This window comes from Rhinolophus sinicus, chromosome 14 (genome assembly GCF_057876585.1).
Source record: "Rhinolophus sinicus isolate RSI-liver-muscle chromosome 14, RSI-T2T, whole genome shotgun sequence".
Lineage (NCBI taxonomy): Eukaryota > Metazoa > Chordata > Mammalia > Chiroptera > Rhinolophidae > Rhinolophus > Rhinolophus sinicus.
Window position 1 is genome coordinate 68,579,739 of NC_142514.1, and position 72,089 is coordinate 68,651,827.

The following is a 72,089-nucleotide window of genomic DNA, read 5'->3' on the forward strand; positions in this document are numbered from 1 at the left end:
TGGATTTAGGATTTCTTACCACAATTCTTCTTAATAGTTTGCAACATTTTAAAAAGATATAACACATGTAGCACGCAGGTCTTGGTTTCTAATACCACTATGCAATAAAAGGAGCCAGAGATTCTTAGAGAAATTATTCTGGGCTAATTCCAGGGCTGGGACAGGGAACACACAAGATGAGCCTGGAACATCTTATAGTGTGGGAAAGTAAGGAAGTACTCAAAAACAATGATGAAGATTTGTCAAAGGGACACAGGAGCCAACTGAAAAAACCCCCAATGACCAAATTAAGCAACACAAAAAAGAAGCTTTGCTTTATAACCCAACGTATAAAATAAATATTCATGAGTCCACACTGATAAAAATAAATGACTGAATAAATGAAATGAAAAATATATAAAAATTATTTTCAAATATTCCATGCATAAAACTTCTAAACAATTTATATAGATCTCCACTCTCAAGGTGGTGGAGCATAACTCCCTGTACTTTAAGTGTGGGCTGGGCAGTTACTTCTTTCCAAAAAGTATTGTATGGAAAAGGGAGGGGGTGGGAAAAGTAACTTTATAGTGGAGAAAGAGGACAAACTCCATCAGTCAGGTAGGGGAAACTGGGTACAGCATATGTGGGAATTTTCTGTACACTCTTCACAACAAAAACTGTTCATTTTTTTAAGTATAGAAGAAAAAGATATGGCATGCTTAAAATGATATTCTGGTGCTTCTTCACAAGAACTTTTGGGGAATTCCATCTCCAAAAAATGAGTTACTAAGGACTTCATTTGTTCAACAATACTTCTAAAATAAAGTTTTCTTATCAGAGCAATTAGACAGCCGCTACTGCCTACTATGTTGATTATTTCTAGGTCCTCAAATAATTTTGTTGTTTTTTTTCCAATAGTCAGCTATCTTATCCTACCACAAAGTATGATTTGGATGGCCTCTTCTATAAAGTTACTGCTCCATGATTGATGCAGTTACTGAAATTCTTCCTGCTTTGGATTTTTCCTTTCCTTTTTTTTTTTTCTCCACAGCCTAGGCAGACCTAGTAACACTCTGGCCACTGCAGGCCTATCATTCCCCTCCTCTTCCCAATGACTGCCTCCTTCGGCCCTCCAAGCTCCACAATCACTGCTACATACTCTGAATACACCCTGAGAAACCAAAATAATAGCTAAGCCTGGGGGTTGGCTAGTCGTGGGAAGGAGGGCTGGACAGGTGCAGAAACCCAGCTGCTAGGACTACCTCAGATTTGGCCTTTTCTTTCAATGATCTGAGTCATTTCCGCTGGCCCCTTTTTATCCAATTGAGATGAAAATTTGCCTTTCTATCTGAATCTCAGTGTTCCTTTGGTGTCTAGAGTCTACCTTTATCCTTTTCGATTCATCACTGATTCTAAAGGGAAAGATAAGGTTAAGCTCATGAAGCCTGCCTAAGGCCTCAAACCCCTCAGCATGGCAGGAGGCCACAGTAAAACCCTATCTCCTTCTTCTCCTTGAGGTAAACCTGTACATCAACAATTACCCACCATATGTGGAGAGGGTGGTGTGAACACCTTCCCAAACCCCTGTACCGAAAAGGAGCCCCTTCGAAAACATGGATATTTGCAAGCACCATCAAAGAGGAGAATTAATTGAATGGAAGCTGGTATCCGTGAATCATATTTGAATGTACTCTTCAAACAACACTCATTAACATGCGAAGCCCATTTGTTTTACGACCAGCCATTTCTCAAATTGAGAATTCCTGTTTTATTTCACTTTGCATGCAACTCTAAATTAGATTGTAAACAAGGACCTGTGAGGAAACAGAATCAAATGCAACTTTTATAATTATTAGAAGTGTTCACTCTCATTAACAAGGGGTAATTGTTTCTGTTTTGTAAATTGATCCGAGATGAAAGGAGTTAGTTAATAATTTATACTGTACTATGGAAAGGGGGCTGTGAAAAGACTCTACGGAAGGATTTGAATTAAACAGCCTTTCACCCTTTTAATATCTCACAAGAGATTCTTCTGCACTGGTTCATTTAATTTAGTGGACACCGCAGTGTGTCCCATTGATTGTGGACAAAACTTCTGAAGGGCCTGGTGTGCACCCCTGTTAAAACGTGGGAAGAGAGTAAAGTTGGGTGTGAATTAATTTGATTCTGTACATAATTCTTTTTCAATGGGATTCTGTGTCCCATTGCAAAGGCATGAAAAAAGGAGACACTGAGTTTGATTGCTCAATATTCATCTACATTTTCCTCTCTATGGGCACAATATGCTTGGCTTAATTAACTTTTCTCAAAGGTGAAGCAGTGCGCACCATCTGCTGTGAGACAATCACATTTGTATGCCTCTCAGAATAATCCCTTTACTACTGAACACAGCTATCATATAGTCGCCAAAACCAAAACTTTCAAACATTTTTGGCCTGGGAGAGAAAGACCAAATCCATTCTGGTCCAGAGGCGCAGTGCCGGGAGACAGACATTGAGCAGAGGCAAAGGTTGTTTTTGTTACAGCCCAAGTCCTTGCTCGAGAACGATTTTGCGTCTGCCTTGCCTTCCCTATGCCACCAAATTAAAAATTCTGCATGCTTCATTTAAAGCCCAGCTCAAGAACAACTGCACAGCGGGAGCATCCTCCTTTTCTCCTACCTCTTAATTTCAAACCAACAGAAGAATAGGAAAGTGCACCATGAAAAGAATCATCAAGTCACTCAAAATCCCAATGCAAAATATTGAGGCAAAGTTTAGCCATTTAATTTTTTAATCAAGCCTCAAGGACCACACAGTGTTATCAAGGGCCTGCTGAACTTGCTCGAAAGCTGGGTCATTATTTGATCTTTGTGGCTGGTAATCTGATTATCTCATTGTGGAGGTAAACTTCAGACCCAATCTTGTTAGCAGCTGGCGAAGCTGGATTACTACAGCTACTGAACTGGAAAATGAACTGAGCAGTCCAGCTTTGGCCTTGCTCTCTTTGAGCCCACAGTTGGCTACTTCAGGGTATATACTTTTGTGTCTGAATCAGCACTTTATTCTAGAATCTCACACTGCAGTGTAAACATATTCTCTCATGATAAAGTCGAGCCAGGACTCTCACATACAAGCACGCTCTCACAAACACACACTTATAGTCCAGTGCATACTTACACACACAGACACAAACCAGCTCCGGAGAATCCAACGCAGGTAATGCTCTGTTCAGAAAAGTGTATGGCCCAAGATATTTAATGAAGGAAATTAATGAACAGCATTCTTTGCTTGGAGATTCACACTCAACGGAGTTGCTAAAATATGCAAATACTCACAAGAGTTGTGTGGTCCCTGCTTAAGACACTCACAGTTTTGCTTGTGGTCTCACTGAGGCATTGACTGCTTTTACAGTGAATGCCCAGCCCCGTCAAAGCCCAGAAAGTCTTGAAACATAGCTTGAAAGAGTTCAAAGGATCTAAAAGACAAAAAAGGACTAAGCTGGGATTTTTATGTACACTGAAAAGAAGAATAAAATATAAGTTCCTCAATGCAGGCTGTTATGGCAATGTTACCCATATCAAAGCATTACGGTGCTACGGAAGAGGGTTGAAAATTTTCTTGCACACCATATGCAAAAGAGAAATAGGAACAATTTAGGCCGGCGGTGATTTTGTGACATGAAACATTGAATGCTCTTTTTTGACACACTATTGAGTGAACAAGGAATTCAAAGAGTTTGAACTCGGACAAGTTTTCTGCCTCAATAAGCCATAATCAGCCCCAAAGAACTGAGTACTACTCAGAGTAGTCGTCTGCTCTCAAGGCTGCCCACGGTGGGTTTTGCTGGCTATTATAACGTGCATCAAAGCAAGGGCTCTTATGTTGGCTTTCCTCTTATCAATTCCGCTAAAACCTCAAGTCTTTGGTGCAATTTTTGAAACCAGAAAGCCGAGCCGCAGCATTCCCAAATATCAACATCTCTCTCAAAATAATCACAGAACCACGTTAGTATGTGGAGTAAGTGAGACAGCAAAGCAACTGAAAAAAAGAAGGCATCTTTGCTGGGTGTGCGATATCGCAGACACGATTTAGTTGCATATACAATGGTTCTTGATTTATTTCCAAAGTCTAGTGAATGAGGCCATCTTGCTCTATGATTCAAGTAGAAGCAACAAAGGATTTTACAAGAGAATGCTTGCTTGAAAAGATAACATTTTGGGGAGTGGGGCTTGGAAAAAGATATTTTAATTATTTTCAGGAAGTTTAACTCATTTTTATGATTTTTCTCTTCCCACATTGAAATTTTATGTTTAACCAGAAAATGTGCAGAAATTCTTCATGTTGATATTTACCACAAAAATCCGCTATTCATATATGATGATTGTTTTTCAGTATCTAACAATTAAATTCCAGTAGCATGGTACAGTGCAGGGGAATATATTATCAATTATCAGTACTGTTTTTGACAGTCTTTTAAGACAACATGTATTTTTCAGCATGTTAAATGATAATTGAGTTTATTATAATCACAATGTAATAAACCATGCTGATGAAACTATGGGCAAAATAATATTTCTAAACAAATTTGCTATGCTGTTTTATGAACCTAACTGTGCCTGTGGTTTAAAGCAATAACCCATTTCTAGAATAATAAGAAAATGTTAATCTCTTAGCCAGGGGGGACTGTGGCTATAAGATCTGTTTTACCAATGCAATCCCACAAATTTTAAGCAGTGAAATTGAAATGGGGAAAAATCACAATTTTCAATGAGAATTTCAGCCAACGTATAAATGCCCAAATCAAACCTGGGACTCACATTTGCTATAGTAGGCTCTCTGCACAAATTGCTAAGAAAAATGGCATTCTTCTCATCTTCAAACAAAAGAAGCATAGCTTTTCTGTTCAGGTTGTTCAGCAAGACCCAAAATTACAGAGTATGATTTTCCAAGAATGATAGGGGAAGGAGGATAAAGTCTTATATCTAAATTTAGATCTGAATTTGCAAGGAACACCTTTTAATTAAGCATGACATTTGACACAATCAAGTTTGAAGTTACCTGCACACCTTCACACCTATGAAAATTGTTGTAAATTCTCCTTGCAACTTAACATACAGCATCTTATATGCACAGCAGTCTACCTGTGATAGACAATCCATGAGAGGAGAATTCGTTGTGAAAGAATGTAGATATGGTTTATTCCCTAATTGTCTTTTTTTACCTGTTCACAAAATGCTCCAAAGTTTTCCATGTTAGCATATAGGTACATTATAACTTATACATTTTCCTATATCCTTTTGATTATAACATGCATAGACTTTGTCTCCAAATGTTACAATTTGGTAACATTTGGTGACAAACTTATCCACGGACTATTAGAGATAAAATAAAGGTGACAAGACATATTTATGGGAAATCTTAGAAGTCATCAAAGTGTGATGGCCCACTTACAAAAATTTTTGAATATGTAATTTAATATTATAAATTTGATAATTTAATATGAAGATTGTTTTCTACTGTTTATCAATATCTTGATAGAACATGTACTTAAAATGAAGAACTAGAGAGACAACACTAAATATAGTTTCCATTTGCTAAGTTCTGATAACATAATTCAAAATTCCAAAGATAGAGTATATGAGAACAAGTCTATCAAAACCTGGTGTCATAAAATAGGCTGAGCAAAGCAATTATGACTGAAGAGTAGAAAATGGAAAAAGTTGAGTTTTTGTTTTTTAAGGAAACACACCTTTCTATTTTTCAATCAATATAATACTTTCCTTCCATTTTTTGCCTATGTGCAAAGTAAAATAAATTTATTTAATAAATTTAATGCAAATAAGTATTGCTTTTCAGGTAGTCACCTTAGGAAGTCACCTTCATTCCAACAATGCTGTCATTGCTCTACGTGCATTCTGGAACTACCTTTCAGGGCTCATTCTGGAACTACTTTTGAGAAATGCTTTCAAGTTGGTTTACAAACACCTAAGAAAACTGAGATTACTGATGCTTAACAGTGAAGAAGTAACATCTTTCATTTTAAAGAACTAAAATTGTGTTACCTACTTTGAATACCTTTCCAAATTATTCACTAAATTTGGCCCTGAATGACTCTTGACTGTTTCCAAAAAGCTAAATCCTCTTGTAGAGAATGACGACGGGCCATGTTGGAGGATTTCACAGTAATGTTCCACAGTTTCTGACAGCAGTTCCCAAAAAAGAGTAATGAAATTGTTTGAATTATGGTAATTGACTTCATTGGAATAAGTATGTAACGGTGAAGGTGCCGGCTTTGACAAGGGTCACATTTTCTTATGACTACCCTTTCGCGTGAATACATGGGTATTTAGGGAGCCAATGTTTTATAAAGCACTTAGCACCATAAACACTCAGGAAACCTTGCTATGATCACTATATTGTACAATAAAGTATAGTTTTAGCAATGGTGACTATAATCTCTCTACTGGATTGAAAAGGACAAATAATAATAAATAGACCTCAGCACACTCTCCATATATGAAAACAGTTTCTGGGTATTTTTGTTTCAGTTATTTAAATAAAGAAACTGACTTTTCTCTTTGGCTGGAGGCAATCCTCCTATCTGTTTACTGGTTAGTTTGTTGATTGTAGTTGCCATTCTCCATAGCTTTGTCATATCATTTAAAGCTTGTGTTTCTTTGATACCCTGAGCTTGTAGTCTTTAAATTCTGTTTACTAGGTAGCTTGAGTGACTTATTTGGAGGCCATGCCACCAGGTCATATTTTATTGCTTTTTGCAAAAACAATACGGGAGATGATTGCAAGTATAATGTGATTCAGAGTAAGTTGGTGAGTGGATACTGTGGTGTTCCCTGCAAGTCTCCTCTTCAGGGCTGATTTACCCATTCCCCTAGCTATGGTGGGGGTGGGGCGGGGTGGAGGAGGGGTTGGGGGTTAACACTGTGGCAAGGACCCTAGTAAACAATGCTAACACACTGCTAGGAGAGCTCCCAGAAGTTTGGAAAATCAAAGGCCCACAAGAAATGAACTGGAAATTACAGAATTGCTATAATATTAGAAAAAGGGAATTAAAAAGATCACAGAAAGAGGTATGCTAGAATGGACATACTAGTTAAATCCAGAAAACAAATAGCCAACTATCCTCATGTAAAGGCCCAGAGTACATGCCATTTACCTAAGTTGCTGACAGGCAACATGCTAAGGAAAGAGATACCAGCATCATTGAAAAGCTCAGTGGTATACAATGTGGGCCAGGGTTGACGGAAAGAGATACTGTTATAGAACATGCATTCTGAAAATAAAAGAGGTCAAGTGATAACACTTAACCCTCAAAAGCAAAGTGAGCATAATTATCGTGGTGAATGGCAAGATTGAAGTGGCAACCTGGGCACCTCAACCCCGAGAGAGATATGGAGATGGTTATTGGAACACAGTGTTCACAGGGGCAAAAAAAATAAAAAAATAAAAATAAAAAAATGAGCAGGCAACAAGGTGAATTTATGCAGTTTATGCAGTTTTAAAAATCAAGGATAGCTGATTTGATTGGGCAGCTAGTAAAGTCACAATTTATTATCTACCTAGACTTGAGCCAGTTCTCCAGAAGCTATTGACTGAAGTAGAGGCTGGATCCCTATGAGGATGAACGCTGCAAAACTACATCAAATGTATTCAGTAGTAATTCTCTCAGTTCTGCCCTAAATAAGTGTATGGCTATCTACTTGGGTAACTAAGAACTGGAAAAAGAGGAATGGTCAGACCTTTTTAGGATTGTTGACATCGTGGTCTGAAATGACACTGATATCCAGGGACGCAAAGCTCCATCATGGCTTCCCTTTTAGAGTAGAAACAAAGGGGTCAAGTTAATACATGGGATTGGAGCCAAGTTCTAGCTCATGTGGGGTCCACTCAATCCACTAGGGACTTTGACCCAGCTGGTAATCATTTCCTGGTCTCCCCATAGATAATTGAACAACATACACCTTGTAGTTGGCATAACTCTCCCATTGATTCCTTGACCTGTGGGGTAAGAGCTATTATAAGGCAGAAAGTCATGCAAAAGCCTCAGTCTCCCACCCCCCAAGCCAAGATAGTAAGTAAAAAATAATATCATATTCTGGAAAGAATAGCATCTGGCTACTACAAAAACCAAAATGAAACATGGTAGGTGAGAGCAAAGTTCTGCAAACCTAACCAAGCAGTAGCCACACTTGCAGCTGCTCTGTCGGAAATGGCATCTTTGCTAGCACAGAGAAGCACAGCCTCAGGCACTTGGTGTGAGGCTACTGATCTGGGGAATGTATTCCTTTCCATTCCTATAAAAGAATGATCAGAAGAAGTTCATGTTCATGTGGGACTGACAACAATATATACTTACAGTCTTGCCCTGGGGCTAAGTTAACTCTCCTTCCCCATGTAATAATATAGTCCAAAGGGACCTGGGTTGTCCAAAACAAAAAAAGGAAATTTTACTCCAAAGGGAACATTTAGTAATGTCCAAACTGGAAGCAACAGAGATCGATGCTAAGCCCCCAATATGGGACTATTCCTTGAGACCAAATATCCCGTTAGTGGCAAGATGACCAGCTTAGAAGTCTTCCACTCTCAAAGGAACACAGATTCATCTTACATGGGATCAACACTGGATTCAACCTGTGATCAGGCTATGAGGTTAACTTTCCTGCTCTCATTACCAAAGCCAGCACTACTACTCAAGGACTTAAAGAGTGCTGGATTCAACAACATGAGATCTCACAAAACACTCCATCAAATCAAGGGACCTAGTCTACAGCAAAGTTGTATAAGGCAGTGGGTGTATAACTGTGGGATCCACTGTACCTATCATATACTACACTATCCAGAAGCACTGGCCTTTCAGAGCAGAAGAATGGCCTCTGAAAGATGCAGCTGGAGGAATTCCACTTCCACCTCACATGTAGTAAGCTGAAAATAGCATCACTCCTACCAGAACAAAAATAAAAACCCATATAGAGTATAAAATCATGACTTTTCTTGAACCTATCATAGAGCTAAGATCATAGGGAAACCAAGTAGCTTGAAATATAAGGAAAGACAGGCCTTTCTATGGAAACAAAAGCACAAATAATAAATATTGTGATAAGTTTACTCAGTGACAGACGATAACCAGAATGACATTGTAAGGTATAAAATGACATTGTAAGGTATAAAAATGTCACATCAGTATATTGTACACCTGAAACTAATATAATCAATGTAAGACTATTCGCCTACTATATTTAAATTTAAAAAAATTTTAAGAAAATATTTTTAATTAAATTAAAATAAAAACACAACATAGTAAAATTTGTGATGAAGCTAAAACAATGCAAAATTTATAGCATTAAATGCTTTTATTGGGGGGGGGGAAGCTCTCAAATCAATGATCTAAGCTTCCATCTTAAGAAACAAGAAAAAGAAGTACAAATTAAACCCAAAACAAGCAGGAAAAATGAAATGATAAAGATAGGAGCAGAAATCAATTAATTTAAAAATAGAAATAAAAAATGAAACAAAAAGCTGGTTCTCTGAAAATATCAACAAAGTTGAAAACCCTCCAGCCAGATTAATTATGAAAAAATGAGAGAAGATGCAAATTACCAATATCACAAATGAAAGAGGGATATCACTACAGATCATACAATCCTACAAGGATTACTAAGTATTACTGAGTATTACTAACAATCTTATGGCCATGTATTTGACAAAATAGATGAAGTAGACAGATTCCTTAAAAGACACAAACTACCAAAGCTTACTCAAGAAGAAATAGATAATTTGAATTTTCTAATAACTACTAAAGAAGATGAATTTGTAGTTAAAAACTTCATACAAAGAAAATTACAGGCTCAATGGCTCTACTGTCAAAGTCTCTCAAACTTTTAAGGAAGAAAAAATTATCAAAAAAGTCAAGTCTATACAAACTCTTCTAAAAAATAGAAGAGAAATGAATACTTCCTGGCTCATTTTATAAGCTAGCCCTGATACCAAAACCAGACAGACACTCCAACAAATCTTTATCTTTCATGAACATAGATACAAAAACCCTCACAAAATATTAGCAAATAAAATCCAGCAGTATATTTATAAAATTAATATGGCATGAACAAACAGAATTTATCCCAGGAACGCAAGGGTCGTTTAACATTTAAAGAATCAGACAATGCAATTCACCATATCAAAAGACTAAAGAAGAAACTGTTATCATCTAAATAGATGCAGAAATTTTTTTTTATAAAATTCAACATCCATTCACCATAAAACCCCTCAGCAAACTAGAAATAGAAGAGAAATTCATCACTCTAATAAAGAGCAGCTACAGAAAACCTATAGCTAACGTCATACATACTTCAAGACTAAATGTTTTGCCCCAAGATCAGAAATGAGGCAGGGATGTTTGCTCTCACCATTTCCATTTTAACACTGAATGAAGGACATAGCCAATGAGAAAAAGCAAGAAAAAGAAATAAAAGCCATACCTATTAGAAAGGAAGAAGTAAAAACACACTATTGATATGATTCTTTATTTAAGAAAAAAAATTCTAAAGCAAGTATTACTCAATAGGTTAGTTTAGCAAGATCACAGGACAATATATACTAGCAACGCGTAACTGGAAATTGAATTTTTTTTAAATGCCATTTATAGTATCACCAAAAACAAGAAATACTTAGGTATAAATCTCACAAAATATATACAAGATCTGTATATATACTGAAAACTACAAAACACTGATGAATCAAAGACATAAATAAATACAGATACACATATTTAACAATTGGAAGAATAAATATTCTTAATGCATTGATTCCTACCAAATAAATTTATAGATTCAACACAATTCAAATTAAAATCCCAGCAGTATCCTTTGTAGAAATCTCTAAGCTGATTCTAAAATGTATATGAAGAATCAAATGAACTGAATAGAGACATATAGGTCCAGCCCCTTTCTCCCAACTTGGAACAAGTCTAAAGAACCACCTGGTTTTACAGCTCCCTGTAACATGATGTGAGACAGTGGCAACTGCTTGGTGGGCCAGCTTCCCCTTCTGCCCAACCCTGCCTTCCTCACATCCTTTCAGGGGTGTCTAATGAGACCAAACCCCAGTAGACCTTATATACACAAGTCTCCACCTCAGTTTCCAGGGAATCCAGTCTAATTCAGTAGGTTTGAATTAATTTCTATACATTAAAATGTTGAATATGTCAGAGGTGATCTGATTTTTAAAAAATCAGACCTATGTGACACAGAAAATGTTTAGGAATATTATCTATGAATTTAGCTCTAATTCCTTAAGAAGCTACATGATTACATTTATGTAACATTCTTGAAATGACAGAAATTATAGAAATGGAACACAGATAAGTGGTTGCCAGGGGTTAAAGAGAGGGTAGGAGTGGGAGGGAAGTAGATGTGACCAAAAAAGGGCAACATAAGGTGTCCTTGTGGTGATGGAAATGTTTAGCATCTTGACTGTATCAACATCAATATCCAAGTTGTGATTATTGTACTAATTTTGCAAGATATTATCATTGGGGAAAACTGGGTAAAGGGAACATGGGATCTTTTTGTATTGTTTCTTACAATTGTTTGGGAACCTACAATTATCTCAAAATAAAATGTTTAATTAAAAAAGGGAAAAAAAAGGAAAAGAAAAAATACGTACATTAATGGGCAGTTTTTCAAAAACTGAACTTGAGTAGGTTATTCTAGTTCCAATACACAGGATAAAATAAAAGATAATATGAAAGATCAGACTTTTGGCAAATTACAGTTTACTAGTGTCATTAGGAAGCTCATGAAATCTTCCCTCAGTCATAAAAGTAGGTATACTCTCGAACCCAAATTTCAGTACGGCTTTATGAATCTAAGAAAAGTAAGAATAACTATTTGGAGTCCTTTAATGTACACATTTTGAATTTTCTTACGCCACTTGAAATAAAAAATCTATAACCAATATGGTTACTTTATAAATGTTAATGGGAAAAAAAAAAGTTTCTGAAATTGGTGCCTGCTTCTCAAAAGACTTATAAGCCAACCGAAATGGAATTAAATTGGCACCACAAGTTCCAAACTCAATCCTTAGACTTCTGAGAGTGAGCATAATTTAAAAGATGGTTATCAAGCGTGGGGGAGAGAAAGACAGAGAAGAGATAGAGAGACAGAGAAACAGAGAGATATCTAATTAAAAGGAATGTAAATTTTACTCAGTTCCAAGTTTCCTGTATATTAACAGATAAAAGAACCATTTAAAATTTTTAGAAAAGAGTTCCCTATGTTTTGTAAGTTGTAGATAATTCATACCACTAATCTGTTTTAGAAGAATTTTTAAATAGTTGGTTCAAGCAGTATCAAAAAAGCATTCATTTTTTTACATAATAAATTTAACAGGTAATATAGATTAGGATACATGTATACAATGGAATACTCTGCAACAGTGAAGAATAATGCATCAGATTTCTGTAAATTAATTGAAAGGATCTCTAAGACATTTTAAGTGAAAATAGCAAGGCAAGGAAAAGAGCAGTGTGTATGGCATATGTAAGAATAAATAATAAATAATACACAGAGCATATCTCTGGAAGAATATCCAGCAGAGCTGAGAGAGAGAGAGAGATATCATTTTCACTGTATACCTGTTTGGATCCTTGAGTTTGTATCATGTGTACATATTACCTTGAATAAAAATTTTAAAATACAGTTTTAGAAAAAAACTTTAGGTATACAGGGAAAATGATATCTCTCTCTCAGCTCTGCTCTAAGCCGGTTTAGGAAGTATTTACTGTAAATCATTTTCTCGTATATTCTTCCAAAGATATGCTCTATGTATTATTTATTATTTATTCTTACATATGCCATACACACTGCTCTTTTCCTTGCCTTGCTATTTTCACTTAAAATGACTCATGGTGGTGAACACACAATGGGATTTATAGATGATGTAATACAGAATTGTACACCTGAAATCTATGTAACTTTACTAACAATTGTCACCCCAATAAACTTAAAAAAAAAGAAAGGAAAGTTTTTTTAAAAATTGAACATGTGACTAAATGGATTATATACCATTATCCATTTTAAATCATTACCAGTGAAGCGATATAAACAAGACATGTTTTGAAGTAAAATCACTTAAACTGGAATCTGCCATTTACTGGTTATTATGGCTTTGGGCAAGTTATTTAATTGTTTTATACTCAGATTTTTGTGAAGTGAGGATTCCAATGTCCATCTTTAAGGGTTGTTCAGTGGATTAGATGCAATGCATAAAACGAGCCCCGTAGAAAACATGCAACAAATAGCAGCTATTTTCCTCATCCACACTCGTTACCCACGCCATTGTGGCCCTGGGACACTGATAAACCAGAAGAATTTCTGAGCAGTTATGCTCTTGTTTGTGATAACGTTTCTGAACGTCAATAAAACTTATTGAGAACCCCAGTGGTGTTCTCTCCTCTTTTTCTACATTCCCCATAGAGTCATAGCCAGCTGGGAAGCACCTCAATCTTATTTAAAGCTTCATTAAAATTCTAGAGTAGACACTTAATGATATTGTCTTAGTTTAGGTTCCATCAAAAGCAGAGCCTGAGACAAGGCCTTGGGTACAGGTAATTTCTTGAGAGGTGCTTCCAGGAAGCATGGGTAAAGGAACCAGGAGAATTAAAAAAAAGAAGGAAAAACCAAAGTAAGATGGCATTACCAAGCTCCCCAGCTTCAGGCAATAAGGACTTGATCCATTCGGGACCACTTGAGACGTATGCACAATGCCCCAGAATTGTCCACCCAAAGGACAGCAGGCTGGAGCATTTATCCACTGGGTTCTGTCCCACACTGGTTGAGGGTTGACCTTGGGGGCATTAACAGCCATGCACGTATAGGTTACACTTGCATGGGGAATGAGCAGGCTCCTGTGGCATCAGAGAATGCCCGAGAGGAGAGAGCAGAAAGACACACAGCGCACACAGGAAGCACGGCATTGTCAGCACAAGGTGAGTATGAACTTGCATGAAACTGTCTCACGCAGCTGCCGCTGCCTGAGGTGGGCTGAGGAGATATGAAATGAGGTGCCAGAGGCATTTGCTATATACGTCATCCAGAAAAATTTTGCCAATTTACTGCTGCTGAAAGAACAAACATGCCACAATTGTCATAATTTTTCTTTTTGTCTTCCTTCTCGTAGATGGCAGTAACAATTACATGTTTAAATCTTGTGGCATTTCTTCAGTGATCCAAGTGCTGGGAACAAACTTGTGCGTATTTCTTTGACAGGCCTGAGGTGCTGAACTGGCATGATAGTGACTTCTGTACCTTTGCTACTCTTAATAGCTCTTATAACTGGGCTCACTTTTCTTTTAAAAACTGGGCTGAATGTTCCTATTTGGTATGGCTAATAAATGATAAAACAATAAATTTTCTTCCCCAAAGTCTAAAATTACAGAATAAAAAAAATTTTTTTTTTAATCCACTGCAGTGCCAGAAGCAGAGGAGAGGTGCCACCTGCAGATCAAAAACAAGGAGAAATTTCTGGAGAATATAAAACCAATGAGAAAAGGCAGACAAAACAGAGTTAGGCTTCTCTGCTATGTGACCTTGTTTTCACTGCCACAAAACCAGTTACAAACACAATCACCTGTGATGCAGGAGCTGCAAAAGTATATGTAACACTTGAATCCCAAGCAATGAGACACAGAAGTCTTTTAGCTCCAGTTACTTTGAAAATGGGTTTAATTCTATGTGGTAATGACAAGGGGTTAACAGGCATTGAGAATTTGCAGCTCTCAGAACACATATTTCCAAAAGTAATGTTAATACTCATATACCCTTTGAATGCAGTTGACAGTATCAAACCCCATGGTTCCCTCTGACCAAGCAGGAGATGTCCTGACAGAGTATGGCCTGAGCACTAAAAGGTTCTCATAAAACTTGAGTTGCATTGCTTCCTCTTCTACACTCAGTAACCCCAAAAGGTTAGGACAAAGTTGTTTTTGCATCCTCCTACTCTCTCTATCTGATCAGGAGGAGCATGTTGGAATAACAGGTCGGCAGCGAGGAGTTGGCTTAAAAGTATGTTATCAAGCACGAAGTGCTGACCCTCACATCCAGTCTCTCTGATCCAACAGAGGACCTGTAAAGAAGAGGAGCACAGAAAGCAGCATAAAGACAAGGGTATGAGATGTAGGCAAAATAACTCACCCAAAGAAAAAAAACAAAACAATATTTTCGTGGGTCTTTCTGACTCCAAAATTTGTCTCTAGAATGGAGCCATGAGAACTGATTTCTAAAATTGGAATTCTGACAAGGGAGATTCCTGGGTTGGGTGCAGGGCAGAGAAATGGGAGAGTCTCCAGTTAATTTCAATGCCACAAAAGGAACAAGGAATACTGTACAACCATCCTAGCCAGGAAGTGCTAGGCAAATAATGGCCTCCACAGATGCCCATGTCCTAATCCCCAGGACTTCTAACTATGTTACATCATATGGAAAAAGGGAGTTCACAGAGGTGATAGTTAAGGGTTGAGATGGGAAGATTACCCTGGATTTTCTGGGTGGTCCGATGTATTCACAAGGGTGGGAGAGTCATTCCAGTGAAAATAGGAAAACAAAGCGAAGGTCTACTTGCCAACATGGTTAAGACCCACAACCCCAGAACTTTGGCAGCCAAATTTATAACTACAAAAAAGAGGATGGGAGAATTCCTTTCTTGAAGTATTGACTAGCCTAAAAAAAAACCCAAAGATTCTGAAACTTTTGTATCCCCAGTGAAAAATCAATGTCACCAAATTAATCTTACTCTATGGTGAAATCACCATGCTATAAGTCCCAATCATATTAATATCCAAGAAGGAAGTTTCTAGTTACCCTCACCCTTTAAGGAGAATGCATAACCAAAAATCAACAGATATTTGGGAAAAGCTAAGAGAATAAAATCTAACAATAGGGGTGGAAGAGGGCAACTTAAATGAAATATGAACAATGTAAGAAGCAAAAGAAATTATTTTCTTAAGTCAATATTAAGCCTGAGAGATAAGAGATGTTGCATCACTGAAACAAAACCAGAATAATATTTTATAAGAAGCATTACAACATTACAAAAGAGCTCTTCAAATTAAAAATTTGACAGCAGAAATTTTTTTTATCAATAAAAGGAACGAAAGATAAAGTTGATGAAATATCCGTGAACAAAACAGTAAAATGATGGATAACAGGTGAATATCTACCGAAGAGTTCAAGACAAAATATGTAGAGGAGAGGGTGGAGAGTAAATTATTGAAGAAATAATGTAAGAAATCAGAACATGAGGATATAAAATTCTATATTAAAAAGTTCCAGAAAAGTAAGTAAAAAAAAAAATTGGCCAGTTTATTAAATGATTAAAGATGAGCACAAAGATACAACATCATGAAAGTAACACTGTATTGGAATAAAAACAGTCATAAAAGCTTCCAGAGAGGAAAACAGTTAAATACAAAGGTAAGAAAATCAACTGGTATCAGGCTTCTTAAGAATGATATAAAAAACTAGAAAGAAATGAATCAATGCTTTCAAAATTCTGTTAGAAAATTATTTCCAATTTGGAATTCTACATCCAAGCAAAATGGGTGTAAGGTAAAATAAATATGTATTTATGGACAATCTTTTTTTTAATTAAAGTTTATTGGGGTGACAAGGGTTAGTAAAGTTGTATAGGTTTCAAGTATACAATTCTGTAATACATCTTCTATATATCACATTGTATATTCAACACCCAGAGTCAGTTCTCCTTCCATCACCATATACTTGATCCTGTTTACCCTCATCTACCACCTCCCTCCCCCCTTACCTTCTGGTAACCACTAAACTATTGTCTATGTCTATGAGTTTTCTTTCTTTGTTTATCTTGTTCCTTTGTTGCTTTCAGTTTTATATACCACATATCAATGAAATCATATGGTTCTCAACTTTTTCTGTGTGACTTATTTCGCTTAGCATAATAATTTCAAAATCCATCCATGTTGTCACAAATGGTACTATTTCATCTTTTCTTATGGTAGAATAGTATGCCATTGTGTATATATACCACAACTTCTTTATCCAATCATCTATTGAAAGACACTTTGGTTGTTTCCATGTCTTGGCCACCGTAAATAAAGCTGCAATGAACATTGGAGCACATATATCTTTACAAATAAATGTTTTCAGATTTTTGGGGTAGATACCCAGGAGAGAGATTGCCGGGTCGTATGGTAATTCTATTCTTAATTTTTTGAGGAATCTCCACACTGCCTTCCATAGTGGCTGCACCAATCTACATTCCCACCAGCAGTGTATGAGGCTTCCTTTTTCTCCACAGCCTCTCCAACATTTATTATTATGTCTTGTTGATGATAGCCATTCTAACTGGTGTGAGGTGGTATCTCATTGTGGTTTTCATTTGCATTTCTCTGATGATTAGTGATGTTGAGCATCTTTTCGTGTGCCTATTGACCATCTGTATGTCCTCTTTGGAGAAATGTCTATTCAGGTCCTCTGCCCATTTTTTAATTGTATTGTTTGTTTTGCTGTTGTTGTTGTTGAGTTTTATGAGTTCCTTATATATTTTGGACAATCTTAAAAAAATGTATCTCTTCTGCACCATTTATCAGAAAACTACTGGAGAAAGAACTCCATCAAAACGCAGGAGCAAGAAAGGAAAAAAATACATGAATTAGGATATAAGAAATCTAACAAAAGAGGGCAGGCTTAGGAAACAATCTTTCTCGATTGGAGCAAGAGGATGTAAGATGCCAGAAGGAATGCGTAGGAGGAAGGGGGCCTGATTGAATACTTACTATGTTTTGACCATGAAGAAAATAATATTCAGTGGGGTCCTATATCCGCTTTGAGGGAAGAATTAGTGATGAAGCAAATAAAGCATATTTTAAAATAAGGTAATTACAAATGGCAAGAAAATCAAAACATGGAATAAGAAAGGGGACATAATCCTAGTTCTTGCTTTGGCTCAATAGTGAAAATACTTACATAGTCATAAGGAGCCTTAGCTCGGAGCCGTAACTCTCCCGTTTATAAAATGGATAAATGAGTCATAATAGCACTTATTAGAATTATTGTGATCATGAAATTAATTAGTGAATGTAAGCATTTAAAGTTATGCCTGGTACATACTAAGTACTCAATAATTTAGCTGTATTGGTTAGCTACATGTAAAGTAAATACTGAATATTTAACCAAAAATTATGATATAGCTATATTGGGAGAATACAGAGAAGTTCTTTTTTTTAGATAATAACAAGTCAACAACCATGTTAGGACATTATTTAGAAACTTGGTGGTAAATACCAGAAAAAAACAGCTCAAAAAATTGAAAGTGGGTATCTTTGGGGCGTGGTAGCAAGGAAAAAAATAGGTACTAAAAGTTTTTAGTATAATCTTTTTAATAGTATTTGACTATTAAAACTATTTGCATTTTTTATTAAAAATAAAAATAATTCTGAAACAACAGAGATAAACCAGAAAAATCCTAAAACAAAGTAGGTGTAGGCATATCTGGCAATACAGAATTCAAACTCAAAACTCAAAGTTCAAAATTGTTAAAGAATATCATCACTAATTGTCAAGAATATGAACTGTTGTGAACAATTATGTACCTAACAACATAATAAAATTATCAAAGATGAAACAGTAATTTGACAAATTCTCAATCATAGAAGGAGGCTTTAACACACCTCTCTCAGAAAATGACAGATTAAGTGGAATAAAAATAAATTTTTAAAAGGGGATATTTGAATACTACATTTTTAAAAGTGTGATTTAATTATTTTACATGAGAATTTTGTACCAACAGAGAATACATTCCTTCCAAAAACGAATGAAACATCACAAAAGTTGACCATACCCATATAGTAAGGCCTCAAAGAAATGTTCATAAAATTTAAAATATAAAGACCAAAATCGCTAACACATGATCCAAAGTAAAAAAGTAAGAAGAGGAAATGGGGAGAAAAGATTATCTGATTGGCAATTTTAAAACACTCTTTTAAAAAACTTTTAAGTTTTAGAAGATCGTTGGTCAGCTACTTAGGAGGAATAAAAAGTTTGTCTTTACATTGTTATTCACCAAAATAAATAATTTTCACTTAGATTAGGAAGTTAAATTTTAAAATGAAATCATGTAAATTTTAAATGTCTATAATCCTGAAGTGATGGGAAGAAGGAGGCTTTCTGGCATAAAACCAAAGACAGCAATAAAAATGAAAAAAAAAGATAAATTTGACTACATTAAAACATACAAGTTCTGAATTTCAAAACTACAATAAAAAATGATATCAAACAGCAGACTGGAAATATATATACAATAGAAAAATGATTAACAATTTTAACATTCTAACAATTCACATAAATACAAATAAAATAATTTACAAAAGAAGAAATATAAGTGGTCAATAAATATTTAGGAAAAAAATCACATACTAGTAATTAAAGATATTAAAATTAAAACACCAATAATATATCATTTTTTGCCTGGGAATATACATTGTTGTTAGGAATGAAGATTGGTACAACCTTCCTGAATAACATTTTGGCAGGAAATACCAAAAGTCTTAAAAATATGTATGCCTTTTAATAAAAATGTTACACTCTAGAAAATTGTCATGGGTAAATAAGAATGTGGAAAATAACTGACTATAAAGACATTCATCACAAAACTCTTAGGGAAAAATTGACAACAATCCAAATAATGATACAATTGGATTACAATGCAGCTACTCACAATGACAGGATCAAAATATTAGTTCACATGTAAAGATATATTGGTAATGGAAACAAAAATATTATGAAAGAATATGTACTATCATTCATAATTTGTACCATCTGGTGGGTTCACATATGTATGCCAAGAGTCGAGCACATAATAGGCTCTCAATAAATGTTAAGTGCATAAACTGTAAAATATTATTGCATATATTATACAAAATCACACAGAAATATTAATTATCAATATTAATCCTATAATACAAAATAACTATAAATTTTAATGTTCATATATAACATAAATTTTAATAATACAGGAAAATATGTATGTCATACTATTAAACAAAAAGACAGAAAATAAATTGTAAGTACAATGACTGCATAGAAAAACAGACTGGAAGAAAAGACTAATTTATTTGGATAATAGAATTATCATTGATTTTTTTTTTCTTCTCTCTTTCTATACTTTCCAAATTTTTTGGTGAAAAGTTTTTTTGTAATGGGAAAGAAAATATTTTACATAAGTTGCATGTTCTGGAATACCGTGCATTTATTTAAAAAGTATTTTAGACGAATACTCAATGTGAGAAATTGTTCACAGTATATTATTAAATAATAATACACTGGAAATACTCCATTCAGTGTGATTCCAATTATGGGTATACACACATACACATACAGAGGGAAAACAACTATAAGGTTATATTAAAATCTTAAGGGCTTTATTTCTAGATAGTAAAATTGTTTTCATTTCTTCTTTTGATTATCTGTATTTTCACAATTTTCTACAAAAGAAAAATCTCTTTTTCGTAATCAGGAGAAAGGGCAGCAGGAAAGGCAGCAGGAGATGTTTCTGCTTTTAAGAAATGAGAAATAAATGAATGGATTGAAACCATCAATCCTTAACAGATTCTTTCAGCTTTGTGAGGATTCATTCTCAATGATACACTTATTTTTCCCTCAAGTACATATTTTCTACAACTGTTCATGCTTGTGCCTCTGAACGCTATTAAAATATTAATATATTCTTCTCATGTTGTCCTCTCATGTTGCCCACTTTCTATCTGAGCAATAAATCTATACATTTCCAACCTCTAAAAGAGCAGGGAAACATGCCCAAGGTGACACAGCTGTGTATCGGTGGATATATGACTAGAACACAATAGTTCTAGCTCCCAGTCCAGGATTACCTTCTTGGAAACAAGTTTCTAAAATCCATTAAACAATTTTGAAATGTTTAGTCTTTATGTGCGCTCCTTCAAATCAACAACAAGGAAAGTGCTGTCCACTTCTATTGTGGACCCAATTCCAGTTTCCAAAGACTCCTGCCTTGTAGAGAGAGAAGATACATTAAGATCATTAAGCAAGCATCAGAGTGGTCCACAATACTGGATACCTAAGGAATGTTTAATAACTACTTTTTATTTGATTGTTATCCAGCTCACTGGGTGAAAGCCTGCAAGATGAATTGCAGAACCAGGAAAGTCTAGCTTAGGCTATCATCCATGGTCTTGTTATCCAGGTTCAGAGATGCCTGGAATCCTGGAAAGCTTCCACCATCACCAGGAGGCTGCCACACCAAGGCAGAAACACCAACCATTCACACATATGCGAGAAATATATACACTTCACATACATAGCCTTCTGCCGCCTCACAAAAAAAAAAAAAAACAAGAAACAGGACAAAACAGATTTCAACAATCTGTCAAATCCATAAATAGCATGTCACCTAATAACCCGTAATTTGTTCTAAAATACATTAGATCAGCCTTTCAAATGGTAAATGTCCATGAACTATTAATGAAAAAGCATATCTCTTTTTAAAAATTTCTCAAGTCTAGCATTTGAATCCATCTCAGAACTCTTTAAATATCAAATCCAACTTCTCACTCACAGTAAACACAACTCCAGAAAGTATCATTAGCCCTAAATTAGTTAATGAAATGTTTGCTGCTGTTTTTCCCCCTCATAATAAGAAACGCTACCAATAGGGTGTGATTTAAAAGTCCATATGCCACATAAACCTCATGAATATGCCTTGCTCAGTTGCTTTAATTATCAATCATATAAAGAAAACTAATACCATGACTTAATATTCTTTTTACTTTGCCAAAACCTCTACCAACCACCACCACACACACACAAAATGGTAAAATCTCACTTCTTTGCAAGTTAGTGCACAATTCACATCTCAGTATGTGTACACAGGCTATTTTTATCTCCAACTAAAAGAAGGAAAAACAGAGTCTCTATTGCTGTGACTTCTTCCGAATCATGTTACAAAAGTAAAATTAGGAATATCCTAAAAAAAAAAAAAGAATTCCACTGTAAGCTTTTTAATCCATCATTAATTTCCGCTTTACTCATAAGACAGTATCACATTTTGGAATTTAAGAATGCTGAGATAAAAATCCTTTTATAGTTAAGGAAAGCAGATTAACTTTTGAGGAAATCATCATTTCTTGTTAGAAAGACAAAATAGTACATCAAGGAAAAATATACTAATTGATGGCTTTCTAAATAAAGCATGATCAGTGAGTAATACTAAATTGGTTGTCTTGTGTGTCAAATTAATCTCTTTATTATGTGGAACCCGGCTGGCTATTTTGTGTTTCGATCCATCTTTAAGAGCAGCATTTGATTAATCAAGTTAATGATGACAGTTTTTAGCTAGTGACAAATGATACATTTATTCAGGACCTTTTTCAGATGATCCAAGCTCTTGTGAGCAAAAGAAAAAGAAACATCAATTTAGAAGATTAGATTAGTATGCCTAATTTAAACTCTACACTTACTCTAGCAAAGGAGATGAGAAGTTAGGATTAGTTGAGTAAATCTCCACCATAAAAAAATAATTACCGTCAAACATAGGACATGCAAACTCTTTCAGATTATTTTATGTTAAGGAACATATAAAAAGTTGCATATTTGGGCTAATTTAAAGATGGCAGGTTTCAAAAACAATTTGACAAAACACAATACAATATCAATTAAGCCACACACAAGGTAATATTACTAAAATCAGAACTGTTTAGAAGACTCCTCCTGAAAGTACCTGTTAAAACAGAATGAGAGGGCAGCTCATTTATGCCTCCTTCATTACATGTAACTAGGTAACCAATTTGGATAGTCCAATCTATCAGGGGTTGTCAAACTACAGCCCAGTCCGAGAACCAAATCCAATCTGACACCTGTTTTTATAAATAAAGTTTTATTAGAACACAGTCACCATAGTTCATATATGTAATGTCTATGGCTACTTTCAACCTACAATGGCAGAGTTGAGTCATTGCAACAGAGACCATATGGCCCGCAAAACCTAAAATATTTACTATCTGGCCCTTTACAGAACTTTTGCTGACCACTACTCTAATATATTGGTTTTCAAATTATTAGCAATAGAATCCTTTCAAACAAAATCTTACAAGAAAATAAAACACATGAAAGCAATATTTTTAGTATACATTACTTTTATAAATTAAAATGTAAAACCTTTACTTAGTATGAAGTCAATCAATGAGAACAATTAGTTTCATTGAACACAAAATTAAAAATGAGAAGTGGTAGATGACAGAATCATAGCAGTATCCCTGCTTTTTGTTTTGTTTTATTTGTTTTTCTGTATTTTGTTTTGGTTGCAGAGAATTGATTCACACAGATAAGTGGCTGCAAACAGTAACAGTTTTTTTAAAGCTCCCTTGCAAACTCAGGATACTCTACAATTAAAAGATGATAGAAGTTTATTCCAAGAAACTATACAAGTTAACCTGGCAGCCCAAGTTAACACACTGCTGATCGCCAAGGCTTTAAAATTCATTACCTAGCACTTTTGTTATGGGCTATTTGTATTACCATTTTTTAAAGATTTTTTGAATGTAAAGGAATTTTTAGCTTTCCACAAGGGTTAATTATATGTAAAATACATAAAACTGCCTGCCAAGTACTCCTTCCTCAGTTCTGAAAAAATATTTGTCCCAAATTTCAAACAAGTGGTCTTAGTAAGAGCTTTCATGTTCCCTGATGGTAAGACTTCCCCACCACAGTGATTAACCTGAGTCAACCCAATCACAGCCCATTCACCGAATCCTTTACCTAGGCATCAGAGGGCCTCTTTGATGTTGAAATAGAGACATAGAAAGCCTGCATTTTGCCAGAGATAGTATCTTTCAGTCTTGTAGAAACATCAGACATAAGAGAATGATACTGATACACCAAGAGAAGCAGAGGTAAGCAATAGACAAGAGTCAGTGACACTGAAGTCTATGCTTCCAGCTGTCCTTACAAGCTGCATCTCCATCCTCTCTGAAGTCTGATTGCAAAAGCCAATAAATTCCTACCCTTTTTGTCTGGGTAGTTGGAACTAAGTTTGAGTTGAGCATCCTAACACACACACACACACACACACACACACACACACACACACAAATGTTTAATTGCAAATGTATGGGTGAAAGTCCAAAAGGATACATGTGATAGTGGTCATTCTATCTGTCTACCCCCCTATCTGAACTCCTTTTCTAAATCAGTGTAATTCTCCCCCTGCTTATACATCTTAGTGGGCAGTAGAATCAAGTTTCACTATGTAATGTGAACTAATAACAGCTAATACTTTATACACTTACTGTGCTTTAGGAACATTCCTAAGCAACTTGCCTAGAATAACTTATTTAATTCTCACTATAACCCCATGAAGTAATTATGACTATTATCCCCATTTTACAGGAAAGGAAACAGACACAGAGAGGTTACATAACCTTCCCAGAGTTACAATCAATAGATAGAAAAACAAAGTGCAACCCAAGAAATTTGGTTCCAGAGTCCCTACTCAACCTCTTCTCGCCTTTGTCTTTGAAAATCCCAGATAGTTGCTTGCAAAGCACCTGGCCCAGAGGTGCAGAGACCAGGAATATCTGTATATAGCAGTGGCAGAGGGATCAAGTTCCTGGGAAGCAATGACTGAGGTGTCAGAGCCATCATCCAATTTCTACTGAAGAGTAGTGTCAGTGATGCAGGCCACAGCAGCTATCACACAGCGGCCGTGACAGTAACCTCTTCGGTGTTATTTTGGGCGTTGTGCCTTGTTGCCTCCTGGCTGTATTATCCTCAACTTTTGTTCTCCCTTCTGTAGATCCTGAAAGCTACCAAATATCTTTTTTAACATAAAGATGCTCCTCAACTTACCATGTGGTTACATCCTGATAAATCCATCATAAGCTGAAAATATAATTCAAACATCCTAGCAGACATCATACTTAGCTCAGCCTACCTTAAACGTGCTCAGAATACAACATTAGCCTACAGTTGGGCAATTATCTTAAATCTCATTTCAAGAGTTCCTCTTCTGCGCACCAGAAGCAGGAGACTCAAATGGGCATTTTGTAGACATAATAGGATGTGAAAACACAGAGCACAATATCCAAAAACCTCTGGCAATGCCACACACTGTAGAGTACCTATTGTTGCCCTCATGATCGTGAGGCTGACTGGGAGCTGCCATCATCCTCAGAGAACACTGTGCTGCATGCTAGCAGTACTAGCCCAGGAGAAGATCAAAATTCAAAATTCAAAGTACAGTTTCTACTGAATGCATATTGCCTTCGCACCATCATAAGGTCAAAAAAATCGTAAGTCCGGACCATCTATATTCCTTTCCTGCATAAATCGGCCAGCATTTTCTGTTATTGCACTTAAGAATCTTGATGTAGAAATATATTCCTAACAGTGTCGACTCCTGGGAGCAAACGTGGGGAATGGTGATTTTTGTTGTTGTTGTTATGTTTTACATTTCTATGTGGTTTTAACTTTAAGCCTCGAAAAGTTCCCACTCCTCTTCCTTTCAAATAAAAGGCTTTGTATTGCATATTAAAAGCTTGATCTCTATTCTTCATACAATAGAAGCCATTGAAGAGTTCTAAGAAGGGCAGTGCCTGGGCAGAGATGCATTTTAAAGCAGTATGAGAGTGGCTTTGAAGTGGACAAGACTACACACAAGGGGAACCTGTAAAAAGTCACTTGCAATAGTCCAAGTAGTTCATTGTCAGAACTTTAAACGGGGATGTGGTGTGATAGAGCCAAATGACAGGATAGATTTGGGAGCATACTGAGAGGTAAATTTGGCAATTTGGTGGTGACATGGGAAAGAAAATAATGAAAGCTTTCAGGGGTAACTTCGAAGTTTCTTGTCTGTGACTGAACAGTGATACCATCATCTAAAACAGAATAAAGAAATGGGGACAAGCTTATGAGAGAAGATGATGAATTTCAGTTGGTCTTTAGTTAAGTTCTGAGTTCCTATGAGATTTCTAGATAGAAGTATCCAATAAGCAGTTGGAAATGGCAACCTGAAATTCACAGATTCAACACAGGACAGAAATATCAACTTAGGAATCATCAGCATTTAGGTGATGAGAACTGAAATCATGAGAATGAAGAAGATCATCTACCATAGGGAGAGTATGACGTATGAGCAGAAGTGTGAGCAGAGCAGAGCAAAGGGAAAAACGGAATCCGGGAGAATATGTTAGGGACAGGCAAAGAAAATAAAGAGGATCTCATAAAAGAAATGGAGAAACAGCAGTCAGTCAGAGAGGCTGAAAGTAAATAAGTAATGTGAAATATCTAGAAGCCAAAGGTGTACATAATTTCAAAAAGGAGAAGCTGATCAACTATATGAAATTTGTCAGAAATATCAAATAAGATCACAGAAAAATGTCTGTGGGGTTTGCAATTAGAATGTACCTACAAAGTGCATGATGAAGACGTTTCTGGGGTGCAGGTCTTGAAAGGGTCTCTTTTACAAAACATAGGTATCTAGAATTAAAATGTATATAATGGCATCAAGAATAAAATGTCAATACGGTAAAAGTTCTGTTCTGATTTGACCTGCTTGCCTACTTTTCAAATAATTAGGTTCCGATTCTGAATAAGGAAGGCAATTTTTACATCTTTCTGTAAGCTCAGAAGCCCGTGGCTAAAGGATTACAAATGATCTATTTTTGAATATACACACACAACCTCTCCTGTTTTTATTACATTTTAAATAAGACTTTAAAAATGCTAACTTATCAGAAACACACTAGAGGAAAAAGAAACAGCATGGATGTAACCCCCTACTAATGAGGCACTAATGCATAATTATCATAATACACGTACTTCTCTCCACAGACGAATATTTATAAACACTGAAATAGTCTAGTTTGCAGTGAAATCTCATGTACGGATTGTTTTTCTCTTGTGGTTTGTCCTTTTTTCTTATTGTGGTAATATTTAATAAATTTAACAGGCTCTGCTCACTCTCTGAAAATAGTGAATAAACCTATCTGTATACATAATATGTGCTGCCGTCAATGAGTACATGGATATATGATCTTAAGCTATATTAAACACACCACCATCAGTAAAAGTAGTCGATTTTCTCAATTTTAAATACTTAGGGTTGAGCTAATAGACAATATGCTAAAACAAAACAGGTTGAATGAAGTAATTTCAATAGACAAAATTTAGGGACAGAGTTAGGGGAAGCATACAATTAAAGTAATCCAGATTAAACAATGATAACGTTTGAGGTAGCCCATTAAATATAACCCTTTCCTTAGCCTGAGTCTTAAACCAACTGAGAACTAAACAAGAGATGGAGATCAAATTATCAGCAGTGTTACCACCAAAGGCCAGTCTAGGCTGAAGGACATGCCTGAGATGTGTGTCAGGAACGAATGGAAGTAAACACATTCACTCAGTCCTATGAAGTGCCGAAATGCAGGCCTGCCTGGCCATTAGGAAGATCAAGCACAGAAGGAAAGTATTCTCCAAAGACCACTTTACATTGTGTAAATATTGCCACTTGTCCATCCAATTTCTACTTTAGAAACTTTACATGGGAAGTCAGATTAGAATGTGTGCTTCCTGTAAGCAGTTAAATACACACACACACACACACACACACAATCATACACACAGTGGGAACAAGTATCTAGGCTTTGTATACCTGGTTTCTCTTCCAAACTCACTAGATGGATAACCATGGTAGCTCTGTAGGTTGGGGTGAGGGGTGGGGCAAGAGAAAAGTTCCTCCCCAAGGAAACTAGAAGATTGAGTAGTAAGTGACTCCCATTCCCCCAATAAATACAAATGCTTATTAACTGATTTCAGTCAAGTTTACTTTGCTTTTTCTCAACTGCAGAGTGGGTATAAAAACATTGCTATACACTGCATTTTTCTTTGGTTCTACTTGTCAATATTATAATCATAAGTCTACAGATACGCATTGAATATGTTCCTATAGACTTACATGTAAGAACAGGGCTTGAGCTTGGAATCATAATTAACTAAAATAAGGTCCCGCTGCTGACTAAGGAAGGTTAACACTGAGCAAAAGCATCCCTCCAATTACATCCTGCATTGTATGAACACCATTATCCATTCATTCAACTAGCCTTTAGTGAGAGTCTACTACACTCCAATGCAAACAGTGGGCTAAGCCACGGAGATACAGAGATGAGCAATGTAAAATTCCTGACTTCTAAGAAATGCCAACCCCTAAAAAAATTTTTCAAAAAATAATGTATCAAGTTACATTCAAGAAACGATGTTACCAAAATATGAAAAGCTCAGATAATCCAAATATACAAGAGAATTCATGAAAACATTAGTCTCTCAAACTAGAGGGGGATAAGTTGGACAACTAAATAAGAAGCACTGAGGTATCTGGGCAGTCGTCTGGAAAATAACAAACTGTTATCGATACCTCACACCTTAAGCCAAATTAAATTCCAAATGGATCCAAGATTTTTAAATGTACAAAAAAAAAAGTTGAACTCTAGAAGAAAACATGGGGAAATTTTTTATAATCTTAGAATAGGGAAAGTCTTTCTAATTATGACTCAAAAGCAATGTTCTCACCTGGAGGTTTGAGTAGGGCAGGATTTGCTTGCAAACTCCCTCATGTGGTTGGCAGAATTCATGGCAGCTTACTTCAATATCAGCAAGACAGAGAGCAAGCCTCTACTATTTCCAGTCTCTGACCTCGCTTAGACTTCCTTTTGAAAGACCAAGCCAGGATAATCTCCCCTTTGATTCACTTAAAGTCATGTGGTTAAGAACTTTAACTAGACCTGCAAAGTCGTTTCACCTCTGACATATTCTCCTGGTTAGAAACAAGTCACAGGTTCTGCCCTCGTTCAAGGAGAGGAAATCATACAGTGGTATCACTCAGAAAGGATCACCTTCAGGTGCGTGCCATATCTCCTTAATATATAAAAGAGCTTCAAGAAATCTATAAGAAAAAATCCAGTAGAAAAAATAGCAAAGAAAATGAACAGTTAAAATATACAAGTTCCAAGCAAAATATTCAAGTAGCCCTTAAACATATGAAAAGATGTTCAAACTCATACATACTAAGAAAAATGCCTTTTTAAAAAAAAAAAAAAAGCAACCTATCAGATTGGCAAAAATATGAAACTGTTGGTGTACTATCTATGAAGTAATATGCACTCAAGCATTGCTGGCAGAAGTATAAATTTGTGTAATACTTATGGAAAACAATTGGTAACTGGCAATAGCTACAAAAGCTAGAAATCCCTTGTTATAAAATTTATCCTAAAGATCTATCAGCTTATATGTGAAACCACACAGGTTTCAGCAACATTTGTAAAACCAAAAGTTTGGAAACAACCCAAGTATCAGATGTCAAATAGGGATGGGTTAAATTAACTATGGAACATTCATATACTGGAATAGTATGCAACTATGAGAAGAATGAAGATGTATACCAAATACTGCTATGAAAAAAGGTAATATGTAGAACAGTATATACAACCGTTATCTTTTGTGTAAAAAGCAGAGAGAAAGAATATTATTAGTATTTGCTTTCATACACATAAATTTTAGAGGATATGGATATATATCTGGAGGGGATATATATCCATTTACATATATCTGTGACTAGATAGATGAGAGAGAGAGAGAGAGAGAGAGAGAGAACAGAGCCAGGAGTGCAGTTTCCAGGCTCTTGCCCTCACGTGGGAAGGTGCTGGCTCAGGTAGTAAATGGCCATCAACTGTGATTGGATGGCCATCAGCTGTGGCTAGTTGGCTGTCAGCTGCAACCAGTGAGCCATTGGCCACTAATATAATCGCTGTGGCTATGCTAGCAGAAAATGGGGGCTAGCAAGAAGATGGTGGCTGAGCTGGCAAGTGCGGATTGCAGTTAGCACGGCAGGTTGCAGGTGGTCCTGCTTCCTGTGTCTCCAACCCAGCTGCCAGCAAGACTATAGTGGTATGACTCCCCTACCTATGGCTCCGTGGGTGTTCCTTTTTGGCCTCACCACATCCTGTGTTCTTGTGTGGGGAGCAGTACCAGAGACCCCACCTGACACCCTGCATGAGTCCCTGCACAACAGATAGATAGATAGATAGATAGATAGATAGATAGATAGATAGATAGATAGATAGATAGATAGATGATAGATAGATAGATGATAGATAGATAGATAGATTGATAGATAGATAGATTGATAGATAGGGAGAATCTTGTACAGCTCATATCCTACAGTTGCTTCTCTGATGCTACCTAGTCATAGCCAAACCTCCAGTCTTAAATTCAATCAGAACTGAAGTATTATTTCAACATTCAAGGTGGAAAAATTCCTATAGATGCAACAGTAAACGGGTGATTGTTGAATCCACAATTACCCAAATTCACCATATTCATACTTCTCATGCATTTTCTCCCTCTTCCTATTCTTCAAGGTATTGTAGTCATGCAGTTTCTATACCTGATGGATACTAGTTATGGAACAAGAGTGGAAAGAGACCTCTGACCATTGCCTCCTGGTATGCTCAATAAATAACCCCTAAACTAACTTCTATAGAATTTTACAGTCAGAAAATGTTTTTCAGACACCTATAATAGTCTAAATTGACTTCAGAGAATGTGGCAACTTGAACTCCTGTATCTGTCTCTGCTCCCACTTGCACCCCACTGAAATGACAAAAGGGAAATCAAAAGCCATAAACTCACAAGGACAAAGATAACAGAAAAGGAAAGGAAAACAGAAGAGAGAGATCCATTTATCTCACTCGAATAGTAACAGGCAGTCATTCATTTCGCAAAGCAGGAAAACCTGAAGCCTGAGTCTGTAGAGGGGAAACTAACAAAAAGCAACTTTATTCATGGCACCAGAACCCCAGGAAAGCCAAGAAGTTCAGGGTATCAGGAAAGATAGACGGATAGTCTATAGAAAGCTTTGTGATTCAACGTCTGTGGACCAACCACACAGGTATCTCTAAAAGCCTGTTAGAAATGCAGAATTCCAGGCCCCTCCAGATCTACTGAATCAGGACCTACACTTCAACAAGATTGCTGGGTGAATTGTAAATACATTAATGTGTAGGAGGCATTGATATAATGAGCGAGCAGTTCAATTCCCAGAGCTCCTCCCCCTCATCCCCCACATCCCACACAGCCATGAGACTGCTTCCTCCCACACCAGCAGAGGAGACGGTATCTCCATGGCGCGTTTGAACCCAAGAGCTCCCAGACTCAGGGACCCTAGCATGACTGAAGACAGGAGTGAAGTGACAAAGAACAGGGCTTCTGACCAAATCTGCATAGTGAAGAGCAAGGCACACAGCGCTTTTATCCTGTTCAGCTCTCCAAGGTTTAGCAACAGACATCCATTCCCAAGTAGAACATTAGAATTTCCCCTTAGGGGAAACCAACTAGCCCAAGAGAGAAGACCTACACATGCTGACATCTGGGGATCCCCAATAAAGAGTCAGTTTATCATTTTATCATCTCTACAGTAAAAAAAAAAGAGCAAGGCACACAAATCTGAACCAAGTGCATGCTGTCTCTCAGATTAATCTCTGGCCCAGCACCTACAGTAAAAATACAAATGCTCCAACCATTGAAAATGGCTGTGACAGGCAGGCAGGAAAAAAAAGATGTAATGTATTTGCAATGTAGTCCACAAGTGTGGGAGGGGATATAGTCATATAGGTGATAATACTACACTAACAGCCTACATTTATTGAGAAACCATGATTTGCACTTTTCCCTGCACTATCTCATTCAATACTCACAATTGCGGTAAATACTATTATCATCCCTTTCCATGGATGAGGAATTTGAGAGGTAAGAGGAATTAAATAGACAAGCAGATAAAATGGCAGATGGGACATACACCTACCCCTTTTGTTCCCCACAGAAGTTATCACTCATTTTATTTAAATGAGATAGGATAAACAGGAAAGGTGGCAATATTTTTGGAAACTGGTAAATAAATTGATATTGGCAAATGATGGAGCAGACCCCAGAACACTGAACCTTAAACTAGTAGTGAGGAAAGCAGTGAAACAATCTAACTCATAAAGAAGAATCCTCGCAAAGATCAGGAATTAGAATTCCAGGTTCTTCTGGAAATGAGGGTGAAGAGGGGAGAGCGACTTAAAATAAGGATTGGCTAAAATCTTTGTTTAAGAAGCAATCAGCTGCCCACACCTCCTCTTCCACTCTTGCACCTCCCTCATCTAGGAAAAAAGACGAGGTTCATTCTCAGGGAGGAGGATGGTAGGAGGGTCCTTGGCTGGGGACACCAGGGACAGTTAAGGGCATGAGTGCTGTACTGAAAACGAATTACCTCTTTGGCTTCCAGAAAACTGGCCCTCCAGGCAAGAGGCTGGCGGCATGTTGGCAACCCCATTAGAATCTGACTAATCCAGAAGGAAAATCCTAAAGACACTAATACTAGAAGTTCTCCAGTAAATAGATCGCTCTACAGGGAAGTCAGAGTGACAAGCTGTGTTTACGGGCTGAGAGCTGCCAATCCACTTTAAATGTTATGCAATTATTCACTACAAGATTGGCAAACCTCATACTATGTGGCAGTATTCAATATTGGCCAGAATATAGGGAAACAGACTCCCTCACACACAAACTGGTGAGAATGTAAATTGGCATAACCTCTTTGGAAAGCAATCTGACTATACATTTCACAGCAATTTGACTGCCAGGAATTTACCTCTCAGCAATTTCATTAGCAATTTACTTGCAAAAATAAGCCAAGCGATATGTGCAAAGATGTTCACTGAAGCATTGTTTATCATTAAAACTGGAAGAATAAAAACTTAAATAACCACCAGTAAAAAAAAAAAAAAAATGGTTTAAGAAACTAGGTCCATTCATGAAGCGATACTATGCAACCTCTACAAAGAATGAGGTAGATCTATGTGTATTGACAAGGCACGATCTCCAAGGTATATTGAAAAATAAAAAGAAACAGTGAGCACAAGAATAAATATAACATACTACCTTTTCTATGCAAATATGTATGTATATATATATATATATATATGTATATATATATGTATATACGTATATATATTTACACACTCTCATACCTATTTATATATACACATATCTATGCTTATACTTGGAAAGAAAATGTTGGGTGCATTTCTAGAAATTACTAACAATTGCTGCATCTGGAGAGAGGAGTTATGGGTCTGAGATGAGAGAAGACTTGTTTTTTCATTGTATATGTGTGATTGATTTGTTCACCATATGCATGTATTCCATTTATAAAACAAAATTTTGAAAGGACATTTTTAAAAGCTGTGTATCTTTACCTGAAGCATTAGCTACCATTAGAAAAAATATATATTCCCAATCTATATCCATAATCTAGAACTCTCATTGACACTGTGATATATAAAATTAAAATTCAACAAGTCTAAAACTAAGTTCCTGATCTAGCTATTTCACCCACAATTACCACCACCATCAAACATGTTTCTTTTTTTTTAATTTACTGGGGTGACAATTGTTAGTAAAATTACATAGATTTCAGGTGTACAATTCTGTATTACATCATCTATAAATCCCATTGTGTGTTCACCACCCAGAGTCAGTTCTCCTTCCATCACCATATATGTGATCCCCCTTACCCTCATCTCCCACTCCCCTCCCCCCTTGCCCTCTGATAACTGCTAAACTATTGTCTGTGTCTATGAGTTTTTGACAAACATGTTTCTGAACATACATTTCCTAATTTGGCCACCTTTCATCGAGTCTCTCAAGTCAGAAACCTGAAGTTATAGAAGACTCTACCTTTCTCCTCACCTCCTACATCCAATAACCAAACACTATCAATTCTACCTTCTAAATTGCTCACAAATCTCCCAACCAGCCATCCCCTCTGCTTTAATTAACAGTTATCATACCTCCCCCAGATTACTCTAATATCCTTCTTACTAATTCTGTATTCAGTATCTCTTGAATCCATATTCCACAGAATTGCCAAGATGATCTCTCAATAGCCCCAATTTGACCAGCCATTCTCCTGCTTAAAACCCTTCAAGAGTTCCTTGTCTTACCACATAATTGTGATCTGCTCCCTGCCTGCCTCATTTACCTCCTGTCTACTCTTTCTTTCCCTTCCCCATCAACACACAAACCTGCCATTCTAAATACTTGTAGCCTCCAATTGTATCATGCCGAGTCCATACTGTTCCCGCTTCCTGAAATGTTTTTGTTCCCTCCTCTATCTAACTCCCATTATTCCATAGTGTTGTTTTACTTGGTACCTCTACTCTGATTATGCACCTCTTTATAGCGTCTCTTTTATTTTCCCATCCTCAAATTCTAGCACAGTTCCGGGACCTAATGGGCTCTCAGTAAATATTTGTTGAGTAAATGAAGCAAGCTAGAAAAACTAAGTATTTAATGCAAGTAATGACAATTCCTCCAGTTTAAAATAAAGCCTTCCTTGAAAACAGTGATTCTTGTCAATACAACTTGTTCTCCTAACTGGCATCTTAAAAAAACCTATAGTGAATAATGTTTTTACGTTGTGCCTTAAAAGTTCAAAGTAATCACGCTACATGGTGAGGCCCACTGAGAGGAACTACCAATGAGATATGACAAAATTTGTATACATGGCTCAAGTAAGAAAGTAATGGCTTCCAAACAATTAAGGTTAATATAAATAAATTATAAAATATTAAATCAGTTCACTGTCTACTGGTGACCAGTCCTTTAAAATTGAGGCAATGTCAATAAGGGAAAAACCCCAATTCATTTAACCTAGGAAAAATTATAAATAAGGGAATAATATTTACTAAAACAATGGAATGAGGAAAGGAAAATTCAAACTATATAAAGCCCTATGTTTAAAATATTATCAAATCTTCACTCATTTTCCTGTTGCTTACATGTCCTGTACTTGCAGAAACATTCTCCATCACCTTGACAGTTTTTTTTCCGTATACAAATTTTATTTCCCTGAATTATTAATGCTGCTTTTGTTTGTACCCATATCTTAATTTTTCTCTCTTCATTCACCTGTCACAAGTGTTCTGATTCACATTTCAGGAGATGACGAACGACATATTTCTGGGAAACTAGGTAGTGTCACCAATGTTTTTGCTAGGAGATTATTCTGTATTCCCAGCTTTTTAAAAATGAACATTTCTCCATTTTTACAAACTGTCAGTCACTGAAATTATACTTTAAACTGAATTGAATGGATAAAAAAATAGATTGTAAAGTAGGGATTGTGGGTTGGACAAGAAAATACCATACATAGAGACTCCAGTGAGCCAGCCATTCATAGTATGAAGTGTGTGCTTGCAGGAAAAATTCTTTGGGCCAATAATAACAAACACAAATTAGTAATGTTCAGTGGAATATTATTTTAGTTGTATTGCTAAAATCTTCGTGCTTTCACTACCATCAATCACCCAATACAACACACTATGTTCATGCTCAAAACTTGTTTAATTAGGTCAGAAGTTTTGTCGAAGCAAAAGTTATGAATCGAAATACTCAAGGGCTTGAGATAATAGCAACATGAACTATTCAATTTTAATTGAAAAGGAGGGGAGGGATTAACAGTCTTTCAGATATTTTTTAAAATATGCTTGTAGTGTTCTCTATTTCATTTTACAATAAACTAAACTATAATTATTGATAAGGAAGGGAAAGCAAGTCTGTCTTTTTGCAAAAGTTCCTTGCAACTCTTTAAGGAAAGAATGGTGTGTCACCAACTCCCACTGAAATCAGAAAGATTCAGTTAAGATATTAGGAGACCATATGTACAAACACCCTGTGATTTCAAACAGACAAGCTCATTGGGAAGAAAAATAGTTTTCTGTCTTTGATTTCATTTAGAATGATAAAATGAAAGGGACAGTAATACATATTTTAAGCCCTGTGAATTCACAATGGGGCTTTAGAATAAAGAGGTAAAAACCTTTGAACTAACAAAGGTCCATCACTGTGCTTTTTTTCCTCACAAGCACCTTATAAAAGAAATTATGGTAGATGGAGGAACCAGCTGGCTTTTGCCACCACGCCTTTAGTAATATTACCCATTTCCAGACTCTATCAATCCAGCCAGAATGGACCGTATCATTGACTCCTCTTAGACCACTCCTCTTATCGCATAGCTGTTTTTAGTCTGATGCCCTGTGAAAGCATTCACTCGCGGCTTACATCTGAGTGTCTCTTTGTACTAGGCCAAAGCCTGAAGTCTGCACACTCCATTAAGTTGATTAAAGTACTCCCAGAGACTACCTCGGCTATTGCACTGCCCTTAGATTAAAGACCAAAAAGAGCCTCCTTTTTCTGAGAATGTCTTAGTTTTGGTTGGGGAGGTAATTTGGATGAGGTGTCAGGTTTTCCGGATTTTTTTTTTTTTTTTTTTGCTGGTTTCATTTTTTTTTCTCTATAATTTTCAGGGAGGTGAACAAAAATAAAAAGGCTTTTATATCAGGAAAAAAGGGAGGAGGCTTTTATTACAAATGATTTCTAATAATGCCTTTGTTCCAAAAAGAGCACTTAACAACTACTGAAACTTAAGAAGTCATCACTAGGTCCTGATGAAGCATTCATTCATCCTGGGCCCTGGGAAAAGAGCCTTGTGGAAGTATCGGTACGTTCCCTAACGTAACTGAATGGAAATGGCTCCTCAGTCAAATTTAAAATCTAAGGGAAAAACTGGAGGGCAGCAAAAGCAAACAGTCTATGTCAACTGATCATAACTCCATGAAAAATATCAAGAAAACAAAATGGGACACAGCACGATTTGAGTGCTGTTATTTTCTGCTGTACTAAGAGAAGGTAAAGCATCGTGGTTAAGAGCATGGGTATAGGCACTGAACTCCCAGGTTATCTGACTAGCTTCACCAGTTATGTGACCTTGGGAAAGTTACTTACCCTCAAAAGCTCGGTTTTCTTATCTGTAAAAATGAGGATAATATTGTAGTAATAGTATCTACCTCATTGGGCTACAAAAGACTTCAAGAGAAAGGTTATCTTAAGTATTTAGAACCATACTTGCCATATAGTACACACTCACTACACTTATTTTTATTCTATAGGAAATATTTTCTGCAGCTCAACAAAGTGAAATTAGAAATATCATATGGTATGGTTTGAGACACTCGGCTTAGCTCCAAAAGATCTGAGATTTGGCTCTGGCTCTGCCATTTACTTGCTGTGTGACTATAAGCAAGTTTTGAAACCTCAAGATTTTCATCTGTAAAATGAAGGAATTACACTAGATTGAAATTTTGTGTATCCAAATGCCTTCTCAGCAGCACCACTCTATATGTTCAAAACTGATTTACTGTGATTTCCCCAAATCCTGTTCCACTTGGCCAAAAGAGAACTTTTATTTCTCTTTCTGAAACCCCACATCTCAGTAAACTTCCCCATTTCAGTAAATAGTACTGCCATTCATCTAGCCCCTCATGACAAAAACCTTGAAATCATCTTTGATACCTATCTTTTATCCATAACAGAAATGAGCAGCAAGTCGTATTGGCTTTTACGCACAATAAATACCCAGAATGACTACTTCACCACACATCCACAGCTGCCTTTCTAGCCCAAGTCACCATCATCCCTGGCATAGATTACTGCAATAGCCTCCTTCCTGTCGGACTGTGCCCTTTACAGTTATCAAGTATCCCTCATCTCTAATGATGCTTCTTACCTTAAATTTCGACTTTGGTTGATATCAGTAAGGCTGTAACAGTTTTCTTTTGGTTAGAGTTTTTATCTTTTCCTATTCTTTTAACTTTTCTATGTCCTCAACTATATGCATCCTTAATTCTTTATAAGCAGCGTTTAGTTGGGTTTTGTATTTTTATACAGTCTTACAACATCAGTCTTTTACATGGAGTATTCAGACCATTTACTTGTAATGCAATTACTGATATAATAGGTTTATAGCTATGATTTTACAATTTACTTTCTATTTTATGCTCTGTTTTACATTGTTTTTATTATCCTTTCTTTCCTTTTTTGTATTAATGAAATGTTTTTTCATCTTTTCCTCTATTAATTGTTATATTATTATTTTCACTGTTCTTGTATAGATTACATAGATTGTATAGATTATATAGATTACATGCATACTTAAGTCATTACATTCTGTAAATTATTACTTTTATCACTTCCCAATACTGCTAGAACCTTAGAGCACTTTGCTTCTATTGAATCCTCTCTTGCTTTTTGTATTATTTTGTCATGCATTTCGTCATATATCTATATAACTAAAGACATTACTATTATCTAAAAGTATTACTAAAAGACATTACTATTATTGTTCTACAATCAATATTCATTTATATTTGCCTTTTCTGGTGTTCTTCATTCCCTCTTGAATGTACATGCTTCTCTCTGAAGAACTCCCCTAACTATTTCAGTACAGGCTTAGTGGCAACAAATTTTCTCCATTTTTGTCTGAAAATGTCTTTATTTAATTTTAATTTGTGAAGTGTATTTTTACTGGTTATTGAATTCTAGCTTCACAGTTTTCCTTCCTCATGCTAAACATGCTATTCCATTGCCTTCTGACTTCCATGGTCTCGGTTGAGAAGTTAAATGTAAGTCTTATTGATGTTTTTTGAAAGTAATGTCTTTCTCTGGCTGAATTTAAGACCTTCTCTACTCATTAATTTTGCAGCAGTTTTATATATGAGATTCCAGGTATTGTTTTCATTGCATGTATACTACTTAAACCTGTGGATTGATGTCTTTAATTGTTTTGGAAAACTGTTAGCCATTAACTCTGAATATAATTTGTGCTCTGTTCTCTCCTCCTCTCCTTCTGGGACTTCAAATACACGTCCTTTTCAGAATGTTCCACACTGATCTTAACTGTTTTTTCCATTATTTTTTCCTCTATGCTTCTGCTTGGGTATTTTCTATTGGCCTGTTTTCAAATTCCAAAAAACCATAAAGCCTCCAGATGATGCTACCTTCCACCAGGAAGGCTTTCCTCTCTCTGACACTAGTAAGGACAGCTTTCAGAGGAACTAATCATCTCAAACATCAGGGTTGGGGCTGTGATGAAGATTTGATAAAACTCTATCTATATCTGCTTGACTCTGTTCTTAGAGCATGGCTCCCCCAGGGCTTTTAATTGTAAACTTGGTAAGACTTTGCTTTCCCAAATCTGAAAGACTGAGGGAGATTCAGAGGTTTACAGCTTAGCTCTTTCACTTCCTACTCCCGACCACTTGAAATATAGAAAGCATCTTCAAGGGAAGATTAGCTGTGTGTCTGAGACTCCTTGTGTCTCCAATTTTGTTATTCCAGCCCAAAGAAAACTCCAAATTTCTGCTAATTTTTCTGTTTTCCAGGAATGGTTTTCTGCCAAAGGTTAGCTCCAGGTTTATATCTCTAGATGCAATCAGGTTTAGTAAGTGCCCTAAATGAAAAGGACCAGTAGATCAATTCAGCATTCCTTCTAGGGATCTCATTCCTTGCCTACTTCATTTTTGGGCCTCCTCCTTTGGAGAAATCTTTGTTTCCTAAATATCATAAGATTACAAGATATTTCACTCTACTTTTTGAAAGCTTTCAACCTAACTCTTTAATCCATGAAACCTCAAAGTTCAGCAAATATCTTATGGAGAAAACTACTCAGGCATCTGATATCCCTCCAGTTTTGAATTTTGTCACTCTACTTCCACACAACCACTAAAACTTTTTTCCCCCCAGAAGCAGCCTTCAGCCTGGGCCAAATTCAATTTCTTAGGCCATACCCCAAATTATCAAATACCCTCAGAAAGAAAAATCGCTCCTAATCATCAGATTCCCCTCCAAAATTGTCGTCTATTTTGTCCTCATTGCTCCCATAGCTCTCTAATGCTTTCAAAAATTATGAGTTTTGAAATTTATCTACTTTTTTCTATTTGTTTTCAGCAGAAGCATTGCCTTGCCACAACCTACGACATCATGCTCAGAAGTGGAAATTGACATAAATTTCCTATCAGCCTTTGCTGCTTTCATTTATGGCTATACTGGAGGCTATTTGCCACACAGAAGCTAGGATGCTCCTTTTAAATCATAAATCAGATCATATGACTCATACTGTACTTACAATAAAATCCAAATTCTTTATCATGCTTTCGGGGATCTACTTGTTCTTGCTCTGATACCTCTCTGACTTCATCTCTTCACTTTGTCCACCTTGTCCACTGTGCTGCAGCACAGACAACAGATTTTGATGACTACCCACTACATACTGTGGGTAGGTGCTCCAGGCCTTCTAGTTATTCATTCCTCCAGCGTGCTCATTGGAAATCTGTTCTTGTCCCGTGTCCCACTGTACCCCAGAATATAAGCTCTATAAGACCAGGGACTTTGTCTACCTCATTCAACCACTTTATTCCCAGCACCTAAAACAGGCCCATGTCATAGGTGCTAGATAAATATTTACTTAATAAATGAATGAAAAAAAATCGAAGCTGCCTTCGCTGAAATGTGGCTGGGGTTCTGAAGCCCTGCCTAAGAACTTTCTATTTACTTCCTAAGATAGCCTAGATAATTGAGAATTGACTACACATTTTTAAATGGAAATTTAATTAAAGTCTTACAGAAATCCTGAAACACAACCAAAGCAACTTGGGTTTCCAAGTAGCACAGTTTGGAAATCAAGTGGCTCACTAAGATTCCTTCCAGTTCTAATATTCTAGCCAAAAGCAGTATGTTAGGAGAAAAGCTGAAGCTGACTATCCTAACAGGTCTGTCTTACTGATATCTGGCAAGAAAAATATATGTCCTTAGCTGCTATAATAATCAAGAAGCTGCATATTAAAGGCCAAAAAGAGCCATAGCTGCGTACTTATTTAGTAGCTCCAACTTATTTTCTAGTGAAGCCTTTTCACTTGAGTACCAAGGTTTGGGAACCCAACCAAAATTAGTCCTAGGTTTCTCACTGAACCAAAAAGGACAGGCTTGTCCAGAACGTACTGGAGTCTATACAACTACATTTGCTTGTGACAATTTCACGTATATAGCTTAAATTTTTGCAGTTTTGCAGTTTGGGTTCCTTCAGATCCCAGGCACATAGTTACAGAAGGTTAATTTGTAGGTGAGAAGGAACAAAATAAAGTGTTCCCACTGATCTATGCTGTACTTTTTCTGAAGACAAAAAAGGACTTTATGCTTATAGAACTTCACAAAAGTAACGACTACATAAGGTCTAAACAACTCTAGTGCCTGAAAGAATTGCATTTCATCAAAAGAGGTCATTACTAGTAATCATTCACACAGACCTGGTATTTTCTTCCCATCTCTACAAAAAGTATCAATTTGTTCTCGCTCTCTGAGAAACACCCCATCATTCCTCAAGACAAGACTGCCCTGAAGTACCAGCTTAGAAGGCACAGGGTTGCTTAGGTATACCTTTGGTACCTATACCTTTCCACTGCAATACGTATCTTTCATGATTCTATTGACCCAAGTAAGGCCTGGTTTGGTTTTATTTGCTTAAATCAAATAACATAAAAAGAATGAGTCATTACAAAGATAAAACTTAATCAAGCTAAAACTTAAAATGAACAATAATTACCTTAGACGATGGCAAAATTATTCAGGGCCACCATAAATCCCTGACCCGAAAGCAAATTATTTTATGGATCAGATAATGCAAATTTTCTCTGGTGTTATTCTTAGCTCAACTTATTAGCATCATCAGATATTGTCTTCACACCAATCATAGGTCATAACTAATATTCCTTCTGCATCTAAAAGAAAAGTTCAAGGTAATTTGAGATTCACACAATTATTACTTACTTTTTACCATTAACCTTGATGCAGTTGTAACTCCTACATACTCATTTCAGATATAAGTAATTATCAAATAACAAACCACCTGAGAATTTTATGACTAGTACAGTTAGACTCCTCAGAAACAAAGGTGAATTCTCTTCATATCAGCCTTTAGGATTCAGATACAGAAAATGCTTCTTACTTCTGGGATCAAAATTGAAAACAGTTTTGTCTCCAGATTTTTAGAAGCATGATAAGCAAATAAATAAAAAATGTTACCTTTTACTTCTAAGGCTTAGCCTATACTTCAGAAGTTTCAAATGGTGGCCAGCAGACCAAATCCAACACACAGATGAGTTTTATTCAATCCAACAGCGGTTTTTAAAAACTTGAATTCATTGTCAACATTTAAAAATAAAAAAATTCACTTTAAAAATCCAGATATCCAGCTTTTCTTGAAAAAAACCATATAGACAGTGTTAGGCCTCTGAATGTCAGAGACCTTGATTTAATGTTAGGTGTCTGAATGTTAGGTCTCAGAAACCTTGACTTACAGACAGAGCCATGTCTGCAAGAAAACAACAAAATGTCTGTGGGCCTGCACCTGCAGACAGAGCCAAACTGGTGATAACAGAAAACACCACAAAACAGCTACTAGCTTACAAGCAGTCAACATTTTCTGTTCAAATAATGCTACCCTGTCAGCACAGCCCCTATAAAACCCTCCTCACCCCCTCCTTCGGGGCTGCAAGTCTCCTTTAGAGATGCAGCCTGGACTGTAGCCATCTTTTGCTTAGCCTAATAAAAGTTTTTCTTTTACAATAAAAACTTTCTTAACTTGCCTGACCATACACGTTCCTTTACTGGCCGACCTATCAGACAGTGCCTTGCACAGAGAATGAGGCTAAGCAGTAAGTGGGGTTGATATCCAACATACACTCATTTGCCGAGTCAGGCCTTTATCCACTAAAGGAACGGAGTGTCTTTTTCTAATTTGCACAAAAGCACGTAGTCAGTCTAGCAATGATACTATCCCTGGACCCTGGGTCTTACAGGGCAATAATCACCTGGAAGATTTAGACAAAGGATGCAAGTTTGAATTTACTACAGTCCCCACCATTCTTTATTATTACTCTCCTGTTTCACTATATTATGAGACCTGCCTGGTTTCTCCGTAAACATTTGAGTTTATAATTTTTGGTCAGCAGCAAAAGGAAATGATACTTTTAATTTACTCATCTAAGTGACATGAGTTTAAATTCACATTGTAGAGGTAGGATGTTCAGCTCCTGAGACCGAAACAAGTTCTCAGCAATTGGTAGACCTGGGTAGCTGTATAATCTTGGAAAAGTTATGGAACCTCTGTAATCAGTTTCTTTATCTGGGAAATTAGACTAATATTATGTACTTTGTAAGTCTGCAGTGCAGATTAAACGAGATGACACGTAACATAATGCTTGGTGTGCTTTAGGTATTTTTTAAATGTAATTTCACGTTAATTGCTGAAATGATGCCCTCTCCCTGATGCCGAAGCAGAAATCCAGGCATTCTTTTCCAACATGAATCAGAGGATACGACTAAGATAGGAATCTATGCCAAATGAAAGACAAATGAAAGATGCATTTGAACAGTGTAAACAAAATTAAACATTTGCCTTGAGTTGACATAGATTTCTCGGGCAATTAAACTGCATAATATCATAATGCATTAAATCCAAAAACAGGAAAAGTCCAAGCACCCCCGCCACTAAATAGATGCATAAGGAAGATATTAATGGAAGCACTAACTCAGGGCATGTGATCCAGAAACCCAATTATGAAAGAGCTGCAGCCTGTCACATTTCAAGTGGCTCCAGGAAGAATTTTAGGGTGATAGATGACTGGAAGATAAAGACAGGAATTTTTGGAGATGGATTGTCCCACAGGCAGTCAATAAAAAAATGGGCCGAGGCTGGAGTTCACTGGCTCTTGAACACTATCTCCTCTTTAAAATAAAATAAAAAACAAAAGCTGGCACACCCAGAAGACTAACTTACACAATTATCCTCTCGGCAGAAATACACCGAGACTTTGGCAAGGTTTGCTCAATGGGGAAAACAAAATAGTTGTCACCCTCTAGTTAGCCAACTTGAATCTAAAATGTAAAAGCAAGTGAGATTTGTTTTTCTTAACCTTTTCTTCGTAACAGCCTATAAGTATCATTCACCCTTGCACTTACTTTCCTTTGAAAACATGCAAGACTGGTACAAAGACTTTAGGGATCCAGGTTCCTCATTTTACATTAGTACAACTGGAAAACGTGATGCTACCTCTATGTGTGTAATGTAGCACAAAGATATGCTCACTGAGGCATAGAACCAGAATGTGTCAGTTCAGAGGGGGAAAAAATCTCCCATCTCTGGCAAAATATTTTACACCAAAAACCATAGCTAGTCTAATGCAAGACTTACTAAGTGATATACCCGGGGGTGGGGAAAGTGGCTTCATGTTACAATAAATACCCAATTGCACAAGGTCTGGTTTGATCTACCCTCTTTTTAAAGGATAATGAATTGGTTTAGCTGTTCAAAAACTAGGCAATTTGTCATCATATATTCCCTAATATGGAAGGTTCCAGTGGCTTCATTTTAATCACCTAGATCTTATGCTGTTGAAAACAAACAAACAAAAAAATATATTAGATGCTGCTACTTTGATACATACATGCTTTGTTTTTAAAGAAAGAAAAGAGGTTTTTCTATTTCTACAAGTGAAAAGGCTATGAGGAAAGTTGCCATTCGTTGATTCTTGTTGCATGAGTAGGTGCCTGTAAAGGGCCAGGTGGTGTTTATGCAGATGACTGAGCAAGTTACAATGTGTTCTTCCTTTTGGATAAAACATTAGTGTATCAGATGTGACAAATCAGATGTTCATCTTCCGCACTTCTGCATTATTTTACATTGAGAATTAGATGATGTGCTGGCTTAGCTCTTTGCTCTGTTTTTTTCCTGGAGAATAAGTTCATAAATAAAGTTCTCTCTGAGCTCTGCATAATCGTAGTCTCACAGAATAGCTAACTGGCTAGGTAATATGATAATTACAACTCCACCTATCTTGCATTGTACAAGAGAAAAAGCACATGTTCTAGATGACAAAAAGCACACCATTCATATACTAAGAGCTATTTATCATCGTATTATCCATTTCTATACTCTTGTTGTCCAGGAAAACCAGTCTTCTCTTCTTGACATCTTGAGATGAAGCACCTGATGCTTCAGTGTCCAACCAGGAAAGTCACATTTTCAGAGCACCAAAATAAAAGGCTCCAAACCATTCTCCTCCATGCACAAAACAAACATATACATCCAAATCCAAAAGGATGTTTTATATGGATTGCATAATATTTTTAAATCAAATCAGACTTTTCAAAAGTCCCAGAATAATTTTTAACTATATAGATAACATTCCCACCTACAGAAATTGCAGTAGCATTGTCCCCATGTAGTGTTATCATGCTGTCAGCCCACTCCAACTTCCCTGAGCTACGCTTCCATAGCACTATCATTTTGCCCAAGAAAAGATAGTCAGAGGTTCCCCGTGAATACACATTTCCAATAAGAACAACTGAAAACGTATGCTATTTTGTGTAGCTGATGTCTTTATTTTGAGAACTCCTCTTATGAATTAGAACAGCACTCTGTCACTAGTGAGAAACTAACAGAGTAAGGCACATGAATGGCTTAAGGGCTCTTATAAATTCATTAATACTCTTAATTCATGCATCCACTCAACAAATATTTATTGAGTTTCTATCATATGCAGTTCAAGATAAGACCTTTTCCATCAGGGGACAATGAGGGAGGTGTTATAAATGCCATAAGAGAATTACAAGTATACTAATGAAATTTCAGAGGGTAGGTGGAACAATATGGACTTTATGGAAAGGATATTGTTTCTGATGAGCCCTGGAGGATGAATTGGCTCTAAGATGGGAACAGTGGGTAGATAGAAAGTGGGATAGGAAGAAGGGGTCTTAATTCCAGATCTCTTTAGTGATGTATTTCTGTGTGGCCACTATTAAATATAATTTTATTATTTAAAGTAGTCATCAATATAGCTGATGTATTTTATAAAATATATTTGATATATTTTTATTGTCAAAATTTTAATATTGACAATTTAATTATTTACAATTTAATATTTGACAATTTAATATTTAATATTTAATATTTTGATGAATTTTGCCAAAAGCAAAAATTGTAACACTGTGTGATGGGATTTTCAGTGTAGGTACATGCAATACATATGACAACTATTTAAAAAATGGGAAAGGGTAAAGGGACCTATGGTGTCTTAATTTTACCTGAAAATGATAAAAATGTTAATTCTAAAGAGATTGCATAAAGTTTGATATGTATATTGTAATCCCGAAAGCAACCACTAAAAGAAAAACTGTACAAAGACATATACTAAAAAGCACTACAGATACAGGAATGAATTCTAAATATTCAAATAAATCAAAATAAGACAAGAAGCCCAAAACAAAGGTATGAAAAACAAAAAAGGTTAACAAAAAACTAAGACAACAGTAAGCCTAATCCAACCATATCAACAATTATACTAAATATCAATGATCTAAACATCACAATTAAATAACAGAGATTGTCAGGTTGGACTTTTTTTTAAAGACTCAACTACAGGCTGTCTAAAAGAAATTCATGTAAAGCTAATTATACATAAACAGTTAAAAATAACAGGATACAATAGGATATACCACGCAAAAACTCACTTTATAAATACTGGCATGGATATATTGATATAAGACAAAGCTGATGTTAGAGCAAGGAATGTTATCAGAGACAAAGAGAGAACTATATACTGATAAAATACTTAATTCACAAGAAGACTTAATAATTTTTAAAGAAATGGAACAAAAATTCATCAAATTTGTATGGAATCACAAAAGACCCAAATAGCCAAAGTGCTCCCGAGAAAAAAGAACAAGGCCAGAGGTATAATACTCCTCGACTTCAAATTATACTACAAGAATCAAAACAGCATGGTATTGGCAGAAAAACAGACACACAGACCAATGGAACAGAATTGAGAACCAAGAAATAAACCCACATACATGAAATTGGAAAATTAAGTTCGCGGACTTGTTGCAACAGATTCTGCTAACCATTTTGATATCAGAGGGATTATTCATTATGAATTCGCACCAACTGGAAAACGAGTTAACCAAGTTGAATATCTGGAAGTGCTGAAAAGGCTGCATAAAAAGTTAGACGAAAACAACGTGAACTTTTCACCAACAATTCGTAGCTCTTGCATCACAACAATGCAGCAGCTCACACAGTACTGTCTGTGAGGGAGTTTTTAGCCAGTAAACACATAATTGTATTGGAACACCCTCCCTACTAACCTGATCTGGCCCCCAATGACTTCTTTCTTTACACCAAGATAAAGGAAATACTGAAAGGAAGACATTTTGATGACATTCAGGGTAATAGGAGGACAGCTCTGATGGCCATTCTAGAAAAAGAGTTCCAAAACTGCTTTGAAGGGTGGACTAGGTGCTGGCATCAATGCATAGGTTCCCAACAGGGATACTTCAAAGGTGATCATAGAGATTTTCAGCAATGAGCTATGTAGCACTTTTTCTAGGATGAGTTTGTGAACTTAATTGTCAGACCTTGTACAAACAGTCAACAGATACATGAAAAGATGCTCAACTTCACTAGCCTTTAGGGAAATTAAATCAAAATCACAATGACATACCACCTCACACCCATTAGAATGACTATTATCAATGAGACAAGTAATAACAAGTGTTGGAGAGGCTATGTAAAAAGGAACCCTCATACAACGTTGGTGGGAATGTAAATTGGTACAGCCACTATGGAAAACAGTATGGATGTACCTCAAATTAAGAATAGAATTACCATACGAACCAGTAATTCCTCTTCTGGATATATACCCAAAAAAATGAAAGAAATGAAAACATTTGCCTGTAAAGATATATGTACCCCTATGTTCACTGCAGCATTATTTACGATGGCCAAGACATGGAAACAATTTAAATATCCTTTGATAGATGACTGGATAAAGAAGATGTGGTACATACATACAATTGATTACTCTGCTATAAGAAAAGATGAAATACTGCCATTTGCAACAACACGGATGGCTCTTGAGATTATCATGCTAAGTGAAATAACTCACACAGAAAAAGGTGAGAACCATATGATGCCACTCATATGCAGGATACAGAAGTGAAAGAAACAAAAGAACAAGACAAACAAACAAACCGAAACTCATGGACACACAGACAACAGTTTGGTGGTTGCGAGAGAGAGGTGTGGTGGAGGAGGGTATAGGGCGTCAAATATGTGGTGATAGAATGAGAACTGACTTTGGATGATGAATACACAATCCAATATATAAATGATGTATTTTAGAGTTGTACACTTGAAACCTATATAAGTTTACTAACAAATGTCACCCTAATAAATTTATTTTAAAAAAAGAAAAACAATAACAAATGAATTAGCTAAATGAATTGTAGGATATCTATATAAGAGAATATCATTCAGCAATAAAAATAAATAAACTTTTGATACTCATAACAATATGTATGTATATTAAAATAATTGTGTCTCATTTAAAAAGCCAGGTAAAAATATTGTATATACTACATGATTCTAGAAATGCAAAGTAAGCTAGTGTCAGAAAGGTGATTGGTGGTTGTCTTGGTAATTGAGGAGCATAAAAAAAGTCTCCAAGGAAACAATTGGAATAATGGATATCATTTTCTTGACTGTGGTTATATATTCATGAGTGTATATATGTATTAAAATATTTTAAGAGTGTACATTTTTAAAAAACAATTCAAAATATGCACATACCAACCAGTGCAATGATAGCCTCTCTTTCATTCCTAACATTGGTAATTTATCTTCTCTCCTTTTCTTGATCAATATGGCTAGAATACTATCTGTGTTTTAATTTTTTTTTTGTTTTTTGAAGAAACAGCTTCTGGTTTCATTGATTTTTCTCTTTTGTCTTTCTGTTCTCAATTTAATCAAATTTTTTCTCTTATCTTTATTTCCTTTTTCTGGTTTCTTTGGGTTGAGTTTCTCTTCTTTTCTAGATTCTTAAAGTGGAAGCTTAGATCATTGACTTGATATATGTACTTCTTTTCTGATATATGCATTTAATACCATAAACTTCCCTCTAAGCTAAGCACTGCCTTAGTTATAACCTACACATTTTATATGTCATGTTTTTCATATTAATTCAGTTCAAAATATTTTAAAATTTTTCTTTGACCCATGGATTATTAAGTAGTATGTTATTCCATTTTCAAATATTTGGGAAATTTCCAGATATCCTTCTGTTATTGACTTCTAGTTTAATTCTATCATGTCACATAACAGAATTTGAATAAGCTCAATTCTTTAAAATTTAAGAATGTAGTCTATTTTGGTGACTATTCTACATGCACATGAAAAGAATGCATATTCTATTGTTGGTGGGTTGTGTGTTATAAATGTCAATTAGATCAGGTTGATTGGTAGTATTCAAACTTTCTACATCTTTGCTGCTTCTCTATCTGATTATTCTACTGATTACTGAGAGAGGAGTGCTGAAGTCTCCAACTATAATCATCGATATATCTATATGACTGTCTTAGTCAGTTTGGGCCGCTATAACAAATATACCATAAGCCAGTGGCTTAAACAATAAACATTTATCACTTACAGTTCTAGAGACTGGGAAGACAATGATCGAGATGCTGACAGATGTGGTGTTGGGTGAGGGCCTCATTTCTGGTTTACAGATTACCATCTTCTTCTTGTATCCTCATATTACCCAATATTAAGCTGCACTATAAAGCTACAGTAATCATGACATTGATGAACAATGAAAGGATAGACACACAGATAAGTGGAACACTACAAACAGTTCATAAATATATCAACATGAATATCGTTGGTTGATTTTTGACAAAGGGGAAAAAGAAATTCAATGGAGAAAGAACAGTCTTTTCAACAAATGGTGCTGGAACAACTGGACGTCCATATGAAGAAAAAAAACATGAACTTCAACTTATACCTAACACCATGTACAAATGTTGGCTCAAAATGATGAATCAGAGGTCTATATACAAAACATTAAAATATAAAACTCTTAAAAGAAAACATAAGGAGAAAATCTTCATGATCTTGTATTAGTTAAAGATTTCTTAACTAGGGCATCAAGAGTCCAATTCATACCTCCAGCATTATTCTTTTTTCTCAGGATTGCTTTGGCTATTTGGGGACTTTTGTGGTTCTATACAAATCTCATGATTTTTTGGTTCTATTTCTTTAAAAAATGCTATTGGGATTTTGATGAGGATTGCATTAAATCTGTATGTTGCTTTGGGTAATATGGCCATTTTAACTATGTTGATTCTTCCAATCCATGAACATGGAATGTCTTTCCATTAATTTGTGGCGTCTTTGATTCCTTTTGAAAATGTCTTACAGTTTTCAGTGTATAGATCCTTCACTTCCTTGGTTAAGTTTATTCCTAGGTCTCTTTTTGTTGCAATTGCAAAAGGAATTGCTTTTTTTTTTTCAATTTCTTTTTCTGAGATTTAATTGTAGTATATAGGAATGCAATGGATTTTTGTACATTGATTTTGACTTCAGCTTGTATTACAGAGCAACAATAATCAAAACAGCATGGTACTGACAGAAAAACAGACACACAGACCAATGGAATAGAACTGAAAATCCAGAAACAAACACACATAAATATGGACAGATCATTTTTGAGAAAGGAGCCAAAAACATACACCTCTTCAATAAATGGTGCTAAGAGAATTGGAAAGCCACATTCAAAAGAATAAAACTGGACTACTATCTGTCACCATGTACCAAAATTAAATCAAAATGGGTCAAAGACCTAAATATAAGACCTGAAACAATAAACTGCATAGAAGAAAACATAGGTACTAAACTTATGGACCTTATGTTCAAAGAGGATTTTATGAATTTAACTTCAAAGGGCAAGGAAGTAAAAGCTGAAATAAATGAATGGGACACTAAAAAGCTTCTGCACAGCAAAAGAAACCATCAACAAAATAAAGAGGCAACCAACCGAATGGGAGAAGATATTTGCAAACAATGCCTCCAATAAGGGGCTAATATCCAAAATACATAAGGAACTCATGAAACTCAACAGCAAAAAAACAAACAATCCAATTAAAAAATGGGCAGAGGACCTGAAGAGACATTTCTCCAAAGAGGACATACAGATGGCCAATAGACATATTAAAAGATACTCAACATCGCCAATCATCAGAGAAATGCAAATAAAAACCACAATAAGATATCACCTGACACCTCTTAGAATGGCTATCATCAACAAGACAAATAGTAACAAGTGTTGGAGAGGCTGTAGAGAAAAAGGAACCCTCATACACTGTTGGTGGTAATGCAAGCTGGTGCAGCCGCTATGGAAAGCAGTGTGGAGATTCCTCAAAAAATTAAGAATAGAATTACCATATGACCCAGCAATTCCTCTCCTGGGCATATACTCAAAAAATCTGAAATCATTTATCTGTAAAGATATATGTACTCCAATGTTCATGGTAGCTTTATTTACAGTGGCCAAGACATGGAAACAACCAAAGTGTCCTTTGATAGATGATTAGATAAAGAAGATGTGGTATATACACACGGTGGAATACTACTCTGCCATAAGAAAAGATGAAAGAGTGCCATTTATGACAACTTAGATGATCTTGAGATTATTATGCTAAGTGAAATAAGTCACACAGGAAAAGTCGAGAAATATATTTTTTCACAGATATGTGGGAAATAAAACTGAAAGCAACAAAGGAATAAGACAAACAAATAAAGAAACAAAAACTCATAGACACAGACAACAGTTTAGTGGTTACCAGAGGGTAAAGGGGCAGGAGGGTGGTAGATGAGAGTAAACAGGATCAAATATATGGTGATGGAATAAGAACTGACTCTAGGTGCTGAATACATAATGTGATATGTAGATGATGTATTACAGAATTGTACACTTGAAACCATGTAATTTTATCAACCACTGTCACTGCAATAAATTTTAATTTTAAAATAAGTGTCCAATTCATAAAAGAAAATAATTCAGAAATTAGACTTCATCAAAATTAAAATATGTTGTTCTATGAAATAATTCAAAGGGATTGAGAAGACAAGACATAAATTGGTTAAAAAATAAATAAATATATATATATATTTGTAAATCAAATACCTGACAAAAGATTTGTTTTCAGAATATATAAAGAACTCACAAAACTCAGCAATAAGAAAATATTTTTATTGAGAAAATATTTTTTAATTTAAATAATTTAAATAAAATAATTTAAATAAAATAATTTAAATAAAATAAATAAAAAATATTAAAATATTTTTAATGAGAAAATATTTTTTAATGAGAAAAAGATATGAACAGATACTTCACCAAAGAAAACATGAATGTCAAATAAACACATGAGAAAACATTCAACATCATTAGGAATTCCACATTAAAACGACAGTGAGCCCGGGGCACAAGGATGGTTCAACATCCACAAATCCATTAATGTGATACATCACATAAACAAAATAAAGGACAAAAATCATATGATTATATCAATTGTTGCAGAAAAAGCATTTAACAAGATACAACATCCATTTATGATTAAAACACTTAATAAAATAGGTATAGAAGGAAAATACCTTAACATATAAAGGCCGTATATGACAAGCCCTCAGCTAATCTCATAATTAATGGTGAAAAACTGAAGCCCTTTGCTGTACGTTCAGGAACACGACAGGGCTGTCCCCTATCACCTCTGCTTTCCAACATAGTGTTGGAAGTCCTTGCCAGAGCAATCAGGCAAGAGAAAGAAATAAAAGGCATCCAAATTGGGAATGAAGAAGTTAAATTATCACTCTTTGCAGATGACATGATGCTATATATAGAAAACCCTAAAGACTCCACCAAAAAGCTATTAGAAACAATCAACGAATACAGTAAAGTTGCTGGCTACAAAATCAACATACAAAAGTCCATTGCATTCCTATATACTAACAATGAATCTCAGAAAAAGAAATACAAAAAACAATTCCTTTTGCAATTGCAGCAAAAAGAATAAAATACCTAGGAATAAACTTAATCAAGGATGTGAAGTACCTATATGCTGAAAACTATAAGACATTTTTGAAAGAAATTGAAGAAGACACAAAGAAATGAAAAGACATTCCGTGCTCATGGATTGAAGAATCAACATAGTTAAAATGGCCATATTACCCAAAGCAATATACAGATTTAATGCAATCCCTATCAAAATCCCAATGGCATTTTTTAAAGAAACAGAACAAAAAATCATCAGATTTGTTTGGAACCACAAAAGACCCTGAATAGCCAAAGCAATCTTAAGAAAAAAGAACAATGCTAGAGGTATCACACTCCCTGACTTCAGCTTGTACTACAGGGCTACAATAATCAAAACAGCATGGTATTGGCAGAAAAACAGACACATGGACCAATGGAATAGAATTGAGAACCCAGAAATAAAACCACATAAATATGGACAGCTAATTTTTGACAAAGAAGCTAAAACCATACAATGGAGGAAAGACAGCCTCTTCAATAAATGGTGCTGGGAGAATTGGATAGCCACGTGCAAAAGAATGAAACTGGACTGCTATTTGTCACCATGTACCAAAGTTAATTCAAAATGGATCAAAGACTTAAGCATAAGACCTGACACAATAAACTGCATAGAAGAAAACATAGGTACTAAACTTATGGACCTTGGGTTCAAAGAGCATTTTATGAATTTGACTCCAAAGGCAATGGAAGTAAAAGCTAAAATAAACGAATGGGACTATATGAAACTTAAAAGCTTCTGCACAGCAAAAGAAACCAACTGAATGGGAGATTAACAAAATAAAAAGGCAACCAACTGAATGGGAGATTTTTGCAAACAGTGCCTCCGATAAGGGGCTAATATCCAAAATATTCAAGAAACTCATGAAACTCAACAACAAAAAAACAAACAGCCCAATTGAAAAATGGGCAGAGGACCTGAAGAGACATTTCTCCAAAGAAGATATACAAATGGCAAATAAACATACGAAAAAATGCTCAACATCACTAATCATCAGAAAAATGCAAAAAAAAAAAAAAAACACAATGAGATATCACCTCACTCTAGTCAGAATGGCTATCATCAACAAGACAAATAGTAACAAGTGTTGGAGAGGCTGTGGAGAAAAAGAAACCCTCATACACTGTTGGTGGGAATGCAGACTGGTGCAGCCATTATGGAAGGCAGTGTGGAGGTTCCTCAAAAAATTACAAACAGAATTACCATATAAGCCAGCAATCCCTCTCCTGGGTATCTACCCAAAAAATCTGAAAACATTTATCCATAAAGACACATGTGCTACAATGTTCGTGGCAACTTTGTTTACGGTGGCCAAGACATGGAAACAACCAAAATGTCCTTCGATAGATGAATGGATAAAGAAGTTGTGGTATATATACACAATGGAATACTATTCGGCGGTAAGAAAAGATGATATAGGAACATTTGTGACAACAAAGATGGATCTTGAGAGCGTAATGCTGAGCAAAATAAGTCAGACAGAAAAAGCAGAAAACCATATGATTTCACTGATATGTGGTATATAAACCAAAAACAACCAAAGAACAAGACAAACAAATGAGAAACAAACTCATAGACACAGACAATAGCTTAGTGGTTACCAGAGGGTAAGCGGGGTGGGGGGTGGGAGATGAAGGTAAGGGGGATCAAATATATGGTGATGGAAGGAGAACTGACTCTGGGTGGTGAACACATAATGGGATTTATAGATGATGTAATACAGAATTGTACACCTGAAATCTATGTAATTTTACTAACAATTGTCACCCCAATAAATTTTAAAAAAAACACACCACAGTGAGATACCATTATACATATATTAAAATGGGTTTTAAAAAAAGACAAATCCAAGTGATAGTGAGTCTGTAGAGCAACTGACACTCTCATGCATTGCTGATAGGAACGCAATATGACACAGCCACTTTGGAAAACAGTTTAGTTTAATTATAAAATTAAACCTACACTTACAATATGATTTAGCAATCCTACTTCCAGGTTTTCATCCTAGAGAAATGAAAATTTATGTTCACATGAAAACCTGTATATGAATGTTTAAAGCAGCATAATTGCCAGACTTAGGACTCAGCAGAAAAAAAGCTGTCTTACCCAAGGTTACACCTCTTCCCCGGGGAAAGACTGCATCCAATGACTAGTCAATATGGAGTACACACACTTGACCTCTTTGCTTCAACTGAGGCCATTTTGCAGGGCCATCACCACTTCGGGATCAGTGGAAAATCTGTTGTGGCTGCATCCCAGTGCAACTTCTCCCAGCTTTACCCAATTCTGCTTCTCTCACCCCTCACAGGTGTGTCTCCTGAGAGCACCCCACAAAAAAACCTCCACATATCAATCTCAGCATCTCAGAGCCTGTTTCCTGGGGAACCTAAACTGTGATACAGTAAAATTAAGTGTGCCTCTAGAGAGGCAGAGAGAAGGATGGGATTTGGGGCAAAAATGGAATAAGTTAATAGGCTTAATCTGAGTATCAGTCATATTATTTTCTTTTTTTTGGCATGTTTGAAATATTTCATAATTTTTATAAATATATGCATGTCTTCAGCAGACACTGTGAGATATATCACGGTAACTTAAGCCCAATGTCTCTGCCAGTTATGTAGTAATTTCTAGAAATTTCATAATATGTAATATAGGTAATAATCTGGCCCAAGGAAAAAAACTTCAAATATTGAAATGTCAAGTGAAAAAGTCTACACATACTTAGATTATTTTTCTGAAAATCATTTGTAAAAAATATTTTTAAAGTTTAGAAAAAGAACAATTAATTCTGCGATAAAACAAATGGAAAGAAAAGAATATTTTCTATTTTCAGAAAATGATAAAGACTTTTCTCACATAATAGAGCTTGTTTTCATTAGATTTTATAGCAATTTAAAGGAATAATTGTATCAAAAAGAAGATTATATCACATTTTCCATCTATTATCTCATTTATCAATAAAATGTGTTTAGTTATGAATCCCCATGTTGCATGGCCACAACATGAAAATGAGCCTTAATTTTACTCTTTTCACTACTTGACATGTTAGCAACTTGGGACGATCCAAATTACAGGATGGCAAGTCAAGAAACTGGTAGGGAAAACTGCTATCTTATAACTTTACAGAATCGAAGAAGCTATTGGCCACGTGAAATCATCAGGGGAAAAATTCACCCTCTGCCTCCTCACCCTACTCACAAATTCTAAAACTAGCTGAGGACACTTGAAAGAGCCTACTTGGTGAGAAAATTATTTTTCTCTTTCTGGTGTGTGCACGCACACGCGCACACACAGAGACACAAGCACACACTACTTCAAGTTCAAGAGCCTACAGCAGAATGGGTCTGGAGAAGGGAGATGATTCTTAAAAGGCTATATATATAAGTTGTCAAAAAAGAAAAAGGAAAAACTGCCTACAAGGACTGAAATTCTAGGAGTACAGACATACAGAGTGAAGGACAGATTAACCAAAATTCTGTTTGCAGAATAGATTAAACATGAAAAAGAAAAGACCAAAAAAAATTCTCCTTAGAGCGAAACTTTTTGTTTAGTTCTTATTTTTAATGCTTTCCCACAGAGAATAGAATATGAAACCAAGGAGCCCAATCTTATCTCAGAGAGAGAACATTAAAGGGCATAAGAAAGAGAACTGAAGAGTTATTCAACGGACAAAAGATTGAAGAGCTTTGGTGGTTATTTTTTTTTTTCTGGAGGACGACTTAAACTATAGGAGCCTGAGGGAAAGAGTAAAAAGTCTTGGATAAAGGCTAAGGCTAAGACTGGTAAGAAAGACAGACTAGAAAAGAGGAATGGCTCTGCAGCGGCAGCCAGAGGCCATTTCAAGGGTTGCCATCTGCTTCCTAGGATTGGAGCTATTTCAGTGGTTGTTTCTAAGCCTATCTTCAAAAAACAAGGCAATGTCACCAGACGAGATTCAGATTATCCCAGGAAACCAGATGATTTGCGTCTGCCAGCACTGGGTAAGTGACCACAATGTGAAGCATGCTCTGTCCAGATCTGCGTGTCTTACAAAGAAACAAATTCCAAGTCTCTTGCTTTCAAGGATTTTCTCATTCTTTACAGGAGAGAAAATATCAATATGGGGTAACATAAGATTTTGTAAAAAACCATAAAGTTATGTCTATAATTAACTATTATTGTATAACACGTAAGAGTTAAGTACTTGAAAATAACAGGAGAAAGCAAGGAAGGAGTAAGCAGAATCAGGTAAAAAACAATGGGTTAATATTTCCCAGAAGTGTAAGTTTTACACATTTATCTTATAAGCGGTAGATGCCAGGAGTCTGTGGAGAAGACTAAGAGGAAGATATTACAGAGTTCCAAGGTAGAAATGAGAAGAGCGTCCTTGACATTTGTCTTGCCGAAGCATTTGCTAAGATGCATCCAAACAAAAAAAGAAAAAACAAAAAAATGTGCAGTCAAAATGAGAGGCAGTCAGAGATTTAACACATAGGGTCTGATCAGTTTTCATTTGGTGAATGAATAAAAGAATTCATTGTAAAGGGTCATGATTTCAGCTTTAGGGGGGATTGAAGAGAATGGGTTAAAACTGTCAAGAACTGTGGAGAGTCTGAGATTTTACCTTACTTGCAAGCTGACAAGTTAGCATGTAGAAGTCATGAGATCCTGCATCAGAGACAAAAGACCTAATTGCTCATGGCACAGTCGGCCACATGAGAATCATTTTTGCTTCAGTCACCCTTTTACCCTCCAAGTGCCACATGGATCCCGCACACGCAATAGGTTTGCATCAAGCTGAGGAATACTGAACTTATGAAACCCAAATCTTTTACAATGGGTAGTAAGCAAATCTGTCTGATCTTTGCTCCAGAGGAAGGCATTATTCTGCCGTACTGGACAGTAAGCAAACCTGCATCCTTGAAAAGATCATCCAGAACAAAAAGGCAGTTAGTGTTTCTGCTCACAAAATATTCAAAAATGCAAGAGACCTATGGAGATTTGTCTCCATACAATGTAGGATAGAAAGGCCCACAGAATGAGTGCGTGGTAAAACAAGAATACAGAGATGAAAGAATATAACAGAGCAGTAAATACAATGAGGGGGAAAGAATATGGCTTCTTTGCAGAAGAATCATCAAAAATGTATTATGATCTGAGGGTCTGAATCTTTGGGAAAAGGGCTGAAAGCAAAGAAATAGGGAAGGACAAAAAAAAAACCTACTCTGTATTAGTTACCTATTGCTGTATAATAAATTACCCCCAAACTTAGTGGTCTTCAACAATAAACACCTACTATCTCACATAGTTTCATGGGTCAGGAATTTGGGGGCAGCTTAGCTAGATAGGTCTGGTTCCAAGTCTCTGATGAGGTTACAGTCTAGATGATGGCTGGGGCTACAGTCACCGGAAGGCTTGACTGGGGCTGGAAGATTTGCTTCCAAGATGATCATTCATTCACATGCCTGGCAAGTTAGTGCGGGTGTTGTCCGGAAGTCCCAGTTCCTCCCCACATACACATCTCCGTAAGGCTTGTGAGTGTCTTCAGACTGCAAGAGGGCTTCCCCAAGAGTGAGTGATCCAAGACAGAGTGAGGAAGAAGCCACAATGTCTTTTATAATCTAGTTTTGAAAGATATACACTGTCACTCCTGCCATGTACTATTCATTAGAAGCAAGTCACTACGTCCAGCTCTCACTCGAGGAGGAGAATTAAGCTCCACATCTTAGAGGTAGAAAATCAATGACTTTGTAGATGTATTTTAAAACCACAACAAACTACAAGTTTATATACCTGACATGGTGATGGTATTATTAGTGAGCACTAAAAAATGTCACTGTTAGTGAGACTGTAGCTGAAACAAGAGGCAAGTCCTAGAATAGGGTGGAGGGAGATGAGCTGCTTTCGGTATGCTTAAGATAATATACCCAAGTTGCAAAATTTCTAATTTGTTTTTGGTTAAAATTTATATTTTCTGCTATTTCCTATCTCTTATCCTGTCATAAGTACCTAGTTCTTTGTACATAGTTAATCACAGAATTTGGGGGGTTATATTTTGATTCGCCTATAACGCAAGTTGATGTTCCCCTAGCAATTTTTAAAAAGCAAGCACTGCTGTCCAGACAGAGAGGAAAAATTGATCCAGATGCTGAGGAGAAAATTGTGTTGATCTCTAACAGAGCTCTGTTACACCGAGGTTACAATCAGTTCATTTCAGAGTCACATGATTCTAGTGGTCAGGCTGAAGAGCCAAAAACCCCTGATCTACGACAGAACTCAATTTCTCCATGGTTTTATCGCTTCTTAACTTTTAGTTTACTAGTGCCATGATGATTAGATCTGTAATTATGTAGATGACTCAGGCAGTATATAAGATGAGTGAGGTTATTGTCAAGAATAGCAGGGGGTGGTTCTATTACAACATCCCAGGGAAGTAATAATAAAGGCCTGAATGCAGGCAGTTCATACGGAGATAAAAGAGAAAGTTTCAAGAGATTTCTGAGGTAAGATAATCAGAGCTTGGTAATTAATTAGAGAAAGGAGATGAGGAAAAGGGACAAGTGGAAGAAAACTCAGATATGTCTGGTTAGGGTGACAATCCCAGATTACCCAGGACTTGAGCAGTTTTAGCACTGAATGTCTCGTGCCCTGGGAAACTCGTTAGTCCTAGGCAAACGGGTACATTTGTATATTCTATGATACGAATAGCATTAAGTTAAATAAAGAATACTGGATGCCTATGATAAGAACAGGAGTAACTTGTAGAGAGAATACAGAAGAAACATTTTTGTTGTAGAAAATAAATTCTGTGTGGACATGTTGACAAATTTAAAATAAGTACCGAAGATATAAGGAGAAACAAATTGGAGATTCATTTTTTTAGAGCCCAGTGGAGAGGCTGGGGCTGGATGTGAAGAATTGTCCATCATCAGATGAAAATTGATGTCATGCAAGAGGATGAGAATCTCCTGAGGAGTTTATATGAAGTAAAAAGAAAAGGAGGTTGAGGGTAGAACTCAGGTTTGAAAAGGGGGGGGGGGGAATGTGCATGTTAGCAGAAGAAGAGAATTCGTCAAAAGAAACTGAGAAAAAAAGTGGGAAAAATAAGAAATAGTGATTATCCCAGAAACCAAGGAAAGAGGGGAATTTTTAGAAGATCCAAAGGAAGGGCAAATGCCACAGAGAGGAGTCCCCAGGACCTAGCAATTAGGTCTATTTCCTTTGGTGATGGAAAGGGGGTAATATTAGAACTCAGAGCTAGAACTGTGAGGAGAGTACCTGGACCCGGTCCCAGCTAATTTAAAGAGGGTCGCCTCCAACGGGTGCATGCCCACCTCAGCCTCTGAGAGCCGAGAGAAAAACCATGCATCATCATTTTCAACTTACTCTCAATTCCCAAGTGGGAAGAAACTAGTCCATCTTTATCAACAGCTTTGTTAAAACAACTAACATTTATTGAAAACTTAGCAAAAGCCAGGCACTTATGCCTTATTTCTCTTATTTATGTTATTTAATCTTCATAGAAACCCAATGAGGAATATATCTCATTTTGCTCCTCTTCAATATCTCTCCATTTTAAAATAGTAATAGTAAATAGTAAAAATGTAATAGTAAAAAATGACGTTTTCTACAACATACCAGATTCCAATAACATTCCCCTAGTCTTTGAGATAGTTCAGTATCTCTGAATCTTGAGTCTCTATTGTCTGCTTTGGTTCCCAAGAATCAAATGAAATTTTTCCTAATTTATTAAGATACCTTTCAATGCCATTATAATTATCTGATAATACAAATATATACTTCTATTATCAGAAAATATATAAAATAGATTATAATATATTTTTATAATACAATATAAATTATAATTTTATATAATATATAAAAAAATTTTAAATAAGAAATATATAATAACCCTGCCCACCTCATACTAGGGTACATTTCAATTCTTCCTAGAAGAATGCCTAGGTAGGCATGCAAATATCCATAGTACTACAATATTATACTCACAACCTCTGCAGCTGAATAGTTTGTTAACTGTTTTATGTTAGTAGCATCTGTTTACCTATTAAATGATAAACTTCTGGATGTCAGAAACCAAGCATCATACAACGTTTAATACATTATTGGGCACTATAGTTATTTATTAATATTTGATGGTTGAGTCCTAGTACTCAAAAACAAAATAATGACCAGGACATGCTTGCACCCTCTCTATGATGGTCTTCATGATGTTCCCTGGCTGGAACACCGGTACTTAACCATGTTAGTCTGAGCTCTTCTCATCAAATTAGTTCATTAGTCACAGAATTCATTTATGTACTGGATGAAAATGGAAGAGCACAGAAACAAAAATGTACCATATGTGGTCATTAAAAGATTAAATACATAAATACCCATAAGATGAATTGGTTATCATCTCAAAAGCCTTATTTATGAAAGATTAATATAAACTTATTTTTAAAGTTATATATGTTTCTGTATACATTTTCCCTATGATATTGGTAGTAGCAATAATACCATATTCCCAAATCACCAAAAGTTAAACCTCTCAGAGATGGAACATACATAAGCAACTGATGAAACAGACTCCATTTTTCCCTCTCTGCATTACTCAAATTGAAAAAACCCCAGCGTTATCAATTCTTCTGTAAGACATACAGGTCCAGACTTGCATAACTACAATTTCTGCTAACTGGCCGCAGGCTAGTATTTTCACACCTTTTTTGTACTAAATGGTTAGAACTGATCACTCCACCAGAAGCTGTCACTGAGACATCTTCATTTAAAAATCTTAATAAAACATGCAGCAACAGGATTGAATTTTTTAAATATTTTCCCATTTTTTTGCATTTCAGTAAACTCTTACAAATGCCATCCATTCACCTTTTGTGCAATTATGCACACATAAATGCCTGTTAAGATTATCAAAAAAAATTTTTATTCAATTTATCACATATCATCAGTACATTTCTAGTCTGGACAACTCTTTGAATTTAATTACGTGAATTTTCTGTAAGTGCGTTAGATTGCTCATCTAATTTGGTAAAAAGCAGTTTGCTTAAAAAAAAGAAAAAAAAAAAACTTAAGGGTGGCGGGGGAGGAGCACAGGGAGGGAGGGAGTAAAACACCAAGCTTTGCTAATAAATAGTTCTCAGAAATATCAGCTCCCAATTTACTACTTGTACACAATGGGCCAGTTGGAACTTGTATGGTGATCCAATTTGCCACAGCTCTTGTTTTTAGTCTTTGCGGAGCTGCTGTGTGAGCACAGTGGGGGCCACCCCACCACTTCCCCTGAGTCAATCAGTGGGCTTTTGTTTCCTGCTGGTCAAAAATATCAGGTGGCTTTGAGAGTCTAATTATCAATGAAAAATTAAATTCAATACAGAAACGTAGCCATAAGCACCCCTCTCCTCACCCTTTCTGTGCCCTACCCACCCCAGGCATGTGATGGAGTATCAAGTTATTCCTTAGGATTCCAAAAAGATAGCAAGAAAATAGGCCCAGGACTGGGGAACCAAACAAGAATAATTGATTTTTACTTACACAGCTTTCTCCTTTTTTGGTGAAGGACTGTTCTAATTACCATGGACGTTCTGGAAATCAGCAAACTGTACGCAGGGAGTTTCCTCTTAGAATTGTTAGCTCACGTCTACCTCAACATTGCTTCATAAAATTTTCTAGCCCTAGTTTCCATCAGAAATTGAATAAACAGAAATGAGAGAAGATATATGTGATTGCCAATAAATCCAATTTATTCGAACATCCAAACATGCCTTTTCTGATGTAGTGAATGAGTTCTTACTGTTTGCTAGAGCATGTTCTAGCTCTTCTGAATTTATTGCAGGCAGTTCAGGAAACATGAAATCGAAATGCTTGCAACTGCCACTTAATTCAGGGTTTCAAAGGTCAACGTAGATACAAGTTCTACACTTCATATTCTAAGTCACAGAATAGAATTTGAACTGACCGATCCAGTTAAGGCACAGCTTTAGTTTTCCACATCTGTTCTTTTGTAAACCTCCTGTCTTTGCATTTAAAAAAAAAGCTTTGTTTATAAGTGACCAATTAAGCTTATGGGGGGGATCCTATCATCTCAAAATACACCCCCTTATCAACGTTCCCCTTAAGATACTACCCCCCAAAAATGAAATATTAAAGTTAAAGCCAATTGAGGCAAGCCTTTTCATGGTGCTTAAATACTCCAAATATATAGTGTTATCACACATTGTTTTTTAAATCCCACAGTAAGTATTATGGTTGATTCACAAATACCATTCAAGTGTGAAGTGTTCTTTCATATGAGGAACTATCAAGAGGTGATATCAACCTTGGGCTAAATATCTTTAGAGATTATTTAATCGGACAATACACTTTTCTCTATGAGTTTAAAGGTATAAAAAATCTTCAGTACGTTGTTAGGTAATGGATTGGACTACAAATTCCTCCACTGCTCAAAAATTCTTTGGACACCAATGATGTAATTGTATGAGGCTGATTTAAGGATCACAAAGACCCACTAAAAAAAAAAAAAAAAAAAAAGACCCACTAGCCAAACTAGCTACACTTATCCACTAAACTACTGACTGGGAACTTAATAGTAAATACAATAATTAAAGAAACACCCTCATGACTAGAGGAAGGCAAAAGAGGAGGATAATATTAGAGGTAAATTTATAACATGTGAATATAAGAATTTTTATTTTTAAGTTTTAAACAAAACTTTCCATCTTTGCAAATATGAGTATTCAAAAACAGATAAATCCATTTTGTTCTTTGATGACTCTAGTGCTATTTTGTATAGAGACATTTACTGTATACTGAGGAATATGTTATTATTCATTTGAATCTTATTTTAAATGATCACATGCTATATAACTAAGGGATAGACTATCTTTGAATGGCATTTTTAATAGAAAAGAGCAGTTGTTTAACATTCTTTGGCTTTTACACATTTAGGTGAATTTCGCTACTCATCTTAATACTGAAAACACAATATATATGTGCACAGCAGTATCACATCAAAAATAGTTACTGAATAAGGGTCATTCTTTACAAATGAACACAAGTAAAATCCTAACAGTTAAGAATGATAACAGGTACAGTATAAGCTAGGTAAAGATTATTTTTCAATATACTTCAAACCTATAACAAGCAAAGACATACTAAAGATTGTGTTTCTGTGCTGACATATCTTTGTTGAAATTGGCTTAACTAAATGGTCACAAATAATTTATCTCATCTCATTCATTCTCTTGATGAACTTTATCATTGAAATGTAGTTGGCTGCACAGAATACTGTCCTTTTCCTTTGAATGGTTTCTGTATTGTCTACTTGAAGTTTTTTTAAGTAAAAATGTAATTTTATCTGAAATTAAAAATTAGTATAATATTATATATATATATATATTAGTATAGACAGTATGGTTCACATTAAGACAGAAAGACAGAAACACATTTATTTAGCAACACAAAAGAGTATCTCTTCAACTGAGATATAAGGTAGGAGTAAATACTTTCTGCAAATGCATTTCAGGTTTTCTGGTCTTCTTGACACACACCCAGAACCTCTAGAAAAGAAACTGACATGCTAAAGTTGTATCATACATTTTATATTATAAATTATTAAAGGATTTAATGGACAATGCATTAGAAAGAAAACTGGAAAATTACAGAATAATTTAAAGTTGCAAAGAAACAGAGCAACTTGCAGGACATTAAACACTTTATTTTGACATGGAATGCCTGAAGCTAAAGCAATTAAAGCTGCAAAATATTGCCGGCTGACATGATGTGTATGTAAATTTGTCATTCATTGGCAAAGGTTTGTACCAATCACTGGGAATGTTCACAGTAAAACAATCCATGTACCATAAAATACTTTTAGTGAAGTCCTCTAAAAAAGTAGTTTTGAATCATTTAGGTATCTGATCATTATCCATTGCAAATTTTGGTTTAATAAAAGAGTCTTCTATGGACAAAGCCTTAAGATTGAGGATTGGTTCCTGACATATCACATATATCTGTGTTTATTTCTTAAAGGAAAATGATTTTAACACACCCCACAACAGGAATACAAGCTAGAACTTGACATTATATTTAATTAGGTTATGTTTTTCCCTAGCTCTCCCAAAAAAGACCTACCTTCTTTGTAACAAACTCTACTCTCTAGACATAGAGTCTAACAGGGCCATACTGAATTCTAGCCAGTGACATGATTTATCACAGCTTAGAAATAGTGGTATTCTCCCACAGGAGGTAGGAGGGGGTAAAAAACAGTAATCCCCCAAATGCACTGTTGCTATGGAAGAGAAGGGGATGCCTGCTGAGACTGAAAGTCATAAAATATTTGGGCAGTTGAGAAAATGTAGGCCCATCCTCTATTGCCAAAGTCTGAAGGCTCTCTTTGCCAGGATCCCCCAGTCATTTGGCATTGCAGAGAAATGCTGGACAGAACCCTAGCAGAAGATATAAGGAAATCAGACACATTTTAATATTCACCGATCAAAGTTCTCCAATTATCCTTTCAAATTAAATGAACCAACATTAAACTGGGAGCCAAGAGAGCATCTTAATAAATACCAAAAATGACTTAAGAATAGTCAAATCGTTGCTGATAGCCAACTCTTACATTTCTTAGATATTTCACCAATAAGTTTAAAACTTGCTCAAAGTCTACGAATGGGAAAACAGAGAGAGAGAGAGAGAGAGAGAGAGAGAGAGAGAGAGAGAGAGAGAGAGAGTAGAGCTAGCTAATAAGACTTCACAGCTCCAGGTCCCCTTTCTAGATGCTATATTCCAGTCTTTCGTGGCTACTATAGAAAAGAAATAGAGGGTTAATCTCCAGCCTTATGTTTTGGAGAAAATCATCACAAACCACAGGCTCCATTGGTAAACAAAATGTGCAGAAGCCCCAACTTGCCAAACGTTGAATACTATACACATAAACATTGTGTTGATAATCCAAACCAGTCATCCTTAAATACTATGTCAAAATTAATTAGAAATTTAAATTTAAATTTATATTTGCAGATACTGAAAAAAAATCCCTATTCTAGAGTTTAACTTATAAGAGTATTAGCTTGTGGAAGCTTGGTAAACATTTACTGAGCAACTCTGATAGACATTGGGGAGTTTTTTAAATGTGTATTATATGTCCACAAAAGGCTTACAGTCTAAGGAGGAAAACAGACAAATAATCAGTTATCATACCCAGAAGAGTGCAAAGATACTAAATAGAGGTATAATGGACAAAAGAAGAGAGTAGAAGGAGTGGGAGGAAAGGGCGGGGATTAAAAAAAAAAGGCATTGACATACAGAATGGAAAGTGGTAGAATGACTCCAAAACCTGGCTCAAGTATCCATGCAGTCACCTACCTGCCACACTCTCTTACTACTTACAATGAATAATTTCACAATGGTTTTAGAAATATATACCTCTCACAGAGGTATCTAGGATATACATACAGATAAATATTTTAGGATCTGCTTCATTCCTGGAGTTATAACTTAGACAAGGAATAGACAGTCTTGATGTTTATATTCCAGCAAGACAATTTCTAAGTTGAAAAGGTGATCACATATTTCAATGTTTCACAAACAATAAATATGAATCTTAACTATGCGATACAGTGTGAACCTATTTCAGAGTCCTAAGAAAAGAACCAAAATAATTCCAAAGTCATCTCCATTGTTCTTTTTTAAATCTAGAAGCTTAAAAAATATTCTAATGTTCTTTCTCCTAAACCTTAATATAGCAGGAGGAAGTTTAAATGTTGTTGTCTTTGTTACACACGTGTTGTAGCTCTGAAGTACAATAGTAATCCTATTTGTACAATAAAAAGTATGATACACTTGAGCCTTGCTCTCTTGTGAATTATGAATCATTGTAATCTCTGGGGATTGTTATCACATCTCTAAGGTTCCTACTTTGTTTCTTCAATTTTTTTCCTCAAATACCTTGGTACCTAAAATATCCTAGAAATTTGAAGTCCCCGTATGAAATATCTTAATGTATTGTCTCCACACACTCTCCACTCTTTCCAAAAAATATGTAGCTTAAGAGAACCAGAAGATCAGTAATAAATTGATACTAGGTCTATTTTATACCTTGGTTGGAAAGTCTACCTATTATAGTCTTATTCCTTTGGTAAGTAGCTAAAATGTCCAATTAATAGAATTTAGCAATTAGACAGAAGTTGTTTTTAGAATAATTAAAATGTGTGGTCATTACTTTTTTATTCCCGTGTGTGTGTGTGTGTGTGTGTGTGTGTTGAGATGTGGTTCATTATAACTTATTTTAGCTGTTCTGTTTTGCTTTTGTTTTTGTTTTTTATTAGTTTCAGGTGCACAAGACAAAGCAAGACTTAGACGTTTATCATTTATATCCCTCACACTGTGTGAACCCCCCTCCCCCCATCCACTATCCCTCTGTACGTTCCCCAAATTAATTTTCAAAACCCCGTGGTCATCTTGTGGTTACCGACTATTTTCTAAACCTCTCACCTGTTTTCTAATTCTTCATATTTTCACATCTTTTCCAACAAAAAAAATAATACATAAATAAGACAAAATTTTACAGATTTTTCTCTATTGGTATGCTTTTTTCCCCCAAACATCTTAAAATATGGGTGTGGTAAAATACAAAGAGAATCTGGATGTGAGTTTTCTTACATGTTAAAGCATCAGTTTTCTCTCTTCTCCTGCCATGCACATTGCAAATTCCAGTTAACAATGCATTAAGCAATATAGTAATTCTAAACCTAAACATCATGCCAAATCCTTCTAGTGAAAAATAGTTGCTAAATGTAGCTTCATTTTGAAAGTCACTGTTTTCATTAACAGTGTCTTCCAACAGCCTTGTTTCAATAGTATTGCTCTTAACCATGAAATTTAGCTGCTGCTGTTTACTCTTTGAATTATGCCTATTAAACTGCCAACTCAATTTATTTTCTCAGTTGCCATTACCCTGTTAAGAATATTGTTAATAAGCTAAAGGTCTCTTTATTCCTTTTCTTGGCTTATGTAGCTTCCTGAATTTACTTACCAATACGATTTAGAATATAGGAGCCAATGGAAAATGGAGTCAATTCCTGACATGGGCCTTCACTCCTATCTCTATGAAAGAGGCTCATTTTTAGAAAAGAGTTGGAAGAAAGTATTCTATGCCTTTCTCTGCTTACTACGCATTATCAACAACAGCAACAAGAAAAGTCTACAAAGCCACATAATTACTTCAGAGCTATGAAAAAAGGACAAGTTAGAAAGTGGATGGCTAGTGCAATTAATTCAAGAATAAACTAATGTCACATAACTAGTACAATTTTACCAGATCCTATTCTTCTCACTGACAACTACAAAATGTTAGCCAAAGACCAACTGAAAATTAAAATTAGATTTTAAAAAATTTCTACTATATCACCATCATAGTCAATAATGGTAGCAAATATCCATTGTACTAGGATTCTCAAGCTAATGTGCCAGGCACTTAAAATACAACAACAGATCAGATGTGGTCCTCCCATTAAGGAATATGTATGAACTCGCAAACATCACTTGGACATGCTGTTTTTAATTAATCAATGGCTTCATGTTCAATTACATAAACTTTTTTTGAATCCCTGCTTTACACGAGGCACTAACCTAGGGATTCGGAACAAAAATATATAACACATATTTAGGATAACATTAGATGTCAGTTCACTAGTTAGGATCAGGAAGTATACACAGATGAGTGTTCTTGACAACAATCCAGAACTTAGGAACCAGCACTTAGCAAGAAACAGATGTGACGACACTTTCTTTAATAAGTAGACTTTGAGTGTTTTGTTTCGTCATTCCCTGACTAATCCACAAAGAATAGTTTTCATCTTGCTAAAGAAAACTACCATTAAGCATTTTCAAACATAAAGGCCAACGTCTCTCATTCTACAATGAGATTAGGAAGGAAACCTCAAGGGTGAAGCTTTCAGCTGAAAAATTAGTTAGGATAAATGTTTACGTGCTTACTGTGTGTTCATGGTAAGCTGAAGGCTTCTCTAATGAGGAAGTATTCAAAGTTGTACAACACTTATGTTAACTTGTATGGGATTCCTAAAACATTGTCACAGTTAACTAAATCAGACACAACTCAGCCAATTTTTTAAAAATCTGAAATTCGTAAGGTCGTTAATCAGATTCTTACCCACGTAACAGATTCAACAGATTCTTATACAGATTCACTTTCTTATAGCTACAAAAGGGCTGGTCTTAGTAGACTGCAAGCCAATCGCAGCACTTCACTCTAGGGAAAATAAAATAAAGAGGGTCACTGATTACGGTTGCCAAAAACCAAAAGTCAAGTTTTCCGTAGATATGACCAAGTCACCATGTAAGCAGCCGGATGTCCTAAAACTGACATCACAAATATGGAGCTAAGATACCTCACAAATTCAAGTCCTTCAAAAATCTGCTCTATGCATAGTTCTCCACACTACATATATTCTTAGAGCAATCTTTAGAAACTCCAACATTTACTCCACAACAGTCTTAGACTACAGTCCTTGTAAGAGGTTTATAGTGAAAGATACCATTTGACCATAAAGAGAAATGAAAAGAGAAGGTATGATATATGTTATAGTTCCAGGTTTCATCTATCTTTTGAGTGATGAGGAACTACATAGTCATGGAAAGTGGAATTCTTTCTGCCTATGCAGTAAGGAGCCGAAGAAAAGTAGGGGAGTGGGTTGATCAATCTGGTGTGGAGGACAACACTAAACACTGTTTTGCTAGTCCAGTTGTTCTAAGTGTGTTTCTAAGGACTGGTCTGTGTTGCTTTGAAGAACATCATTTGACTCTCAATATATTCCAGACACAGAACAAGAATTTTTATTATATCAGGGTCTAAGTATATAACAATATGAAAGAGGCAAACAAATTTAAATTAAACTTTATTTTAAAATGTTAAATTTTCAATTTAAAGGGATATATTAAAGACATATCTATGGTTTTCTAAACACTTATTATTGAAATCAAGAGTATCAAACCAATGCATCATGATTATGGATCTTACAGACCATATAAAACTTATGCTATAGTAAATAAAAACCCTAATATCCAAAACCAAATATTTTTTTAAATGCATATTTCTTAGTGTTTCTAACACAAACATCTGAAGCCAAAAGACTGACTATAGAGGAAGAGGGTTTTTCGTTTGTTTTGTTTTGTTTTTAACATCATAGCATTATCTCTCTTTGACTTATAAAACCTAAGGTATTATCTTTTTGTGATGCTGATATTAGAAAGTAAAGAAACATTTACATTATAGGTTCTGTGACATAAAGAAAGATATGTGTGATATAAGGAAAGACCTGTACTCTATATTACAAAACAGAATAATTGATTTGATCTTCCCCACAACTCAAACCATGTTAAAGACTGTGCCTCATAATGGGTCTTTATTGTGTTCTGTTCCATAAAGCATTTGTAGTCACCATAAGGATAAACTGACATTTCAGTGTTACCCATATTACTCCAAATTGAGTTTTCAAATCACAATTCCATGCCAAAATCAGCCTCAAAACATTACAGAAATTTTAAGTACTGAAAAGTGCTATGAAATTTTCTTGAACATTGAAATATTGTATTTGCATCACGGCCCTGTATAGATATGTATGCAGAATGATAAGGGTAAGGACAGATCTGCAAATCAGTGCAAATTTGTCTACATAAAGAGACGCTTCTGTTTGCATATGGATATTCATGAAAATTAGGGGAAAAAGTCAAAACTAAATAAATATTTAATATGTCAGCACCTGTCATATAGTTTGTGTGTGTGTGTGTGCTTTACTACTATTGACTAGCAGTAGTACTGCTACTCTAACCAACTTCATTAAAGAATAAAAGAAAAATAATAAGTCATTTCACACTCTGTCTGACCATTATACAATAATAGCAAGATTTCATGCAAGGGTACAACATTATGCCCATCTGCAATCACAGTCTCTTTGCAAAAATCTCAATTCACACTTCACATGCAGCTAACCTTGTTACCATCCCTTCCTAAATCCATCAGGGTTGCAGCTGCACGTCTTCACAACCCAACATCTTAAAATTCATCACTTCGGCACCTTAGCCTCACTATAGGTCAAGATAAAGAATCCAACCAAGAATAATTAAAGGGCACCCAGATGTTTAGTTTACTTATCTCAAGCCTTTCCTTTAACATATTTGAATTGCCTATGTGTACTATTTCTTTCATATTTTTAAGTTATGTGTAATGTGATTGTTTTAAGGGTATGAGACCTGGAACAATACATTTCAGACTCCTTTTTTTTTCCAAGTATAGTTCTTTGTAGTTGAAATTTGAACAAGAGGCGTGATAATGAGTAGGTTGAGGGAAGGAAAGGTGTTATCTCATTAAGGTAATTACTAAGACATCCTCACCATTATATCGGTTTGAAAATGTGGCAATTAAAGTGCCCTACATGGGCTCCTGGAGACAAGAGAACAAGACAGTTCTCTTGGAACTTCTATGTTACGGTTAATGTGTGTCATGTAAATGAAAGGGTAGACTATTGCTATTTAATTCTTTTCCTCACCCCCCACCCCTACCCTCAAATTTCTTTGTGGGTTATGTGTTTTTTTTTTCTTTAACCTGAATTTAGTTCTGATGAAAGGTGCCAGATTGACAGTCCTAGAAGCTAAAGCCTTCTTTTTCACCCACAGAATAGTTGGAGCACAGAAAACAGCAGGGCAAGCCAGGCAGGCAACATGCTACCAACCTAACCTTCCTCCCTCCTTAGTCAGGTGAATTCATACCCACAGTCAATGAAGCTCAAAGTGCACATAAAAAAAAATTATAAGTGGTGTTCTTAGCTTACTTCACCACAACATATACAGGCTAACTCACACAGCTCTCAGTTTACTCAGGCTGAATTTGCACTATTCACTGAAACCACTGCCTTTCGTCAGTAATTGAGTTTCCTTCTTGAGCTGGTCATCTTGCTCTCTCATTGCTTCCACTGCCCTAATTAAGATAAACAATGAAGTGCTATGCCATATAACATATAGAATCCATTCTCCAAAATCTTGCTTTCGTGCTCACTGAAGCATTGTTTATCTCAACCTAAGGAAAACAATCTAAATGTCCAGCAATGGAAGAATAGTGGACTCAATTTTG